This window comes from Alosa sapidissima, chromosome 11, assembly GCF_018492685.1.
Source record: "Alosa sapidissima isolate fAloSap1 chromosome 11, fAloSap1.pri, whole genome shotgun sequence".
Taxonomy (NCBI): Eukaryota; Metazoa; Chordata; class Actinopteri; order Clupeiformes; family Clupeidae; genus Alosa; species Alosa sapidissima.
Window position 1 is genome coordinate 3,507,665 of NC_055967.1, and position 71,750 is coordinate 3,579,414.

At 41.2% G+C, this 71,750-nt stretch overlaps 4 protein-coding genes and 1 long non-coding RNA gene across 11 annotated transcripts in view; 3 read left to right on the forward strand and 2 right to left on the reverse strand.

Moving 5' to 3' along the window:
- agbl2 (AGBL carboxypeptidase 2) overlaps positions 1–5,553 on the forward strand; it is a 15,171-nt gene extending 9,618 nt beyond the window's left edge. For 2 of the 4 annotated variants that reach the window (XM_042108739.1, XM_042108741.1), the window contains 6 exons: positions 1–84; positions 272–305; positions 427–641; positions 1,031–1,172; positions 3,163–3,291; positions 5,087–5,553. The exon at positions 1–84 is cut by the window's left edge and continues 51 nt beyond it. In XM_042108739.1, coding sequence (XP_041964673.1) covers positions 1–84; positions 272–305; positions 427–641; positions 1,031–1,172; positions 3,163–3,291; positions 5,087–5,270 — 788 coding nt within the window. In that variant the 3' untranslated portion in view covers positions 5,271–5,553. Of the gene's footprint in view, positions 85–248; positions 306–426; positions 642–1,030; positions 1,173–3,162; positions 3,292–5,086 lie in introns of those variants that run through there. The other 2 variants (XM_042108740.1, XR_006034899.1) reach the window with 2 other exon arrangements.
- Positions 5,554–5,839: 286 nt separating this feature from the next.
- Positions 5,840–7,613, reverse strand: tmem17 (transmembrane protein 17). The gene is made up of 5 exons (XM_042108911.1): positions 7,394–7,613; positions 6,952–7,055; positions 6,384–6,497; positions 6,157–6,300; positions 5,840–5,991 (listed from the first exon to the last, which is right to left on the reverse strand). Exons 1-5 carry the CDS (start codon positions 7,506–7,508, stop codon positions 5,893–5,895), a joined length of 576 nt encoding a protein of 191 aa, XP_041964845.1. The 5' UTR covers positions 7,509–7,613; the 3' UTR covers positions 5,840–5,892.
- A 1,617-nt stretch (positions 7,614–9,230) lies between these two features.
- On the reverse strand, positions 9,231–29,118 carry caprin1b (cell cycle associated protein 1b). Its single transcript, XM_042108775.1, has 18 exons — positions 28,980–29,118; positions 27,670–27,849; positions 26,134–26,196; positions 25,694–25,780; positions 24,332–24,570; positions 19,978–20,060; positions 17,113–17,283; positions 16,884–16,936; positions 16,656–16,739; positions 16,311–16,478; positions 15,951–16,059; positions 15,788–15,849; positions 15,525–15,635; positions 15,158–15,301; positions 14,077–14,230; positions 10,860–11,063; positions 10,477–10,583; positions 9,231–9,831 (listed from the first exon to the last, which is right to left on the reverse strand). Exons 2-18 carry the CDS (start codon positions 27,847–27,849, stop codon positions 9,745–9,747), a joined length of 2,106 nt encoding a protein of 701 aa, XP_041964709.1. The 5' UTR covers positions 28,980–29,118; the 3' UTR covers positions 9,231–9,744.
- LOC121723350 lies at positions 10,273–25,978 on the forward strand. The gene is made up of 3 exons (XR_006034934.1): positions 10,273–10,445; positions 16,525–16,531; positions 25,967–25,978. It is a non-coding gene; the product is annotated as an uncharacterized LOC121723350 (long non-coding RNA).
- Positions 29,119–43,775: 14,657 nt separating the features above from the next.
- lmo2 (LIM domain only 2 (rhombotin-like 1)) lies at positions 43,776–47,422 on the forward strand. 4 transcript variants are annotated; one of them, XM_042108920.1, is made up of 4 exons: positions 43,776–44,597; positions 44,716–44,766; positions 45,749–45,964; positions 46,804–47,422. In XM_042108920.1, the coding sequence occupies exons 3-4, from the start codon at positions 45,774–45,776 to the stop codon at positions 47,021–47,023; spliced, it is 411 nt and encodes a 136-aa protein (XP_041964854.1). In that variant the 5' UTR covers positions 43,776–44,597; positions 44,716–44,766; positions 45,749–45,773; the 3' UTR covers positions 47,024–47,422. The 4 variants fall into 4 exon arrangements, with proteins under 4 accessions (XP_041964854.1, XP_041964853.1, XP_041964852.1 ...); XM_042108919.1 differs by having other exon boundaries at positions 43,776–44,543; XM_042108918.1 differs by having other exon boundaries at positions 43,780–44,597; positions 44,716–44,978.
- Positions 47,423–71,750: the final 24,328 nt, after the last annotated feature.

The window sequence follows — 71,750 nt, forward strand, 5'->3', positions numbered from 1 at the left end:
AGCAGTCTGGAGTTAAGGACAGGCAGTTACAGTCAATGCATCTGTCTGCCATGACGCTCTGCCCCCGAGTTAAAGCCCACCAAGGTCAGATTTTAGAATATGTTATTCTCTTCCAGCACTCAAGTGACTTAAGTCAAATTTGCTTTTTTGGTTGTCATTGTGTATCAGTTAAATTTGTGCCACAGTTGATGCATACATGTTTTATGTAAATTATTGTTACAGTTTACAGTACAATTGTATTGTTACAGTTACTGTATTCTACCCCCTTCAGGAAAGCCTCTACATTATACTCTCCCAGCACATAGGTAAGTAGATGTGGTTTTATTGTTAGCATATGGGACAGATATGTAGACACAAATGCACTTCACTGTTTGAGATACTTGTTACCAGTTTCTGGATTTGAATGTTTGTGTGTGACTGTCTCAGGGTGGTCCCAGAGAGCATGCCCAGCAGCTGGCTGGGGACCTGCAGGTCGGTTTGTTTCTACTTGGCCAGATCTCAGCGCCAGATACCTCCCTGCAATAAACACAGGACTGTAGCCAAAGTCTCCATCAGATACTACTTACCTGAGTCAGGACCAGCCATCAACTCCATCCGTCAGAGGGGAAAACACGGGACAGGTCAAGAAAATGATACTATGGGTGAGCATTAATGTGTACTTTACAGTACAAGATACCGCTAGCTTGATGATAAAGTACTCAAAGTGTAAACCTGTATAAATATATAAATATGAGTATAGAAATTAGTGACATCCTTTCTAATAACATAATCTATGTTAACCCTAATTTTCAGTTTGTGTAAATCTGTAACATTTTTGTCCCTGGTCAGTGGCAAAAACTAGTGGTATACTTAGACATTTCCCCATGTGCTCTCTTAGCCTTCCCGAGGTTGACAGTTTCAGTGTTCTAACTTAATGCCAGACCAGTATTGTCTGTTAAGTGTCTCTAGCAAAAATGTAGGCACAAAAAGTAATTTACAACCAGGGCCCAAGTTCAAAATACTAGACATCTCCTTAAATGTTTCCTTACAGGTCTCTCCCAGTCTACGACTGTGAAGAATGGTGACAAAGACTTAAATATGACAAAGACCCATGAAGCTGCCAGCAGTAAACCTAAAACATGCAGCAGCACTTTCCTTCCTGATTTGCACTGCATGGACATTTATGGTAAAAGGTACATCTCACTACCTCCGCCAAGGAGATCATGTTTTCGGTTTGATTTGCCTGTTTGTCAACAAGATTGCACACACTGGGCCATTTTTCCATTTCATTTGGTGAACAAGCCTGGATGACACCAGAGGTGCATTCAAATTCATCAAACAGTGACGAACGTTTGTGCTGAATATGTTTTCTCTGAACAGTTTTTTTTACGATTTGTTACATTCCATTGTAACAGTAACACTTTGACCAGCTGACGTCCAGCTCCACTGTATATTCATGGAAAACTACCTTCTCAAACTGTTTGCAAGTGTTCACCGAGAACTCAAGGCAAACTGTTTGCAAACGTTCGCCTATGTTTATAAGTATGTACTGTATGTAATTAGAACGCACCTCAGACTGCTCAATTGACATTGCTTACAGGTTTGTCCGGGTTCTCTGAGGCTATGAAGAAACATGAGCCAAGGAACCCAGGAAACACCCGATGTTCCGGAAACGTTTCCTAAAAGTACCCTGAAGGTCACACAAAAATACACCTTTAGAAGACGTTCTGGGAACGTCCTCTAAAGGTATTGTGTAGCCTTCAGAGAACGTTCCCAGAACGTTCTCTAAAGGTATAGTTTTGTGCAACTGTCAGGGAACCTTTTGGGAACGTTCCCTGAAGGATTAATTAAGGTCGAACTTTTGTATAATCGTTGGAGTAGATCTATCATCGTGTCATACGGAACTGATTTTGCCTAACGTGCCTGTGTGAGAGAGCGAGAGAGACTCGTCGTGGGGGTTGCCTGACAACAATAATTATGTTAGCTCGACCCAAAGGTTCAACCAAAGATAGGCGAGCATTATACTTTTAGCTCTCTGTCTGGTTTGACAATGGATTCACTAAAGCACCGGAGCTGTGCTGATTTGGAAGCGTCTTTCATGTTGAGGTTACAACACTCCATAATTTAGCTTTAGGCCTTTTAGGCCTATTAGTTCCCAGCATGCATTTATTGTTTTGATTTTATGGTTGAAACAGTTTAGCCTTCTCTTGCTGGTGTTTTGAACAATAACATGACGGCATATGCCCATTGAAAATGGTTTAGTTAGGCTAGTTTATTGTGATGAGACACCGTAAACGTGAATACTAGGTATAAATATCTAGCTGATTCTTTGCCTTTTTAACTTAGCGATAACTGCATCCCCCCTCTATCACTGGCATGAGGTAAGCACCTCAAGCACCTGTCACTCACAAATAGCAGGAAAAATATTAATAATAAATCAATGACAATTAGATTTCATATATGCACTTAGTCTCTCTCCTATCGTAGGCTGATATAGGCTATCTCTCAAATGAAATCATGCTCAGTAGGCTTCGTTTTTTCTCTGCTCGAATTTTAAACATGGTTCAAGGAACGTCCCGTGAACATTCACGGAACCGATTTTTCAAGGAACGTTCTGGCACTGTCAAGAAAACTTTTCTGAATGACCTTGAGGGAAAGTTAGCAGCGAACGTTGCCGCATCCTTCAGCGAACGTCTGCGAAACGTCCCCCGAGATGAAAATTGTTTGCTGGGTAGAACCCATTACATTTTGAGGAATCTACACAAATTATTTTTCACTCTTGGCAAGTGCAGTGCAATTTTACATTAACATTGCGAGATGGGGAATTTGCCCCTTGTAGGTCTGCACTCACCGAGTGTCCTTTTAGCTGCATTTTGTTTTGAGCGCTTTATCACTAATTTAAGCTTAGTCCTAGATAGATCATAGTTTGAGAAACATTTAGCCAATTTTGAGAGAAGTTAATTTGTGAAATTGGGGCAGCTATGGAATAACTTTTTCCCCCCATGGTAACCACACGCAAATTGTCAACATTAAAATAGTCATAGAACATTAGAATGTAGCATTTGTTTTCTCTGCTAGTGTTTAACTTTGCTCTTCCATATATGCCCCATTGGGGAAGTAAAACTAATTTGTCTCCCCATGTTTTTGTAACTTTTATCTTTCTCCGAACACTGTCTCTTTCAGCCATGGTCAACCGCCAGGTGACCAGGCAGGATTGGGTATGATCAAGCTGGACACAGGAAAATTAACAGAACTGAGGGGAAGCATCGGTCAGAACATTCCAAGGATGGTCCCAGCACCATCTGAGAAAAGGTACTGTCAGAGAGCTTCCTATTCATCTGTCTGTGAATAGAGCCCTGATTTGAACACACACTGAAACTGAAACCTGGCCATTGTGCTCATGTTCTTATCCAGTTACAGGGATGATACAAATATCACAAAAGAAACCCAGCTCACTATTTGGCTAAAAACAACTCTTCCATACATGATTAAAGCAGGGAGAGTCCAGTTACTCCACTGTCAGCCATGCAGAATGACCTTGAGTCATCGTGAATTGAGGCTTGTGTATACAGTAATCAGTGTATATAGTGTAGTTATGGGAAGTACAATAACAACCGCCAAACATTTCAGAGACAAATGATAAAGGGTTAGACTTAATAGACTGGCTCTGTCCTTCTGTCAGTTCATTTTCTCACTGAGATCACAGTCTGGAACGCCTATTCATAGTAGATAGATAGATAGATAGATAGATAGATAGATAGATAGATACTTTATTGATCCCCAAGGGGAAATTCAAGGTCCCATCATTTATGTTTGGGCCTTTTTTGGGCCTGCAATCGCTGATACAACCTTTAAATGTTGTATCAGCGATTTCAAGCCCAAAAAAGGCCCAAACATAAATGATCACATTCATCTAATCTTTCCAAACGATCCGCTAGCAGTCTGCCCCATAAGCAGGCCATCAAAAAACGCGTCTCTGTAGGCAGCTTAGGCTCCAAGATCTGTACACAAAAACAATTGCTACCAACAAGGGTTGGCAACCACTCAAAGGCAAAATAAAGTGTTTCGACCAATAACCGACGAGATGCACGTTTAGCGGAGTTTTAATTCGATGGGAGGGAGGGGGAGGGAGTAGCGAGCTAGCTCTCTGTTTTGTTTGAACATCAACAGAAGTGACGTATCCCCGCTATCGCTGATACAACCTTTAAGACACCACACACAACATACACTACAACTGATGCTGCTGATCTGTGTCGGAGAGGCAGTTCTTCAGTCTGACGAACTGTGGCCGCTCTGTCAGGTAGTCTGCAATCCAGGATACCAGGTGAGCATCCACACCCATCTACAGAAGCTTGTCATCCAGTCTGAGGGGTTGGATGCTGTTAAAAGCACTGGAGAAGTCAAAGGACATGATTCTCACAGCACTTTTCCCCTTGTCCAGGGGAGAATGTGTCCTGTGTAGGAGATATGTGACGGCATCGTCCACGCCCACGTTCTCCTGGTATGCAAACTGTAGCGGGTCTAGTGAATGGCGTACCTGAGGTCTGAGTATCCCCAAAACCAGTCGCTCCATGGTCTTCATCACGTCTGATGTTAAGAGCGACCGGCCTGAAGTCATTGAGCTCACTTGGGTGTGGCTTCTAGGGGACGGGGATGAGACATGATGTCTTCCAGTGTTGGGACTCTTCCGAGACGGAGACACAGGTTGAAGATGTGCTTCAGTAGTAGACACAGTAGTAGCATACTGTACACTCAGTCACCAGGATAGACCAATCAGCGACCAGTGAGGATGCCATTGCAGTGAACAGTTCACACATTCAAATCAGTGGCGGCAGTGTTAGAGCTAGACAAATCAATAGAACAGTAATAGAAAGGCCAGCAAACATCAAAGAACAAGAATGTGTAAATGTATACATTAAAAGTTAAATACATTGTTTCCTTACTGCCAATGTGGGTTATCATCAGCTTGCAAGGTGTTAAGTAGGAAGGAACATTTGGAATCCCAGACTGATCAAAATGTTTGGTTAGGCTGGTCCAATGATTTCAAACCCAACTTCTTTTTCTTGCAATAAAGTAAGCAAATCATAAGTGTCATTTCTTTACACAGGTTTACCTTAAGACCTCTGGCAGATGACCATAAGACATGTCTGTTATCGCAGGTGACTCTACAGGTCTCTTCCCCTGACACATCTGCAGAGTGTGACAAACCCTATAAACCGGACAAAAACGGAGAACAGCCACTTCCTAAGGAACTTTTTGCAGCACAGATAGACAAAGTTGTTAAGTACTGAGTTGATGATCAAGTTTGCCAGCATGGTCTATCTTCAGTGTACATCTCAGTCTTACTGGTACTTTAGGTAAGGGTGGCACAGATGCATGTGTGTTGGTATTGCCTTTACCCAGACACAAATTGGAGCAGGTAGATTTTATTTTATTTTATAATTTGGGTAAATGCACATTTGTATATACATACTAATGCACAATTAGTATTAGTAATACACAGGACTTGTTTGTTGAGGTATGCAGTAGACTATACTTACTTTTTGTTAATAAACACACAACCATTGCTTTTGAGTTTGTTGGTCTGTTTATTTAACATTATTATGATTTATTTTTCCCTGTTGTATTCAACAAATAAAATAATTTATTTTACAATATTAAATTAAGAAATAAAACCTTTGATACTTGCTGGCCACTCAGATATTTACATGTGGATATGAATTTCCTTGGAAGCCATTCTGTTCAATTCCACTGAAATTCATTGGCAATATGAGCTTCACCAAACTAATGTAAAAGCTCTATTTAAATGTTTAATGCATTCTCCATGAATGATTTATGTAAAAATGACAAGGACACTTAATTAGTGCAGAGTGATCGTTCTGTTAGTAAATCTCCACTGCTGATAGTTCTCAATCATGTTCTCAGCTCCTGGACACCAGCGAACTGCTGAAGATGGAAATGGCTTTCTGTGTGATGTACCATTTCTCGAAGGGCCACAAAACCTGACAGAGCCTGTACAGATAAAGGGCAAAAATAAATCAATTATCTTTTACATAAGAAAACATAATTAGTTTTCTGCATTAACACCATCAATCAAAAAAGTGAGTGAAATTATAACTTGAAAAAACTATCAACTTTTTGAAGAGTGAACTGACCAGCTTACAAATCGCCCGTTACCTCTGTAAGAACGAACAAGGACAGCACTATATGGACCCCTCTTTCCAGTGGCTGAACAAGGATGGACTCATTAAAAAGTTGAAACAAAATGAGAGGGAACTGCAAAAGTAGACTCAACAACCAAAAGCCAGCCAGCTCTGGTACCTGTAGAGGAAGCACCAGATGTTAAACGATTTCAGTTTTATTTCATTTGACGAACAATGTTTACTCTAGAGAAATAAATGTACCTTCTCTTGTAAGTTTCCAACATAGCCAAGGTAAAGCCTAATTCCCTCAATAAGGGTCATCAATATTAGGACAGTCACCAGAATAAACTTGTAGTAGTCAGGAAGGACTGGATACTGCATGGGAGAAACATGTTAGATGGAATTCAAGTAACATGGAGATCCATTTTGTGCAGCAGGGTTCTTAATGTTCTCAACATGGGGGTCTGACTCACAGGGGGATCTCGGGTAGCTGCAAGGGAGGCCTTGATTTGAGATTATAGCACCTATGCACTTTCAAAGTAACAAATGAGACCCTTTTATAAAGTTTCAAGCAGGATAATACGTAATTGAAATAAACGAATACATATATCATACAATAGACGTTTTATGATCTGTCGATGTGGAAATTATGTCGTGATATTTGAAGATTATTGGAACGGAGAAAGTTGGTTTTGAATGTTTAACTAACTGCATTGGACGAGTGTGCACATATGGAATATTTCGGTGGACACAGCTGGTGGCCTTGGAAACAAAAAGGTTGTGAATCAACAGGACAGGACTAACAAACAGACAAATAGCCTATCCGTACCTTTAGGTGGAGCATGATGACTTCACATACCCACCACATAGGGAAAAACCACAGGTTAAAGTAAAGGGACATCTGAAGAGGGAGACTGGAGACAACTTCATCGTCTAAGAAGTTCAGAACATGGGGAGTGCTTATTGTTAGGGATACCAATGAGCAATGTTTATCATGCTAACCAACTAGTATAGCAGGCTAGCTTAGCTTGCCTGGTCCATAGGCATAGCTACTAGCCGGCTGACGCTATCCAACTTAAACGTTAACCGTTCAAGAGCCACGACAAATAAATCAGCAAATGTGACAGGTCACTAAAGTTTTACACAAATCTGCCAGCTAGCAATTGCTATTTTGCTGCCGAGGCAGCTCATCTGCCTAAGTTAACTTGCGCTCATTATGAGTCCCTCCGCTGGTTAGATGCTATCTTTATTTCGAATTGCAGTTAAGTTACCTTTACTCAGAAAAACACATTGATCTTCTGGCGTTGGTTGTGTACGATTCTGGTCAATAAACACGGTTCTTGTGAGTCCTCCCAGTCGTTGCCTTAACGGCTCAGGTAGATCCATGTTTCCATCCACATAGAAACCGTGGAGACAAACTGCAGACGGTTTTCCCTCGAGCGTAGTATGGATGATGGGGGCGTGTAGGCAACAGACTCCAGTCAGCTAGACCAGTGGTTTTCAAAGTGGGGGCCGGGGCCGCAAGGGGGTGTCAGGGGGGCCTCAGCAAGTTGTAAGGAAACATAAAAGCAACAAATAAATACATTTTAAAAATGTAAAATATACCTATTACTATGAGGGTTTTTATACAATGCCATTATAATAATTTGTTGCATATCTGAACAATATATATGATGATAATGACTGGGAATAATAGTAGAGCAGAAAGCCCAAATGCATTTTTTACACACTGTATGCTCCATCACGAAGTGCTTATGGCTAAAATAATTATTAGGATTAGCTTAGTGTATTTTTTCATTTGCCGTAGTATTGTTGATGGGTTTAATAACATATCAAGGGGGTCCTTGAACATAACCTAGTGGTATTTGGGGGGCCTTGTCGTGGAAAAGTTTGGGAACACCTGAGCTAGACGGATTCTCACTTGGAATCAAAGTGCTGTTGCTCTACTGGACTGTAGCCTATGTTGGCTATGCCTACATTTCCAAATGTTTAGAATAGGCCTAGGCTATATCAGGGAAATAGGACGCTTAGATCTGTAAGCATTATCTTCAATCATCAATTCATGTTATGGGGATGTTTCTCATACTGTGGTGTTGGACGTATTTATCGCACACCAGAGATCATGGATCAATTTCAATACATCATAACATTTGAAGAGGTCATGTTGTCTTATGCTGAAGAGGAAATGCCTTTGAAAAGGGTGTTTCAACATGAGCTAAAACACACCGCGAGCAAAGTCTTGGTTCCAGACTAACAAGATTGACGTTATGGAGTGGCCAGCCCGATCCCCAGACCTCAATCCTATAGAAAACGTGTGGGGTGACATCAAAAATGCGGTTTCTGAGGCAAAACCCAAAAAATGCAGAGGAATTGTGGAATGTAGTTCAATTTGTCCTGGGCTGGAATACCTGTTCACAGGTGCCAGTAGTTGGTCGACTCATGCAACACAGATGTTCAGCAACTCTCAGAAATAATGGTAATGCAACTAGATAAGTGCAGTGATTCAAAGTAAAGCTTGAGACACACTGTTTTTTTTTAACAGCCTAACATTCCTTATTCTTCACTTTCTTCTTTAAAGGTATAACAAACTTGATCAATGTTGGTCATGTTTCGATTTGAAATTGAATGTGGTGTTCCCAATGCTTGATATTATGGAATTAACAGCTATTCTAAGGATTGAGCTTTATTCAATTTTTTAAAACATACTGCTATTATTCTGCACATAACTGTACACCTTTAGAAGACCTTCTGGGAACATCCTCTAAAGGTATCGTGTTGTGTAGCCTTCAGAGAACGTTCCTGGAACGTCCTCTTACAGCTGTTTTTGTGCAACTGTCAAGGAACCTTTTGGGAACGTTCCCTGATGTTTAGAGAATGCTGGGCAGCATTTTATTCATCTTTCTGCATATTGGCCATCTTAGCTGTCGCAATCCTTTTCCAATATTTATATGTACTCTGTTGAAGTGATTTGTACACAACTTGCTTTTTTTTTTTTTTTTTTTTTTTTAAAATTGTACAAAACAGAAGTGATGTCTAACGTCAAACTCACTTTCTAAACTACAAGAAATTCAAAATTCAATAAGACTGCACAGCAAACAGAGACAGTGGTTAATGCAACACATCTTTATTGAAACTTCTGAAGCAACATCAATTTACAAACTGAGATTGGGAGCTTCTTCAAAATGTACCAAAAAGAAAATAAATGTGTTGAGAACTAAAACGAGTGGGCAAGAACAACAAAAAAAAAAAAGAAACGGGGGGGAAAAACAGAAAAAGTACTCCCAGGGTTTAGACCAGCAGTGGTAGGTATTTTTGCTTTTATTTTATACAAAAAAATAAATTAATGAAATCTTTCAAGTTTACAGGAATATTTGATACAAACACAGGCTTAAAATATTGAAACTGAGTATCCTCAGCTTTGCTTGTGTTCAGACTCATTAAAATGGTTCTCTTTTTTTCTTAAATACCGTCAAAGCAGGCTTACTCGAGAGGTGCCAGAAGAGAAAAGATACCACTGATGATAAAAACAAACAAAACAAAAAACAAAGAAAAGGGGTGAACTGGGATAAAATGCAATTTTTTGAATGTTCAATGTGGGCTGAGTGGTCAGTCTGCCAGGTCCTCAGGTGCGAATGGCTTGAGAGTTGCCACGAGCAGAGCCACGGGAGCCCTGGCCGGCTCCACGTTTGTAGTTCTGTTGGTAGCCATCCTGGTGAGAGAAAAAGAAGCGGATTAACCCCCAAGTCACACATTCAACCTGAGCAGCCACAGTGCATTTCAGCTACAGCGAGATGGTCACAAACCTGAATTCATTCTTCAAAACTTTGGAATAAATCGTTCAAATTGAGGTCCTCACTGTTAGATTTTAGTGGTTTTCTGTATGTCATTCTTTTGGTTCTTTGTTTAATACTGCAGAAACAGGACGATTATTGTAAGCAGACAGAATGTCACCTGACAATAGCAAGTGGTGTACCTAACTAATTGTTCCCCCACAAGAGACGTCTTTATTGAATAAGGCTATATCACTGCCTGTTTCCCCCCCCTCCAATTTGACCCCAGACGTGAATGTATATTCTGGTATTATAATTATCCAGGAGTTTCCCAGATCTTTGCTTCAGTTTCTTACCTTGGCTTCACCTTGCAACACTGCTGTGCTGTGCGTACAACAGGGTTACCAGAACTCTGTTGTTACATCCAGAATAAAGAACTATTCTTTCGCAAGCCAGCCTCAAGTTTTACCTGCTCTTAACTACACTGGAATCTACTCGGTCAACTGTGTCTCCATTTGGAATTAAGGAGACAATTTTGATAGCATTCTTCACTGTGTTCAGGAGCCATCAAGAGCAGCACTTACCCTCTGATAGTTGCTGTTGGAGTAGTCCCGTGGTGCACTGAACTGGGTCTGTCCATAGCCAGAGTTTGGAGTGTTGGAGAAGGGAGGGCGATAACCATCATACCCGCCTAAGAGGATACAGAACACCATTAAAAAAAGCTGTTTGATAGACACTATACAGCAAATTTTTCGCAAGATTTCACAGAAAAAAAATTACCTTTATCACTCAATTTCTGTACATTTTTAACGTTTTTATCACTCAACCCTTAAGAGCGATGCTTTAGAAAGTAAATACTGCGGAGTAGTCATAAAACATAGAGTTTGTGGAGCGAAAGTGTTCATAAAAAACGAATTAAAAAAGTTCTAAGGACAAATTCTAGATTGTCTGCCATTTGGCTTAATACCTCTAAAACCGTTGGACGGTCCCCTGTAGCCATTAATCATGCCACGGGAGTTTCTGGGCCCGCCACGTGACATGGCTCTGCTGTTGTAGAAAGACTGGGCGGGTCGGCCGAACCCGGTGCCCTGTCCCGCAGATTGCGGAGACATGGTTTGGTGGCCTCCTGCACTGGGGAGTGATTGGTCTTGAGAGTGGAAAGCTCCAACCACTACAGGGGAAAGGACACAACGACAAAACAGTTGAAATACACTGGACAGATTTATGGTAAACACTACATGTCTTATACTTATCCAAGTGTAAAGGAAGATCAGGGTGCACACCGTCACAATGTTGTTCAAAATTAGATTTCTCATTGAATAAATTAACCACTTATTATTACACTGTGTGAGGCAAATCTCCATTATTTCCCCCCAAAACTTGATGGGTGTATTTATTTTTCAAAAATGTTTCCAGGCCACAAATTCCATGACTTATCCAGTTTTTTTTCCCCAGACATGAACTCTGCTGGTTTAAATATCATGTAAACAACCCTTAAAACAAATCAGAACTCCACTAACACCCCAACTGCCTATTTTGTTTCATGGCCCAGACTGCCATTTTTGAACATTTGTTTTTGCCAAGTGCTTTGTAGATTGCTCAAGCTTTATTACACTGGGTGGAATCAGTGAACCATGAACATCAGGCCTTTCAACAGACTGTCTGAGGGGACTCAAGTCTGAGCCTTGAGAAGGTCACCCAGGGACATTAACCCTTTAACTAGCAACTAGAACCACGTCTGTTCAGACTGCCATGTGAGGGGGCATACTAGTGGAACAAAATCTCAAGTTCAAGGAGTTGTGCTGGAATTCAATACACTAGAGCAGTGTCCGTTCAAACATGATATTCCTGTAGAAAACCTGTAGCCCAATTATATGGCCACAGGTAGGTCTGCTTTAAAGCTCCCCTGTGTAAGAAATTCTCCCATCTAGTGGTTAGAAGTTATATAGCAACCAACCTCTCAAGCGCCGTCTCGTTTAGAACTACGGGAGCTGTCACACATCAAAACTGACACTAGTTCTGGACTCCTAGCACGTCGAAGGATAAACCTCTCTCTGAAAGCGTAACTCGCCAAAATGCACGCTAGGGTGTTTTTGTGAATTTAAACAAAAGTTTGACTTGTGTACAAGCATAATTACGTCTGAAGCGCCACTTTCAAGCTTGTCCGTGTTGTCGTTTTTAGGTCAAATGGAGTTTTGAATGGGAACCATTTTTTGATACATGATAGCGTCAAAATCCCTATTTTTAAAACACCAAGAAGGCTCGACACAACATAAAACTTTGATCGAAGCATCATCAGTGTCTACACATGAACTTGAGCATTGAGAACATTGTTCGTGTACACGAAAGGTTTTGAACAACTCACTTGGGTTTTCTGCTCGCTGCAATCATGCCAGTCGAGGAGTGAGTTGTCAAAAACCTCTCTTTTTAGTAAACTATGTGTACACTAACAATGTTCTCAATGCTCAAGTTCATGTGTAGAGACACTGTTGATACTTCGATCAAAGTTTCAGGTATCGAGCCTTCTTAGAGTTTTAAAAATAGCAATTTTGACGCAACCACGTATCAAAATAGTAGTGCCCCTACGACACCCATTCACGAAAGTTTGACTCGGGGTACATTCACAAAAAAACCCTAGAATGCATTTTGGTGAGTTACGCTTGAATAAGCAATAACATATTAATAACATTGTGTACTATTTTATTGCCTTGCTTGTGTGTGATGCCAATGAAACGCTTTCGGACCGAGCTCGCTAGCTATCGTTAGCACAGTAAACTGAAAGTGAATGGGAACGGCTAGTAGGCTACTGCAGCTAAGGACTTGTATATTGTTGCAAACTAAACTGAAATAACACGTTCAGCAACTTTGTGGTCAAGTGAGCTGGTGACTGATCACAAACAAAGTTATTTTTCTCTTTATTTATTTCATTGGAAGATACAATTTCATTGTCGGACTGTTAGGAAGATATGACTTGTAGAAAATGGGCTTGAACTTACATTGCTGAATGTAAGGAAATTCTGCAGATGAATCCAAGCTAATGTTTTTCTATGCATGCAGACGCCAAAGACTGAGCTGTATTTCGCATATTATGTCCCTTGCTGGCCACCGGTATTTTAACATGGTGCACGTACACGGCGAGTCGACACGGCGCTATGTAAATGTAAATGAGGATTTCTAAGCCAATAGGTATGCTTCGAGTTGTTGGTGGTGGTAATTAAACATGAATGGGGCCACATTTATGTATGTGAAATGTTGATTTTGTTAACAAACAACTGAAAACGTTACACAGGGGACCTTTAAAAATAAGATGGGGAAAACATTATTTCAGCTAAGCATTTAAAACTGAATATTATATTATAAGTAGTTGTACCGCAGAGCAGTACAAAATATGACCGCCCAGTCCTGCACATTCTCTCCTCAAAAATAAATCACGCTTGTCAATGTCTCCATCTCCTACTCCATCCCCTATTTTTGTATATGTAAATGAGTGTGTGCTTGTTTTTGTGTATGTGTGCTTCTGTGTGTGTTTGTTCGCTTTTGAGTGTGTGTGGGGGGGTAATGGAGTGTGTGTGTGTGTGTGTGTGTGTGTGTGTATGTGTGTTTTTATGTGTGCGTGCCTATGTGTGTACATGTGCGGTGGTTAACACACAAACGGGGGAGTGGCTACAGTAGAGTGGTGAAAGCCAATATGTGCCTATTTTACAGATATTTACCGATATCTTTTGCATTTCTTATCCAAAACGTCAAACTTGCACTTACTTGTGCCCGTAGCGAGACACCTGGTAAGTCTGAAATCAATCGGGCGAAGTTTGTCAGATAAGCGGCACACACACGTTCCTGCAATTTATAGATAGATGCTGACAAATCACCCCACATAGGCAGAACCAAAGGCTGCATTTACACCAGCAGGCCTTGATGCACCTGATGCAGTTGTTCTAATTTTCCGCCTATATCCGATTTTTTGGACTGCCTGTTTACATCTACTTTTGAGAGTGGCCCATATCAGATATATGTGTTTATATGGTTCATTCATTTTAAACACTTGAGACAATCCGCATGCACACCAGAGGGTTTTTGGTCACCAAAATGAAAGCAAACATACTGCACTGCAAGTGCACAAAATAAGCTTGCATTAGGGTATTTAAGTGGCTGATTGTCATCTTTTGCTCAGGGACCCTGCTCACCAGACTGCAGCTGGTCCGGCTGCATCTCTGGCTGCTCCAGTGGGTGCTGCGTTTGGTTGCTGAATCCCTGGCTGTAGCTGTTCGGGTACTGGCTGGGCTGCTTCAGGGAGTCCGTCTCATTGGCCGGAGGCACAGGCGCGTTGAGATTGAATACCTGAGAGGGTCAGAGGGACAGGTACTGTTTAGAGGAAATTGGCAAAAATGGTGATCACTGTTCACAATAAAACATCCTGGGCTCATCATTTCTAACCAATCAGAAAATTTAGTCATTATGGACAACCAAAAGAGTTATAGAAATAAAGACATTCATTTGTTAACAAGATATAACAATGATCTTTGCCATTTATCTCTCTAGGGTTGAGGGGTTTTCCTTAACTGAACCTCCTGTGTTTCAGGGTGCGTGGGAACACTGAATAGTATAATCAGGCTCAAGTTCTTCTGAACTTATAATCTTAGATAAGCATTGTCTGGATCATCAAAATCCCCTTTTATACAACCAAAGACGACAAATGAGCTCAGTTTCAGCGCTGTTCTAAGATGCCAGGATTGGAAAATCTGGACTAAAATGCTGCCGTTCCAACTCACTCTTCTTATCCACCAACGCAAAAGCAATAGCAACACCACTTTTCAATCGACATTAAAGAGGCCGTACACGGTGCAGTTTCACAATAGGTTGTTGATAAGTCCCTATTACACCCTTCCTTCCATACTCCTGAAATACATTTACAGATTTGAGCAAACACTTGAAATCCTGGTGGATAAATCACATGTGTGGGTGACCACTATCCACAGACACCAAGAGTCACTAGTCCAATACAAAATATTTTGAATGTCATTTTGTGGACGAACACTTCAGTTAAAAGATTAGAAGAAAAAAGATTAGAGGTCAATTAAAACAGAAGTGACCAAATAAATGCATTGCAGGCTTACCAATGAACTGGTTAGTTTGTACACAGATAGTATTTATATTATGTTTAAACAGTTAACCATCAAATGTTAAGATACCAATTAAATTTTCATGCCATGTTTTCCCCACACACACACACACACACAACAGAATACATGATGTGACTCCACCCACCGTCTGCATGGACTGGAATGGTGCGGCGTTGACGTTGATGCCACTGCTGTGCAAAGGCTTGGAGCTGGGCTGGAACACTTGCGTCTGGGAGGCGGGGGGCAGAGCAGAGGGAGGGGGCTGCTCTGTGGACAAGGACATGGAGGCCTGGATACACAGACCAAAAGAACACGTTATAGCAGACAATCAGACAAGGACATGGAGGCCTGGATACACAGACCAAAAGAACACGTTATAGCAGACAATCAGACAAGGACATGGAGGCCTGGATACACAGACCAAAAGAACACGTTATAGCAGACAATCAAACAATAAGCCTGTCCCAAACGAGAAAACGTTCAATTAGCGCCGTGTGCTCTGGAGAGCTTACCTGGATGGGGTCAATAGCTTCAGGCTGTGGTCGTGGGTCAGCAGGGTGGGGAGACTGATACATGGGGGATGGTGTGGAGAAGGCCTCTGGTGAGGGAGCGCCCATGGGGACCTGGACAACAACAAAACCAAATCAAATACTGAGGACATCTCTTAATTCCCTCCTATACATCAGAAACATATTTGAGACTTGTGGTAAAATGGTGATCACTGTTCACAAAAAAACATTTCTTAATAAACAATAAAACATTTCTCTCCACTCACTTGTGTTGGTTCAGGCTGTACAGAAACAGTGTTGGGCTGTGCAAGGCGCGTGTCTGGATGAACTACGAGAGAGACAAATCCCATCACCACCACAACTTCAAAAATGGCAAAATCATTACAGGTAAAAGTGAGTCCTACTAACGCAACCAGTTGCAATACCAACCTGGGGGACAAACCATCTGGGGCATGTCCATGCTCTGCGCAGGCTTCATAGGCTGTGCGGACACAATGGCAGGGTCAATGGGTGGGCCGTCAAACTCCAGCATAGAGTCCTGGAGGGAAACAGGGGAGGTTCAGTTACAGATGATACATTGCAACTTCATGGGCAATCACAATACCAGTTCTTGTGTGTAATTTGCGATGTGATAATGATTAAAGTTCTCCAGAAGGAATGTTGCCCGAAATCTATGGGAATGTGCCAGAACATGCCAGAATAACACTAGCATCATCATAATAAGAGTTGACAGCATAATGCCAGGCCAGATAATGCACCATGTGTTGGTCCGTCAGGACGCTCTCTTACCTGCATGAAGTTGTAGGGCCCCTGCATCTGCGCCATGAGGTCCTGCACCACCTGCTTCCGCAGGATGGGGTCCGCGGGGGGCGTGGGAGTCACCGTGGTCAGCGGATGGGGTTCAGACACCACGGGAGAAGGGGCCGTCTGAACGGGCGGTTGCAGCGAACTCACCGCCTACAAAATCCAAGATAATTCCTGATCAGATGAGGCACAGGACTAGGACAAAAGTTACACAATCCCATCTCCCAGAGCAGACCATGTTTGACCACCAGAAGACAATACATGTGTCCTCATGTCATATTGTGAGAATAGATAGGTGACTTCAGTGTTAACACAAATGGGTAGGTGTACCTCTGATTCAGAACTCCACTCCTCGCTTTGCTCCTGGTTGCTGTTGCTGTACGTGCTCTCTGGAATGAACTGTCTGTTAACAAACTGCAAGCAGAACACCAATATTAGGCTACAAAGGGGAAAAAATGTCATACTTATGAGAGATAAATGCTATCTGCCATGGCATGCTGGTGTATTCATGGAATAGAGGAAGGGAAGAATGGAACATAAGCGCTCAACACTACTCACCTCTGTTGCCTCCACTGCTAACGGCTCTGCATACTCCTCCACCAGCTCACCCTCTGGAAATAATACAATGATATTTGAGAAGGTGAAAGGCTACAAGACAGTGCTACTAGGAAGTACATATTTAAATACATTGTTATGACGAGCCTAATGCTGCTTATTCTATGCAAGTCCTACTGTGTTAGACTACTGTGCTAAAGTGCCATCGCTCATGAGTAGTCTTGAACCAGACCTGTGTCCACAGCCTGCTCCTCCGCTTCTGAAGACTCCACAGCCGTCATCGTCACCTGCTCCTCCTCCTCCTCCTCCTCCACCTCCGCGCACACTCCGTTCTGATGGTTCTGTGCCGTGTCAAAATAACCACTCTGCATCACCCGCTCCAGGGTGTCCTTAAGGGCTTTGTCTGGTAGAGAAGAGAAGAATCTCATAAGGTATAGACTAAATACAAAGAAAAAACCTCACTAACCAGTAATTTAGAGTTATTTAGTTGTGTCAAGAGCATATCCGTTATTTGTTTGTGATGACATCTTTATCATACTTTGGTCTTTGCCATAACTACAGTCATTTGGGTGAGAAATGGATCCAGACACATCCATGTTACTCCTCCCTTGACAATAGTCACATGTTCTACTGGGAAGGTGCGGTGCAATGGTGAAGTATTTTACTAGTAAATGGTGTGAACCATGAAAGAGGCCATGAGTTCCACTGTGGAGGACAAGACCTAAAACATGGAAATCCAATTATGCTGCCATTCCGCCAGCACTTTTGTTGATCTGTACAACCAGTCTACACCAAGCACTGACTGGATAAGTCTCTCCTTACACTACACAATGTGTGTTTAGAAAAATAATCATTGATCTTTGTTGATATGCCACGCTGTCCCTTTCAGTGTGCTCCATGGACATTGTAGAGGCATATTTCTATGTCTGGCATATTCAAGGAATTTGTTAAGAAAAATTGCTCCACTGTGGAGTTCAATTTGAACGAGCATATGTGAGCACATCCTAAATGAGCAACATGGCCAATTCATTCGTTGTACAAGATAAGCTGCTAGACTCATTTAAGGTTCATTTAACAGACCACAAAGTAACTTGATTTGTTGCTAAAGTATTCATGCCATTACTACTACTGCACAGAGCTGGTCAGCATTTTTCATGTCCAAAGAGGCACGGTCATGTTGTCCACGTCCTCCATATGTATTTATATTTCTCCCCGAGACACCAACACCTGCTGCGGAGTTATCCCTGGATGGCGAGTGGCAGGGTGGGGGGAATCTGAGCAGAGTGAGAGAGGCCAAGCCTGGTCAGGCCATCTAGGGTCAGCAGGAGGGTCTAAAAGATGCTTTGGTCCTATTCCTGCTGGCGTGCTGGTCCGGTGCGGCCAGGCCACTGGGCACAGGCAGCTGGCACACTGCCCCCGTGCTGAGTCAGGAGAGGCGGGCGCCTTTACACTGACCACCAGCACAATGCAACACAGTGCCGCTCAGCTCGGCCAGAAAAGCCTCTATACCACTCCACACCGAGTGCTTACAAGGGGAATGGGTTGCGACATACAATATACTAATCTCTATGACCCCAATACTTTCAGAATGCAACACTGTGGTCTCTAAAATCCAACATGGTGTCTATTCGGAGCAGAAAACAGAGTCTGTAACGGCTTCTACACACAGTTGATTTCCATCAACGCATAATTTGATTGGTTGGTGGCGTCCGTCGAATGGCTTGATTGGCCGGTGCCGTCTGTCGGTGCAGCAACAGCTGAACTTCTAAACGCGAGCGACAGGAGAAATGCGACGCAACGGACCCACAATTCAGTTCGTGTAGAAGCCGTAAGAGAATAAGACAAGACGTTTGACTCGATACAGGAGTTCCCACACTCCTGTAAAAGCAATGATGCTTTTCAATGAGCCATCCTTTCCTACAATAGCACATTGTACCCACTGGCACTTGACCTACATGAGGATAGCAGCACTATTCTAAAGGTTACAGTGATGATGGGTTCAACACCTCACCACACCTCATATTATGGCCGTATAGAAGTGATGCAGTTATTGATGCAGTATTCAAACATGGTTCCTAATGAAATTATGCAAGTCTGCTAGAAGTATAGTGCAAATAATGGATCATCGTTATATCTAAGGCATATGATGGATAACCAATCAGCAGTACTCTCATAACTCTACAGGCTGACCTGACTAAAATCATAGCAGGAAGATTAGGGCCTATAGGCACTTATTTTGAATCTGGACAACCGTAATCCTCAACATCAAGATCTACCATATTGCAGTGCAGTCAAACCACTCCAGACAGACCATTCTTAAAACCTCCATGGCACGCATTCTTTCCCTTCTAGTCTTTCATGCACATTGACTACCTCAACTCTTTTTCCCCCCCGCAAATCCCCAGTTTCTTTGTTCCAGTATGATGAATCTGAAGTAAGGCTTAGTGACACACCTTTTAATGATTACAAGTTAAAGCTCTGATCATCTGTTTCATCCATCTCATATGTTTGTATTGTGCTCTCTTCCTAACTTTGAAAATGCTTGTGATTTAAGTGTAAGAAAGATTAATGTAGACCTGAAAAAAGCCTTAAAATCTAAAAGCAACACACAACGGAGTTTGACAAAGTCAAGAACAATTCCCCAACAGTAACAAACATTTAAGTGGTAGCGACTGGCATTTCAGAACCAGGGTCAAATGTAAAATTCCATGACTTTTCCCTGACAAAAAAATGAAATTTCATGACTTACTATTTACTAACGTATAGCGTTCAAGAATATTTTACTTTAAGTGGGAGATGTATAAATAGGCATTAAATAAACAGGCATTGAATAAACAAAGTTGGAATACTCAAGGAAGCAGTAAAGCAAATAACAAGATTTACATCAGTTCTTCATGGAAATATTTGTATTAATGTATTTTGGCAAGTAAATGTTCAATTGCTACAACAAAATTCCCTGATATCCCATGACTTTGCCCTAAAATTCCCTGATTTTCCATGTCTGGAATAGACTTTCTAAAATTCCATGGTATTCTAGAAATTCCATGACCGTGAAAACCCTGCAGAACAGATGGAGCAATAGAGCTTTTTGACCTACATGTGGTTCCTGCCACAGGTTTGTCCTTCCCCTCCAACAGTTCCCATAAGTGCTGTGATGCCTCTTGATACTGGTCAGTCAACCTGAGAGTGGTAAACAGAGATAGCACAAAACCGTAGGCAAAAAGACATACAGCATTACCAAAAGAAGAACAATGAGACCAGCCACTCGTCTTGTTTCATCTACCAAATCACAAGATTCAGGAACAAAAACAAATGTTTCCTTGTACCACCTTTAACAAACAAGAATATTTACTCACTTCAAAATAAAAAGTAAAAAAAAGGTGTATGAGCAGTTAACTGTGAAATCAGGGGTAAACAAATGATTCAGGTCCAAAACTGCTTGTGTTACTTCAATATTGGATTGATCTTTTAATATCAACCCCTTTTCTAACTATGTAACTTCTATAACTTAAAACAAATCATGTCAATTTGTCAGTCACTTGCACATATCACAGTAAACTTGAGTTGTCAAACAAGCTGTGTCCTTAAACACAATTACACACATCCAGGTCAAAGGGCCCGTAACTGCAGATAAGAGGCCACACAGTCCTCTGAGAAGATCGCTTTTGACTGGATGTGGCCACAAATTTTCCATAGGCAGCAGCAGAGGAAGACACTGCCAAAACTGTAGCAATAAATGATGCAACTAAAACCCCTAGCTTGGACAGGAAGCAGAACAGCAGTCCATTGTGAAATTAGATTCATTCACCATGAATCGGATTTAAATTTTGGAACACTGACTGACAAAATGTATCACAACACTGACAAAATGAAACAGTTCAGTCTTGTTTATGTTTAATTGGTTCCTAAGTAGACCACTAAGTGAACAGTATGAGTCTAGGTGGGGTCAACATGTGCAAGGTTCTCATCTGAACAGCTGGTACACTTTATACCAACCTAAAAGCTTTGTCCATCTGCTAAGTGATTTATTTGTACACAATAAACAGATCCAAAGTCCATCTAAAAAAATGCTTTAGCTACACTCACGATTTGATGTGTAGCCATAACTGTGTGAATGAGACTTGGGGGGTATTCCATCAACCTTGCTAATGAAGGCGGCGCTTAACAGAAATAGCATGGCTTGAACTAGCGTAGACTTTCACTTGGGGCTGAAGCCGTTCCATTAACTGAAGTTAGCAGCATCTTGGCCTCGTTTATTCAAGCGAGGTTTAGTTCAGCTTCATCTCTGCTCGTGCACGAGGTAGAACCAGAGGCACCTTGTCAACAGGCAAACCAAGCAACTGCTTGGAGCCTCGAGCCGCTAGAGGGTCCCCAACCTGGTCTTTAGCGCGTTTGCCGGTGGGACAAGTGAGATTTTCGTCCATAGAGATTGAATGATTTATTTTGCGTGCTCCTGTCCTGTTGTTGTACAAATAGTACATCTGTACATATGTAGGCCCTATGCTACGGTCTTATAAAACAGCGGATCTGTGTTCAAAAGAGTTCAAAGAATCCGCACATATTTTGGCTACTGTGTTAAAACGTCAATCGAGGGTGCAGTGATGACGGATCAACATCGGAGTCTGGCATTTAGCGTAGGCTACTCAATGAAGTTATAGTAGGCTAATGTTAATTGGCAGAAAGATTGAACATGGTTTGCTACATCTACGACAGTAAACTTCAGCTAGCTAGCGACAGTTACAACTAGTTAAGCAAGGAGATGGTTAACGTTTCTATGTTTGTATTAGGGCTGTCTGCCATAACATGTTAATCGCGATGCAGTAAGGACCAAGCATGCGCGTTAATTTCTTAGAACCTGATTGACGCAAAGTGAGTCAAAAAAAACACAGCCCTTCTTTGTTACATTGCTCTGGAACTGTTCATCGCAGCGAGATGAAACATTTATTGCGTGACAGAGCAGAAGTGGGGCTTTCCAACGAGACGACGCACTTGTCTGTACGATGAAGTATGAAAAGGAAAAAAAAAATAATAATAAAAAAAAAAAAATCATGAAATCAAATTGCATCATATTTACAGTCTACTTCTCTGCGTTCACCTGCACACCCATTACTCTCGTTTGAATTACTCGCGAACCTGTGATCGCATAGATATGGCGAGCATATCAGATTAAAGAGGAGACACAGGGATATCCATTGGTACCATGTATATCGATCCTTCTGGCTTATAAAAACAGACAAAGTGACTGCAAAATAATAACATCATCATGTACACAAACCAACGCTGCACACCCATTACTCTCGTTTGAATTACCCGCGGACCCGTGATCGGATAGATATGCCACGCATGTCAGATGAAAGAGGAGACACGGAGCTATCATTTGATACCAAGTACATCCTTCTGGATTATAAAACAGACGAAGTGACAGCAAAATAATAACTTCATATAGCTGGACTTACCCCACGTTTTTGTGGCAAAGCATGTTTATAATCCAACGCTATCTGTGTTTGTTTCTCTATGGCAAAGCATGTTCATAATCCGGTTGAGATCCTAGCAAATTCCTGCATGGCATCCAATTCAAGGCTCACATTGCATCCCAATTTGTTCAACAAAGAAACCCCTTTTTTGCCTCTACTTTGTTCATGGCAATGCAGTAAAAAGTTGTTGTAGAGAATCATGATGAGTGCATACACCATATAGGCACACACAGGCGAACACACAAACTCGGGTCAAGTCAGGTCAGATCAGTTCCTGTCACAGATACGGGGCGCAGAAAGGTCATTTTTAATCACTAAATAAAATAAAAAAATGCCATTTATTTCTGTAAGGCGCACACCACATGTCTGTAAATTGCTAAGCTCCAGAGAATCCCTCCACCATGGCAATGATATTGCCAGATTCAGGACATTCTGCTCTACACACACATGTAAGGCAAGTCCAGCTTGCAGTGGTGAGATACATGTCAAAATATAAGAATTTTTATAATACGCTTTTTGTATTTTTATTATTTAACATAATAACCTAATGGTGGTATAACATAATGGTGATTTGTCGGTAGGGCCCCCTTGGAATTTTTGCTTGGGGCCCCCACAGACTCTAGAATCGCCTCTGGGTAGAACAGTAGACCAAAACAGTAGATTGACGAAAAGAGGATACATGTCGTAAAATTAAGACAATACCAGACGATTTCTGTTCGATTTGGCAAGCGCCATCTACAGGATTTTCATCGAAAGTCATCAAATTTAACATCGAGAGAGAGAGAAAAAAAAAAAAAAAAAAAAAAAAATAGTTGCCTACAGAAATGGGAGAATAATAAAAACATAGGCCTACATTTAAAACAACAATGCTAATGGTTTGAAATAAATTGTGAGTTTGATTAGCTTCACTCTATACAGTCATACAGTCTATGCTTGAACAAAAAGAGTGAATGAATAAATACTATAAACTAAAAACAACTTTGGCATATGGATATTCAAAACTATCTATAGCCTACGTTCTTAGATAATAATTTGGAGTGAACTCTTTTACAGTAATCTAGGTGGTCATAAAATAAACTAGTATCAACATAATAGTATCGTCTCCCATAAGTCCCAGAGTGTTTGAAATATAATTATCTGAAATGCAATATGGCTTTCAATTTGTCATTTATGCCTAGTATTTAATCTGTGTAGCACACAGTTGATTTGACATTCATGAACAATCGTCGACACATGAAGCAGTTTTAATTATTAGCTGCCTATAGGCCTACAGAATTATCCTTTGGCTTGCATCAGATATAATATAGCCCACTGGCAAAGCATACTACTGTCAATGAACAGCCTACCAAATGTGCATGACCCTTTATCAACAGTATATGTCTTTCATTAAAGAGTATAACTACAAAAAGTCATTACCAAGGTGATAAGCTATGTAGCCTTAATATTTCGTGTGGGAAGCGAACCTGTGAACACGCAAGAATATAACTCCTTTGCTGTGTCGTCTCACTGCACGTTACACCCCCACAGAACGTATGCGTAGAGTAGGCCTAGCAAGATCCCTAGAACCACACGCACGTGAAGTTAAAACATTTTCAGTCGCATAATCTTCATAAATTCTTTGGAGCAAGTGGATGTGTAAATCCATGCTTGGCGACACTGTCGGAAAAAACATTTCTAGGCCTACTTCTATTTTTGAAGTTGTAGGCTACAGGTGACGAAAGCACAGGTTGACGGAACCATCTTTCTGGACTCATTTTCCGACTGATTGTTTTTTTTTGCAGCACAGCTTAATTTAGCTTGAATGTTAACCTGCTACGGAGCAGGTTAGTTCTGTGGCATAAATTCCCATAGTTACCAAGCTGGGATTCACGTTAACCTCATTAATGGAACGGAATTCTCACTAAAATTAGCGAGACTTACCGAAATAAGCCAGGTTTAGCCTTTAGCGAGGTTGATGGAATACCCCCTTGCTCTTACCTGATGTTTTGGTCACGTTCAGGTCCCACCAACTTGTAGAACTCGTCCAGAGCGGTAAGGTCCCCCTCATTGAGCAGTGAGGGACCCCCTGCCCCCTGCAACAGCTCCTGCCTCACGCTCTCCTCCCCCAAGCGGTCCAGGAGGAACTGCAGCTCCAGAACTTTCTTCAGGCGCTTCTGCTCGGCCTCCTCCCGCTGCAGCTGCTCCCGCCTGCTCGTCTTCTTCACCGCCTTCTGAATCTGGGTGGGGACAGGAGCGACAGTGACCATCCGCCTCTCACAGACACAGATTAAACCAAAGCCATGCACACACATATTTGGAGGGGGACAACAAAGTGTGCCTAAAGAGAAAAAAGGGCCCCGTTTTTTTATATAAAATATGAGTGAAATATAACCACAGCTTATTCCACTGCTTGGTTGAATTTCCCATTGTCCTACGTAATTTAGAACGACCATTAACCGTATGTTATCTGCACACCTATGAAGTAGATCCATTTTTTTGGCCGCATCACACTTGTATATTAATTCGCCAAACTCGTTGTGAAGTTTAAATGAACAGTCACGTTGCATCCGAGCTGTAAATGCAGACGTTCAGAACATGGCAACATTGTAGCATATGACGGAGGTGGCTTTTAGCTAGATGGATGACAGCAGGCTAAGTAAAATAGCGATGTTTCAAAGCTAAAGTTCATCCAAATCTTGGGATACGCCCGCTTGACAACGGGAGAGATAGAACTAACGACTGGCCTTTGGCCGTAGCAACCATCCATTTAGAACTATTAACAGTAGTGGCAGTTTGTCCTGCAAGTTGAGAAATTAGTTGATATGTGTCAGAAGAAATTAGTTCTACAAACAAGACAGTTTTAGCGATTAAAACGTTTAAATTGTAACAGGAAATGAACACAACGCAAGTGGCAACAGTGGAATAAGCGGGATAATGGACTCCATGGTGGTCTGTTCACAGAAATGAATGCCTCCACTTCGCGTCGGGGCCGTTTACAACCTCGACCGTGCATTAACTTCTGTGAACAGACCACCGTGTCGTCCATTATCCCTTACATAATCAATTCACAGAACAATTCAGATTTCAAGACATTTGCTGTGAGACAGAAGAGGATGCTTGAAGTGTACACAGCTATTTCAAAGAAGCCAGTGCAGCTGAAAAAATGCTGTATGCCTATCAACATCACTGAAAACATTATGTCATGAACCAAAGTCAAAATCAAAACACACCGTCAGAAACCAGACACAAACAGTCTGATCAAAGTGTGGAATACAGATATTCTTCCAGACTATTTCTAACCTACAGTAACATGCTCACATCAGGCCAGATAGAAATCCAGAACCTTGTCCATGTACTTACATCTTGCCCCAATGCCAGAAAATTCTTCAGCAGCTCCCGGGCAAACTCCAGGTTATGAGTCACTTCTTGATACTTTGAAAGAGCTTCCTACAAGGATGAGATGAGAAGGAAAAAGGTTAGAAAGCATTAACAGCGGCAGCAGAATTAATGGACTGCACAGCAGCTACAAAATGCTGTGAGACCACATGACACTAGCTTGCCCCATTTCCAAGAACGGGAGTTTCTCTCAACTAAAATTAACGAAATGACTGAAATGAAATGATACAAATAAAGACATTTCATTACCAAAGTAATCAATGACGGATGAACATTTAAAAAGAGCTCTAGCTTTATATTTAGTTCTCACATAAAGCACAAGCATGTACATAGTGGAAGCTTTTTAGCTCACTGAAGCTGAGCAAAGGACAACCTGCCATGGAACAATAGTTTTTTTCACCCACCAGCTGGTCCTGGTTGAGACGCTCTCCTTTGTTATGCCTGGCCTGGTAGTCATCCAGCTTGCCCTACAAAGAGAAAGGCACCATGCTCAGATTAGCACTCAAATAAAGTTACATTTTGACATATCACACAACAAGTATGATCAAACCAGTACACCGCGATACTGACAGATAAAATGTCGTTTCAAGACAACAGGATTATTAAATTGTTGCAAGGGGTTAACCAAACAAATATTTATTTCAGATGGCAGGATGGAGAAAAAGTCTGTTCAGATCAAATTAAAACTCTTTGCAGTGAAAATGAAAAGCTCAAGTCCGAGCAGAGCGTGTTTCGAGATAATCTCATCAGCAGCACTGGCAAGTAAATCTGAGGAAAAGCCTCTGTCTGGAAGATCAACCCGTGATACACAGCGCACTTGCTCATACTCACAAAGGACCATTATGAACATTTTGTGAACTCCCAGTTTGTGTGAGCAGCAAAAAAAAACAAAAAAAACAATGCACTGAAACATATCTGTTAAATGTTGTGCACTGCATATGAGCCAAATGTTAGAACAAGCAGCTTACACAAGAGCACCTGGTCACAGGAAATTACAGAGCCACTATAAGCAATTATGAACACAGTTTTAAGTCCAATACACACATAAAATTAGACCATTAAAACTGGGAACTAAAATAAAACTTTTTACGAGTTATACATAAGTTATTTTCAGAATTCATATTTTAAATAAAATAAAAATAAGTTTTTAACTTCATGGTTTAATGGAAATACACCTGAACAGATAATGCAATGCAGCTAGAGCGGGAACACAAAGCTTGACAATTGTATTGTGCAAAACATAGTGTGTGTAGTGCAGACACGAATTTACACGGGAAGCTTTATGAACAATTTAAAGATGGCAATGTAACCATGCTGAAACTCCTGACTGCAGATCTGTGCCAAACACAGAATGCTGTCCAAAGGCGCTTAAGCAGTCTAACTTCGTTACGTACGAGGACACACGCACCTGCCGTAATACAGCACTGTTATTCAGAGACTTGGCATCTCAGCACAGCGTCGTACGCACATCATACTCACAGCGAAAAGATTACAATTATCAGCAAAATCACTGCCTACCTTGAATGCGTAGCGCTGCCTTAATTCATACATTAAAAAAAATTGTACTCCAAGTTTGACATTATTTCTAATCGAAATCGTCATACATCATTCATGTTTTGGGGGAGAGGCGCCGCCATATTAGTTTTGGCCCATGTGCCGTTTTCCCGAAGCGCTTAGTTCCAAACCAAATCCAGACTTATCAAAACGTACAAAGCTGTCATATACAGTATGCTGATTGCAACACATTCATATTTCGTATGTAAACAATTGATAAAGTACTATGAGCCATGTCACTCCGTGTAGTTCTGGCTAACATTAGTTAGCAGCCTAGCTAAATCTACACTTGTCGGATTTAACTTCAGCACTTTTTCTCTAATCGAAGACCATCTTGTGGTACATGTAATGTGACATTCTTACAAACGCATGAAGAAAGCACATACCTTTTTCTTCTCCATGTTGCGGACTTTCTTCTCAATAATACCCAACACCTGCTTCATGGCTTCTGTGTGGCCTCCAGATGTCTGGTTATTGATGAGGATCTGGCCCGCTGATCCAGGAGCGGATCCCACCTCCGGGCTGGCGGACTTGACAGTCCTGGTGCCATTTGTCGCTGAGGGCATCTGTGAACACATTGACAGATCAGAATGGAAAGGTATCCAAAAACACTTTAAGTTGAAGAGACAAGCAGTGTTCATGTCGATCAAATCCAGAGTGCTGCTGAAACATTTAAAAGGCACTCCACTTTAATGTATCTATGACCATGTATCTATAGCCGAATCAAACGTGATCACCGCTCCGATCAAAAGCTTTGATAAAAGTAGATGGATGAGTTAAGGTTAAAACCAGCAGAAGGCCTTCACACCATTCCATCTACATCATCGTATTCGTAACTGGCTACACAAAGCGATATGCCCAAATGCGCAATCCCGTGGATGCTGGCTTCCCAAAGGCCAGTTGAAGCTAAACGAACCCGTTACTAATTCAGGATCAAGTGTATTACACAACATTCGTTTTGTTTCACTTGTAGATACGCATAAATAGCTCGATCCAGAATTTTGTATTAAAACGATAATCAATTCTGAGGATCTTAAACTACGTTTCGTTACGATAGCGTTAGCGTTGACGCGAGGCACCGAAGACTGCAGCCATCATCGATGAAGGAGCATCAGTTCTTCGATTTTCACTCCTAGCCATTCATTGACGTCAAACTTAAAAATCAATTGTAATGTCTATGTCTGAACAGCCTTTTCAGGGTGTTAACGAAACGTAAGGGGAAAGATCCCGCAAAGAAGCGTATGTCCAGTGTCCACATTCGGCGTGTCCAATCCTACACAAGGTTCTAGCTCATTCTTTACCAAATGGTATCTAGTAGCCACAGCATGCTGTGCTAACTAGCACGAAGACGCTAATATTATCGGGTAGTTTTACTTTACCGGCTAATGTGAATTTTAAAGTACATGTTACATATACAGTTCATTAACACTTAACTTGTGATTAGTATGACAAACACAGACATCTCAGTAACACGATCATCTTGGATTTCAGCGACATGTCTCACGATTTAACATAAAACGCAATGCGCTCATCGAAGTCAAACTGACTAGCAAGCTAATGTTAGCAGAATGGTTAGTAGCAAATAGGCTAGCCATACATGCTAACAAGCAACGTTTTGACTATGTTACTTTTCACATTTTGAACACTACCAGTTTACTACTGATGAACGGGTAACTAAGTTTGTACCCATTACTACCTTATTGGTCAATCTGTCCACAAGGGAGTTGAATAATCGACTGGAGTCAAAATAGCCTTGGCTTTAGTTGTGTTGCTTTATTTTCTCTTTCAATTTTCTGTGGGATCCGCCCCGCCGGCCTCACCGACAACTGAGATCGACTGGAGGGGGAGTAAACGCTTTATAACGAGAAGGGCCCTTTGGAAAGCTGCCCTCGATGTGCCAGAGCTGAAGTAGCACATTTCGTAAATCGTCTTTCTCATATGCGCGTGTGGTGTTACATTTTCTCCACGAAATGAATTGAAATGATCTTAACTCGAATTGATGGCACTATTACTGCCAGACTGGCGATGAAGTACTTACACTGTATTTGCACAAGTAGCCAAGTGCACTTGAAGTAGGCTTATTTACTTACTTTTGCCGTGCTGCCATTATGGGAGTGACTTAATGATTTTGCATAGTTTCTCTGGTTAAACCTAAACATTTACTGTAACTGCAAATATTTTGTGATACCTGGGTATGTTTGATAGTTGCCCACCCCAAATGTTTAGGCATGGAAACAGAAACAAAGTTCAAATCAGACACATAGATGGCTGGGACAGTTTTTTTAAAATATGTATTATAGGCTATCTTGTGCCCACAAGATAACTCATTTTAGCACACAACATAATAACTTTCTGTATCATTCACTTGTGCACACAAAAATTATTAACCTTTTTTGGACACTATGGGCAGGGATATCACTGTGTTGTGTTGCAAATGTCTGAGAATTACAAGACAAGGGGAAAAGTGCTGTGAGAATCATGTTCTTTGATTTCTCAAGTGCTTTTAACACCATCCAACCCCTCAGACTGGGAGACAGCTCTTGCAGATGGGTGTGGACGCTCACCTGGTAACCTGGATTACAGATTACCTGACCGAGCGACCACAGTTCGTCAGACTGAAGAACTGTCTCTGACACTGTGATCAGCAGCACCGGAGCGCCACTGTGCTCTCTCCAGTCCTGTTCACCCTGTACACATCTGACTTCTGCTACAACACCGAGTCATGCCACATGCAGAAGTTTTCTGACGATACTGCAATTGTGGGGTGTATCAGGAACGGGCAGGAGGAGGAGTACAGGAGCCTGGTGGAGGATCTTCAACTCAACACTTCAAAGATCAAGGAGATGGTGGTGGATTTCCGCAGGTCTAAGCCCACTCTGCTACCAGTCCCCATTGATGGGGTCAATGTGGAGGTAGTAAGCACCTACAAGTATCTGGGTCTCCACCTGGACAATAAACTGGACTGGTCAGCCAACACTGACGCACTCTACAAGAAAGGGCAGAGCAGGCTGTACTTTCTGAGGAGGCTGCGGCCCTTCAATGTGTGCAGCAAGCTCCTCAGGATGTTCTACCAGTCTGTTGTTGTCAGCGTCCTCTTCTATGCAGTGGTATGCTGGGGAGGAAGCACAAAGAAGAAGGATGCGGGGCGAATTCACAGGCTGGTAAAGAAAGCTGGCTCTGTAGTGGGAGCTGAACTGGAGTGCATCACTTCAATATCTGACAAAAGGACCCTGAACAAACTGATCAACATCTTGGACAATGAGTGTCACCCACTCCACAGCACTATTGTTAAGCAGAAGAGCCTGATCAGCTGGAGACTTCACTCACTGCCTTGCACAACAGACAGACTGAGGAAGTAATTTGTCCCCAGGGCCATTGAACTGTTCAATGCTTCACTTAAGGCAGCGTTTCTCAAACTGTGGGTCGTGACCCACTACTGGGTCGCGGAGACATGCCAGGTGGGGCGCGAACTGACGTGAAAAACAGGAGTTTTATTTTATTTTATTTTTTATTTGTAGCCTAGGACCAGGTAGCACCCGATGCGCAATGGACGCACTGTGTTATTCATAGGGAAGCGCTCGTGTCAAGGCAGCTTAGTTAGTCCCGACCTACATGAGATTTTGAACGTTGTTGTGAGAGTGATAAATTTCATCAAAACCCGGTCCTTAAAAGCGCGTCTATTCTCCGCACTTGGCGAAGAGATGGTAGCTGACCAAAAGGCTGTACTGTTTCACAGCGAGGCAAAGTGGCTTTCCCGAGGTAAAGTGCTGTCGCGCGTGTTTGAGCTCCGAGTCGCCTCTTCTTGGAGGAAGAGCGTATGTTTGAATCTGCAAGCACGTTCACTAATGAACATTTCTTGACGAAGCTGGCCTATCTTAGCGATATATTTGATATATCTTAGCGATACATGAGTTAAATGTCCAGTTACAAGGCAAAGACAAGCACCTACCTCACCTAGCAAATAAGATTACTGCATTCACCCAAAAAACTTGAGGTATGGGACAGGCGCCTCGATGGCGACAGTATTGTGGTAAACTGAGGGGGCAATGCCTGGAGATAATGAGGGAGCGTTTGATGCCTAATTGATTGCCCTAATTGGACTCACCTGGGTAGGAGACAATATGAGCATGCAGAGGAGCAACGTGAGGGAGAGAGAGTCCGAGACTGATCTGGAGCGTCCAGGCGGAACGCTGGGGGAGCGTTGGTCAAAACCGGGTACGAATTGTGCTGGTCGCGGTCAGTAGGATCGCCGCCAGTGAAGATAGCTGTAGGGGGGGAGGAAACCTTAGTATAGGCCTTTGTTAAAACCTAGACCAACGCCGCGATTGGCGGGCGAGTTGGACTACTGGACTGCCCCTGCACGAACTCCCCAGAACTTTCATACTGGAATTACAGACTAGAACTTTCATACTGGAATTACATACTGGAACTTACACACTGGAATTTACATACTGGAACCTCGCTGGCCACCTGAAGGTTCAATTTGCTGTCCATTGCCATCAGGCCCCAGGGGAGGGTCTCGGGGAGCAGGGAAGTCTCCCTTTTAATAACTCATTTGACTAATATGTATCTGTGTCTGTTTTTATAATTGAAAGTCGGGTAACTCTTGTGCAATATAATTTATTAGTGACGGGGGTGCGGGGAACCTTTTATTGAGAACACTGGAATGGTGTGCTGTGATACCCGAATGGAGATGTTTTCCTCTTTGTGGTGTTTATGAATTGCTGTGTTTTATTGGATTGCTGTTTTGCACGGATTGTGAGGATCCCCCAAATCATCTGTCAATTGATTAATTATAATGTCCGGAGCTGCCTGGCTGTGCTTGTGGAATAAATAAAGCTACTTTTGTACCGTCCGTGGTGGGGTGGGGTCTACCCATTCTCTGAGTTGTCTACCTGGGGGAAGGGGCAAAGGGGGTCGCTAGAGGGGGACCTTTTCCTACCCAGCAGATTTATTACAGGATTATGCCTTTGAGATTTCTGAGTGAAATCGCTGAAACGTCTGATTCGGCAGCCTCTTGTGATTCCCATGTGTTAAACAGTAGGCCTACATCACATCCCGGCAAAGTTTATTTCAAAAATATTTCCCAACCAGCAGTGCTCTGTATGACTGGATTATGGATCCATTTAATGCAGCATGTTGGTATTTCATTGAATATTGTACAATGCTGTAAAATGGCCTATGCTTCATAATATGTTGCTGGAAAACAGAAATATGTGTGTGTATTTATTTATTTATTTATTTATTTATTTATTTATTTATTTATTTATTAATTAATTAATTATATCTGCAGCACCAACTGATTTTAACTCTGTTGAAGAGGATATATTTAGAACTTGTCATTATTTCAGTAAATTTGACAATTTTAAGCTTGGCCTACCACTTTCTTAGAGCGATGAGGGACAGGTGGGGCTCGAGAATGCCCCCTTGATCAAATTGGGGAATGAAAGAAAACGTTTGAGAACCACTGCTCTAAGGAGTGACCCAGAAAGTCACACAGACAACTGTCTCACTCTCAAGACACTAACTTATAGCTGTCTCACTCACAGGGTACTTAGCTACACAATAACATAATGGGAATTTGTAGCTCATTGGTTCCTTATACCTTATATAGCTTAGGAAAGCTAACAGCTTTCTATAAGGATCTTGTTTGTTAACTACCACAGTCAGTTGGGTCGCGATAGTCTGTCATTTTTAAAAAGTGGGTCCCCAGAAAAAAAGTTTGAGAAACACTGACTTAAGGGGAGAGGAGAGATAGACTATGCAGAGAAGTCTGTCTGCCTCTTCACCCCCTCCATGTTTGGATACTGTCTGTCCACTAGCCACTTTTTACCATTGTCTTTCTGCCTCACTGTTTGCGTGCTATATTAGCACATATGCATAACCCCTCCCTCCATGCCACAGCCAAACTGTGGCCACACTTATACCTTTTCTTAATATAGTTACATATAGATATATAGACTTTATTCTTGCACTGTTTGACTTACTCATTTGCACTATCACCATGGCACTCACTCACACAGAGCACCTTACCTTACCTTACTATGCACAGAGAATCACAGGCTCAGTCCCTGCCTCAGTCATTGCAAGCGCCTCTTGATTGATTAATCGATTGAGTTGATTTAGATTAAGTGTTAGTATAATTTGTATTTTAGTATATTTAGTATATTCTTTATATTCTACTGTCCTTATTGCTTAGTTGTGTTTTTTTTATATTATATACTTTTAATTACTTTTTCTGTTGTCAGTGAATGTGTGTGTGTTGTCTGTATGGTACTACCTAGATCTATCCATCCATCTATCTATCTATGACCTAATACAAATATACAAATGAAGATAATACAAAAGTGAACCAGTACGTTTACAATTATACAAAATAAAATTACAAGTTGCACAGAACAAAGACAACAATTAATAAGTAAATAAATGAAACGAAAAACAGGAAAAGAAAAAAGACAATCAACAAGGGGAATTAACAACATTATTGTAATGTTTAAGTGATGTTGTAGCTTTTTTGTTATCCAATCTTTTAACAATTTCAAGAAAGGACTCCAGTTCAGACCTGGCCAGAAATGTAGGCTAGTGTTAATTTTGTCAGATAAGATGTTCGTCAATGATCTTTTTTTTCATGACTAAGATGAGACGACGACGAGACTGCACTAATGTCCTGAAACACAGACTAAGATGCATGCTAAGATGCATTATTGTTGACGAAAAAAGACGAGACTAACATGTTTTGCATGAAATAAAAACTAAGATAAAATCTCTCTTCATTTTCGTCTACAAAATGAGAAGACAGAATATCTAGCTGTTACGTTTTTAAAATATTCCGAAAGACTTCATGTGCAGCAGCTTTCCTGTAGGCTAGTCTACGTGCTGTTGCTGCAACCCTGTGGCTGCAACACAAAACTACATACCTAGAAGTTGAAGCTTCTCTCATACATATACAAATTAACATCCCCAGAATGTCCATAAGAAAATGTTTAGCAAATAATGTCATCTATTTAACTAGTTACACTGATGATGCCAAGTTTGCTAGCAAGTAAGCTAATATGGAAAGTTCGCTAGCAAGTTAGCTTATATGGAGTGTTTGGGCAATGTTTTGAGTTTGGGCGCATATCGCCATCTAGCGTGGCGGAGTAAAACATTAATACTTGGGTCTACGTACAGTGTTTTTCAAACTTTTTCAGGCGAAGGACCACTTAACCAACCAATAAAAAAGAAAAGCATGGACCGACCATCTAGCTAAAAAAAAAAACGATTAGACCTACTTCAACAGTAGGCTATTACACCTACTACACAATAGGCCTACTCACTGAACCACCTTGCTTATTGCATTGCATGTAAATGCAATGGACTATTATCGCTGTTCTTATTGCATTGCATGTAAATGCAATGGACTATTATCGCTGTTCTTATTACAGTGCATGAAAATGCACTGTAATTAGTGCATGAAAATGCACTGTACTGTAATTAGTGCATGAAAATGCACTGTACTGTTCTTCCTAGGCTGCTTCTTCTTCTTCTAACGCGTTTAATGCAGCTTCAACCGTTTAAGGTATAACTTCATTCAAACAATGTTACGTAGGTCTTACTTTTGAGTGCTATGTATGTTTCATCTTTGTAACTTTTATACTTTTTAAACTATTAATTAAAAACTACTCAATTTCCCTATAGACTTAACATTGGGCTGATGACATCACAATAGAGCCATTAAGCAATTAGAATCCTATGCCAGGTTGTCAGGCCACCTGGATCAACTGCCAGTCTCAGGCTTTAAAGGTGCGATTTGTAGGATTGTTACCGAACGTTCTGTAGGCCAAAATCAAAACACTGGTGAACGTTCTCAAGACTACCAGACGCGAGCCTCTTCTGGGTTGCCAGATGTAGCCTAATGAAGACTTAGCTAACATTAGTTGACCTGCAGCTGCTTAACGTTTCTCCAACCATGACCCAGCTACACATTACGGAAACAGTGAAAACAAAAAATACCTCTCTAACCAATGTAACATATTTAGCTGAAGTTAGCGATGCATATGAATTTTAGCCTAAGCTACCTGTTGTGGAGAAATACGGCCAGCTCTGGCCAAGAAATATGGCCAGCTCTGGCCAACTATATTAAACCTCATCTACCTAGCAAATAATCTAACCTTTTAAACTATCCACCTATTTAACTGTTCAGTCATTCCAACTTTATTAAACCTCATCTACATAGTTCAGTCATTCCAACTATATTAAACCTCATCTACCTCGCAAATGATATAACCTTTTAAACCAGTGGTTCTCAAATGGGGGTACGTGAAGGCACTCAAGGGGGTACGTGAGATTTTAACCCTTAGAACCCGATTGACGCAAAGTGCGTCAAAAAACACACATTGCTCCGCAACTGTTCATCGCAGCGAGATGAAACCTTTATTGTGTGACAGAGCTGAAGTGGGGCTTTCCAATGAGACAACGCACATGTCTGTACGTTAAAGTATGAAAATAAAAATCATGAAATTAAATCAAATTGCACCATATTTACAGTCTTTACTTCTCTGCGTTCACCTGCGCACCCATTACTCTCATTTGAATTACTCGCGAACCCGTGAACGCATAGATATGACAAGCATATCAGTTGAAAGAGGAGACATGGGGCTATCATTTGATAACAAGTATGTTGATCCTTCTGGCTTATGAAATCAGACGAAGTGACTACAAAATAATTACGTCATGTACAAAAACCAATGCTGCACACCCATTACCCTCGTTTGAATTACTCGCGGACCTGTGATCGGATAGATATGCCACGCATGTCAGAAGAAAGAGGAGACACGGAGCCATCATTTGATATCAAGTACATCCTTCTGGGTTATAAAACACACGAAGTGACCGCAAAATAATAACTTCATATAGCTCGACTTACCTCACGTTTTTGTCTGTTTTTGTAGCAAAGCATGTTTATAATCCAACGCTATTGTGTGTTTTCTATGGCAAAGAATGTTCATAATCCGGTTTTGAGATCCTACCAAATTCCTGCATGGCATCCAATTCAAGACTCGTATTGCATCCCAATTTGTTCGGCAAATAAACACCTTTTTTGTCTTTAGGCTACTTTGTTCATGGCAATTCAGTAAAAAGTTGTAGAGAATCATGAGTACACGTAAACTCGGGTCAAGTCAGGTCAGATCAGTTCGTGTCACAGATATGGAGCGCAGAAAAGTCATTAAATCACTAATCACTATTTCTGTAAGGCACACACCACATATGTCTGTAAATTGCTCAGCCCCAGAAAATTCCTCCACCATGGCAATGACATTGCCAGATTCAGGACAGTCTGCCTGCTGTGGTGAGATAGATATCAAAATATACGAATTTTTATAATACGCTTTTTATATTTTAATTATTTAAAAATCAAAATAAAATCAATGCTAGTACTAATACATGAAATGATGGCAGATCTGGATAGCCTAGATTCTGCTGGAAAAAAACCCAATATGTGTGTGGCACTTACAATGACCAGAATAAATCCTTATGAATAAAGGTAGTGAAAATGCCCTAAAAACAAATTAGGGTTAAAATATACATAGATTTAAAAGCAAAAATATTATTCTATCCTTGCATTTCAACGATCGCATTACATTTTGAGGGACTAGTGTCTTAGCAGCGGCGGAATTATACTTGCTCCAGTTAGTAGTACTGCGCCAAAAAGTAAACAGTAAAGCGCACTCCAATGGGGATACCTAGTAGTAGCCTTGGTAATATCAGTCCGCCGCTGAGATGCAAAATGACCACTACCAACTTCAGGGAACAAAGTATAACTATTGCAACGCGATGCGAGGGTAGTTGTATTTCTTACACTATTCTATCAACACAGACATTTACATCGATTGTCTGGAATTTGCCTCGAGTGTCCTTTGGAGTAGGTAAGACTGTTTTTAGTGGCAGGCTAGCACATACCGTTGACTTGCGCTAGCCTAGCACCTGCGAACTCTGCAATTAGAAGGACTGGATGAAACGTGTTGAAAACGGTCTCCACTGATAAATATCACACTTGCTTACTTGGAAATGAGGTCCTATGTTCAAAATCCTGAACCACCCCTTTAAGTACCCTAGCAACAGCCTAGCAACCACCATAACTACCCTAGCAACAGCCTAGCAACAATGTCAGATACCCTAGCAACAGCCTAGCAACCATGTTAAATACCCTAGCAACAGCCTAGCAACCACTTCCACAGTTACAATCTAGCAACCAACATAGCAACCAAGGAGTTTGACCTAGCAACCAGCATAGCAACCACCACAACTAACCTAGCAATAGCCTAGCAACCACCACAACTAACCTAGCAACAGGATAGCAACCATGATAAATACCCTAGCAACAGCCTAGCAACCACCACAATGTCAACCTAGCAACCACCATAGCAACATACAGGATAACCCTAGCAACCAGTATAGAAACCACTTAATTTGGCATAACAACCATCGTATGTACCCTAGACACACTATTGTAACTATATCTGAATTATTTGTTTTTACTCCGTATGATATTTAAATCATATTTTTTGCATTTTCATGCTCTGGTAATTCCTTGGGATAAAAAACGTCTGCAAAATGACCAGGGTTAACTGCATAGCAGTACAAAATATGACCGCCGCTCAGTCCTGCACATTTCTCCACAAAAATATATCACGCTTCTCAATTTGTCTCCATCTCCTACTCCATGTAAATGAGTGTATGCATGTGTGTGTTTGCTTTTGTGTATATGTGTGCTTCTGTGTGTGTGTATGTGTGTGTGTTCGCTTGTGAGTGTCTGTGTGTTGGGGGGGTAATGGTGTGTGTTTGTCTGTGTGTGTGTGTGTGTGTGTGTGTGTGTGTGCGTGTGTTTATGTGTGGGTGTGTCTTTATGTGTGTATGCGTGTGGGTGTGTTTATGTGTGTGTGCGTGCATGTGAGTGTATGCGTGCCTGTGTGAGCATGCGTGCATGTGTATGCGTACATGTGTGTGTGTGAGTACACACGTGTGTCTTTAAGTGTGTGTGTGTATGCGCGTGCATGTGCGGCGTGTTTTTGTGTGTGTGCATGTACCTGTGTGTGTGTGTGTGTGTGTTTGCATGCATGTGTGTGTTTGTGTGTATATTAGGGCTGTAACAATACACCAAACTTTTTATTTTTTGGGGGGGGGGGGGGGTAGACATTTTATTAAATAATATTTCACTAGCCTACCTTGGAACACCAGAGGATTAGAATATAATATTGTATATCTGTATTATATTATATCCTGATATAAAGAGAGAATACTGAATTTCTGATATTCATGACGGCACACTTTATGCAGGTTATAGCCTACTATTTCTAGCTCTACCTCTTTAAATCAGATTGATTCAGGTTGAAGCCTAGAAATATTGTAAACAAAGTAGCACAGTTGGCTAGCCTGTCATAGTCTGTCTAGTGGTTGGACTGATCAGTTTCCCCATGTGTGTTCAGTTTGAAGGTAATACTTTTTCTCCATGGGACAGGCCCTTTTGGAAAACATTGGCATTGAGATAATCCGTCAACTTGGATGCTAGAGTTTTAAACAGATGTGTGCAGCATGCTAATGATACTAACCGGATTTAATAGTAATTTAGCTAGTCGTCTTCTGTGCGTCCTTGCTTTCACGATTGTGAATGTTTTATTTGGATTAAATGTGCATGCGAGTGGCGAGTGTCCATTAAGCGAGAGATGAGCGAGAGAGAGTAGAGCAAGGAAAGGGGGTTTACTTCTATAGGCTACTGTTTGGTAAAGTTGCACACATAGTAATACAATGAAAGCTACAAAATTATGATTTATTTATTTACTGTAACATAACTGTAAGTAAGGCAGGAGATGTGTTGCTTATGTGGCCCATAGACAGTAAAAGGCCGCATGAGCTACAAAGCACTGCAGGAAACATTAGATGGGGTGTGTCACGAATCTGCCTTTTCACACTGCGACACAGGTTTGTGGATATGAGTGTCGCGATTTAAATTAATATAATTGTATGGCCTCCCATGGATGACATTTCTCGAAACTTGGCATACCCCCAGAGGCTGAGAAGTTGAAATGCCAATGCCAATTCTGTAAAAGTCCAGTGGGGCTACATGCCCACCAAGTTTCATGTAGCCTACGCCAATGTTTTGGTGTCCCGGGAATCGTTTACCAAAAATTCAGTAAGTTGATGACGGGGGGAAAAAAACAAAACAAAGAAAAGAACTTTGACAAGTTTTTTTTTTTTTTTTTCTTTTTTTTTTTGGGGGGGGGGGGTGTGTGTGTCATTTTTAGTACACATTTGTTTTCTAGCTTATGCACTGTTGTTGTCCATATTTGTCTATTTTTATATATTTTCGTTGTTGTTTATTTCATAGCTGGGAGCTATATGCTAACTGGTGTAACCCACTTCCTGTTAATTATGCTCAGCTAGGCTAGTGTCAGACTCGTGGGTTATTGCATGCACAGAGAGGAGAAGGGTGTATCTTTTTATCTAACTCTGAAGTAGCCTATAAGGCAAATAAGCTAATTTCCCAAAAAGTTAGCATGTTCTAAATATTGGCCAGTCATATTGAACTGTTTAACTATGAAAACTGTGTGATTGCTATAAATAAATAAGTAAATAAATAATTACATATAATGAAATAAATAATAAATAGGGGCTATGATAAAATGAAAATATTATCACATTTGTTGTCAACAGAATGGATTTCATTGGTTCCTGTGCATGGTGACTGTAGTGTTATTTTGCCAGCTTCACAGTCAGCAGGGGGCAGTAGAGAGCTGTTCCAGGTGCCTATGGCAGCCTGCTATGGCTGTGCAGACTCGTATCAATTTGACTGCTTTCAGAATGTCAACAGTGTTGGCATATTGAAGAAGGCGGGAATCTGACAGTATAATTGCCCTACCAATAACTTCTCACAGATTATTAAAAAAAAAATGAGACAAAACATGATGCAAATAAAACAAACCTGATATGACAAATTAGGTTGCATGCATATATTTCAGTATAATCTCTATGTGGTGATTCATATATTTCAGTATAATCTGTAATGTGGTGATTAAGCCACACAATCTCTTTCATGGGAACCTCTAGATTGACAGTTTCCCTTATATTGTCTAATATTATAACATTTTGTCTGATGTTTTTCTTAAAAAGTGTGGATTCTGTGAAACAGTGTGATTGATTTGGGAAGCAATCTTGTTCAATAAAATATTTTTACATTTTTTTGTTTCTTTCTCATGAAAAAGTCTCCTGGAATCATTGTCGAAATGTATTTATGAATAATTGAAATCATCTGGACATGAGAAGTTGTGTCACAGATTTAAGAATTTAGGATGAGTTGATTCTATTATTAATCCTTCTATTTACAATGTAAAATTTGATTTAACCTGATAGCATAACTGCTATGTTTTGTCCCATTTCTCAACAATCAATGCACTTATGTATTTTATAAACTATGCTGAAACACCGGAACATTTTTTATAAAAAAGGATATAGAGAGCATTTGCTTTACAATAATCATTTCAAATAATTATAATAATCAAAGCAGGCTCTATTTCTTGAGGAAGCTTACATCTTTTAATGTGTGCACTAAGATGTTACAAATGTTTTATCAGTCTGTGGTAGCAAGTGCAATTTTCTTTGCTGTCATCTGCTGGGGTAGCAGTATCAAGGCCAGTGACTCTAACGGACTGAACAAGCTAAATAGGGAAGCAGGCTCTGTGCTAGGGACTACTAGAGCCTCTAGAGTTGGTGGTGGACAGGAGGATGTTGCAGAAGTTGTTACACATCATGGACAATGCATCACATCCCCTACACAGTACACTGGCAAAACAACAAAGTGTTTTTAGTTGGCGGTTTCGCCAACTCAGTTGCAGTAAGGACAGATATAAGAAAACTTTCTTACCCACAGCAATAGCACTGTACAACGTCTCTCCTTTGAGTAGAGAGACGACTTATCTTTTAATCTTTTATATCTAATATGGAGGCAATTGTCTTGATTCATGTCTTATTAGGCAGTTACACTTTAGCACTTGGATGTGTATGGTACCTTGACAGCTACCACATGCTATGTCTTGTGGGTGAAAGTAATTTTTTGTTTATGACTATACAGTATGTGTGCTTGCTGTATGTTCTTAAGGCTGCTGAAACAACTGAATTTCCCTGTGGGATAATTAAAGTATATCTATCTATCTATAATGGTAAGGTTTTGAAATTTAGATTTGGGCTTTTCTTGTCTGTGAAATTCTGCTGTGCAAATAAAAGACAGAGACAAGGAATGTGGAATCTGCTCCCATATGAGGGAGGCAAATACAGGAAACAGTTAACATGGCTGCACTGCTCTTTGATTGCACTGTCCTATTGAAAGCATGTTTTTGAGGGGATAATACAGATTAGTGGAGAATCCCATGAGAAACTCCCTTCAACGAGTGACTCATTTCCGCAGGCTTTGTTTCAATCAGAGTGCAGGGCACCCCTACCCACTGTCCAGGCGTCCTGCTTACAGCAGACCGGAGAGGGTGGAGAATGATCAGTTTTGGGTCTTCCCTTCATCAAAGCTGCCAGGTCAAGTGACACAGTACTCAATGTGGAGCCAATAATCATCTTACTTCAGATTAGACAGGAAACAGTTGCTTCACAATTGCTGTGTTCCAGAGAATGTGCTATCGGAGAGTCAACAATATGCTTGGCCCGCTACTTACAGGAAAGGAGTCTGTTACCTCTAATCAGCTAGTGATGGATTACCACATCTCCTCCAGGCCAAAACAACTGATAAATATGTAATTAGCACTGAGTCCTACAAGTCCTACCATCACACCTTCAAAAAAATAGGCTTGAAAATGTCACCATGCAAGTGTTTTCATTTTTTCCACAGGCGCATGGCCGGAAATTCCATGCAGCGTCAAACAATAAGTAACAATGACGTGTGAAATGATCTCTCCCACTGGCCCAAGGCAATGTGACCAATCTAGAGCTCATTTCAGGAATAATAATAGGCTGAGAGAAAGTCTATCCTTATTTTTTTTATGTGTATCAGATGAAAATCCTATTAAACGCATTGTTTATTTCATTGTCATTATCCAACATTTTGTGAAATGCAAAGTAAATTCTCTCAGTGACATTGTAAAGCACTTGATAATAATATAGGTATCATAGCCATTTATACCACTTTTTTAAAGGCAACCAAAGTTTGTATCATCTTTAAACCAATTTTAATGGTTTATGGCATATATAACACACCTATCATTCACCTGTCACCCCCCTGTCACATCCTTTCTGTCCAACCCTCTTGCTGGTCAGACCAGTTTCTGTTATAGCACTGTCAACTCTCAGCACAAGAAAATATCCATCATTTCTGACCCATCATCTCCTGTGTGACATGAAGAGGAAATCGGAGGGCCAGAGAAGGGTTTTCCCGCCTCCTAACCACATAGCGAGACTGACAGACAGGGGTTTCTGTGGGACTGGTTGAAGCCCCAATGCTCCTATCAGGTGCGCCATCTGGGGTGAACCCCGCCTATCAGGATGAAGCAGGATAGCGAGGCCAGGACACCAGGAAGTCTCAGGCCACCCCCTGCCAAAACTCATGTGTTCTCGCATCCTGTACAGCTTCTCAGGCTGCTCTGTCCAGCAGGAAACAGTTTTTGAGTCTCTAGTTTCAATATTATGAGGCCTCTAGAGGTAATAAACATTTTGCCCAAATACAGCTAAATGTATGATTACAGTATTTTGCTATTGCTCGAGGTTTGGTTTGTATGCCACTCCCACCCCTGCACCAAGACATCCGTATAAGGACTTTCAAGCTTCCATCATACAGGTTCATGGTAATGACCTGTAAGGCACACTTCATGATTTTATTTCTTAATTCTGCGAAATTTGAAAGCTTTCTGTAAATTATACACATATACACAGGTGGAAGTGGAAAACTCCTGGATCTGTTTGATCTACATTGGACTCTGGCTGCACATCCCAGTTGGCCACTCTTGTTGCTTCTCTCGCTCAGAGGAGCTGGCATGGACTGGTGTCCAGTGTATGGGATCACTTAAGCATTTAGATGGCTGGTTCTTTATCTGCAAGCCCAGTTCAACAGCAAACTCAGCCCGCAACACCATCAGGCAGCCCCAAGGGTCTGGCAGGAGATAACAGAGGTTGCCCCCCAACAGCACAAACTGAAGATGAGTGTACAGTGAACGATTAGACTGAAAAAAGAAAACACACACACACACTGAAAAAACAACTCTTACTCTTTCTGTTTCTTTCGGTAGCAGAAAGTGTGTATTTGATATGGTATTTGATGAGTTTAATTGTTGAATGAGCATATATCATAACAGTAATGTGTTTTGAAAAACAAGTAGGCCTAGTGTGGTGATACTGTCAACCTAATCTACAAAATTATTTTACATTAAATACATTTAAGCAGTTAAATCAGAACTTTTGCATGCCTTAGACCCCTTTACAATTAGGCCTGTCAAATGGATTGATAAATCTAGGCTACTGTATTTGTTAAATTCATGTCAGCCTAATAAAACATATTGAGGGGAAATCAGGCAGTTATGTGCTGATTGCTGAGTGCTGATAAATGCAAAGTTAATTGTGTCTGGATGTTGCTGATATATGAGGGCTGAGAAACAAAAATATCATCAGGAAAATAAAGTTATAAACACCAAGAACTCAAAACAGGAAACAGCATAGGAAGCTGCAGCTGTATTGACATGGAAACCTATAGAAAAACACATCGCCCATGTGAAATTAGTGACTGTTCCATTGCAACTAAAACGTTATTTGAAATACTTTAAAATCTCGGTGGAGGCCTAAGAAAATATCAATAGCGAATTAGGCAGACTAGTAGTCGATTAAGCTATGTGATGGGCATAATAAAAAAGCACATCTATCGCTTCACATCTGAGCCTCCTACAACCAAGTTTTGAACATACAGTCAGCAGCTGAACATAAGATCTGAAGTCGTGATCTGTTAGGCTGTAGCATACCCAGTAGCCTAGTCACGACGACTCGACTCCATAGCCGATTTCTGTGTGATCATTGCCAGTCTGTAGCTTGGCTATCTGCCTCTTTAAGAGCAATTTCCTGCCATTGTCAAATAGTCGTGAGCAGGAAGAGGGGAACGAAACCAGAACCCGAGGGGGCAGGGCCATTTAAAAATACCTGATGTAGAATAACTGGGACAGATTTTCCTCTCTCAGAGAAACATTACGCGGGATAACAAGGACGTAAAAAACGCGCGGGTCTATTCGTCAATAGCCTATCGCAGGTACAGACCCCTGGTCAAAACACAAAATTGACCCTTGAGGGAAATTGGCATACGGTAGTCTATCAATTATCACAGAGCTAGACAGACATTACGTTGACAGTGTTAACAACGGATTGCAATGGGAACATTTATTCTTAATAGAGCAATAATTAACTGATCTAATTCTTTACAGGGACGGAATCATGACATCCACTGACTGCTGAGTAGCCGGGTGACTGGACAGGTGCTTTCTTCTATCTATGTGCTTTCAAAAACGCACCTTACACTCAAGGATGCGTTATGCCATGCCGCGATTTTAAATCGTGAAATTAAATGTAAAGGAGAAAGGGGGTGTGCTCTCAGTGTGCAACATTATTCAGAGAGCAGCTTGATGCTCTGTCGGAAGCATTTTGGAATGGCATCTACAATTGAAAGAAAGACATTGGAGACAAACGAGTGAGTACCAGAACCATTTGGTAGTAACGTAGTCTAATTTTTCTAATGCATGTCAGGTTATAAGGGACCATCTAAACTGCACTTGACATAGGCTGTAGAGTTTGTGTTTGCCCTGCGAGCTTGCCAGTGGTCAACACAACGAAGTCACAGAATTTGATATAGCCTAACCACTAGCCGCCTACATTGTTTCACATCTCTTCTGTGAACCTCAGCGTCCACATTTTCAGCTGCGCATTTACTGCAGCTACTTAACTAGGCCTACAGAATTTGGGACCATGGCTATGAAAGGGTTTTCAAAAACTTGATTGAAATGACATGGAACAATTAATACAACACAGATAGGCTACTATCAGAAGGAAGAAGAACATGAAGAAAAGCTTGAACTGACAAAATTAATATTCTTGAAATATGATAGCATATTACACTGACCATAAAGCCTACTTATGTAGCCTAAGTATATGGTTCAACTGTTTAATTATATTTCAATCCAGCATTCAACATTTTTATTTTGAGACTTATGTTTCATGTACCACAACCCTGAAATATTAAAATTAGTCTGACAAACCTGAACTTCCTTAAAGTGTAATGAACTGTTGGTTACACCATCATAGGCTGTAGGAAGCACGAGAGAACCAGTCACTGTATTTGTGCATTCAATGCAAATAAAGGGGAAACATTAATGACATGAACTCAACATACTAGCTCAAGCATAGTAGGAGCACAGTAAATCTTTTGTGGCTTCTTCATTCACACCGGCTTCATTTTCTCAGGGAGCCAGTTGATGAGGTCCTCCAGATGCCGCCATCGCTGCTGACTTGTGGTGGCTGCCAGCAGAGCATTGGCGACCGTTTCTTCCTGAAGGCGATAGAACAGTACTGGCACGAGGACTGCCTGAGCTGTGACCTGTGTGGATGCCGCCTTGGCGAGGTTGGCCGGAGGCTCTACTACAAACTGGGACGCAAGCTGTGCCGACGAGATTACCTGAGGTAGGCTGCTTACAACTAATATCTCTTTGTTTCAAGTCTTTTCAAAGCTGGGTTCTTCTGAAATGCTTTGTCTCCTGCACACATTTGATACATTTCAAAAGATTTGTTATGGCCCATACACGTAAAAGTAGAAGTTAACTATCAGCTTTTTACACATGCTTGTCAAAAGCTTGCCTAACCTTCAACTTCCTGGCAATGAATAGAGAACAAAAGTTGACCATAGTCTGTCTGTACTTCTACTTAAGTCTCTATGCATTTCTCCTTGTTGACAAAGTGACAAATGGGTTGTTGATTGGTTATGACAACCTGAACAAACATACACTGTTAGTATAAAACCTATATTGTAATTCAAAGCACCTGATAGGACAAGTTGTTGAATGGACAATGCTTTATTTTGGAAAGATGGCAATTCAGGCCATGTTGATGATATGAAAAAGGGTTAAGTCAGAGGGGTTAAGAATTCTTCTAGTCCGGCCTGGAAGGTACAGTAGAGACATAAGGAATCTGGTGATGATATGACTATTGTTGTAGAGTAACAGAGTAATAATATATTGAGTAAGTAACTAAATCGTATTGTGTTTGCATAAAAAGATAAGGACTAATCTCTAGGGATAGGGTATTGCACAAGCCTAGTATCAATGTGCTGTGACAGATTGATGATACTTGTGTTTTACTGTACTCAATAGTGGAACAAAGGTTACATACTTGGAATCTTTTTGAAATCCATGAAAAAGTATCAATAAATCAACATATTCAAACCCAGAATAACCATATGCAAAAGATTTGCTCCAATCTCACATAGAGTGTTCATCCTAACACACTCTCTCTTATTCCCGCAGGCTATTTGGTCAGGATGGGCTCTGTGCGTCTTGCGATAAGCGGATCCGTGCTTTTGAGATGACCATGCGAGTGCGGGACAAGGTCTACCACCTGGAGTGCTTCAAGTGTGCAGCCTGCCAGAAGCATTTCTGTGTGGGAGACCGTTACCTGCTCATCAACACAGACATTGTTTGTGAGCAGGATATTTTTGAGTGGACAAAGCTCAACAGCAATATGTAGGGGAATGTTTTTGCATCGTGTCGCCTCTCCATTTAGCCCTTTGCCACCTCAGATGCATAGCGGTGTGTTGAAGAAGCGGTATGAAAAGTGTGCTACTTTTGAAATCTCCGAAAGAAGCTAACTTGGGCAGCTTCAGCGCTGGCTTGTCACCAGGTTGACAAGAATGCTCACCAGCACTCACACCACAAGACACGAGGCCCTAGTAAAGGCTTGTCTTTCTGAATGCAAAAAGGACAGTGCTTTGATATAGGCAATAATGCTGCATCGCAAGTCATTTGAGTTTTGTTGAAAGATGTAAATATTGTAAGAGATGACAGCTTCTGATGAGTATCCTTATTACTTGTCTATAACATTTGAAACAACTTTGTTAAAATGTTCAAATAAATAAGTTTACAGTTATTTGTTTTTATAATGTTATTTCTTAGCAAAATACTAAAAAATATAATGACATACTGGAAAATAATCTTGTTATTTTGTCATATTTACTATTATGATTGATGCCTGCAATATGCAATTGTAAACTTACTGGTAGAGATGAAAAACATGGCATCTACCAAAATCACTATCATTCAAAAGAAGAATGTAGTACAACATTCTGTGGAAGCACTTCCTGCTATTCTTTCATTCACCAGAGGAGGTCACTAGAGGATTTTATTTGGCATCTCTGTTTTACTACAAAATCTTGTGTTGTCATGGGTATTTCTCCTCACTGTAATTTAATGTGGAAATCCTCCATGAAACTGACTTTATAATAAATTATAATATTTTTTAAGTTTATTTTATATAGCGCCTTTCTCAAACCCAAGGTCGCTTTACATAGTAGGAAGGCAAGGAAACACAACAACAAACAAACAATGCAACAAAGACAAGTTATCTGTATGGAGCTATGTGTTGGGTGTGGAGGGGAAGTGATCATTAAACAGAAAGGAAAGTTTCACCTAAATTATAATTGTAAATTAAACATTCTCGCTGCATGCAAATGTCTTTTTGAAGATAAATAATTGCAGGGGAGATTTTCCCCTACTTCCCAGTCCTTTCTGTCTGCATTTCCATAGTTGTCTTACATTTTAAAGGAGTTCACACCAGTTTACCTTCAGACATCATCACATCATGAGGCGGATTTATGACCACTGACACTGTTGAGGAGAGTCCATAATCAGGGACATGAAGGGGAAACCTTTCAGTAGTAACTTTGAATTCACAATTCAAGCATTGCCTGACTTTGAAACATACAAACTCTTGGTCCCAGTTGGTCAAAAGTTTCCTGTGAGGGGGACGCTTAAAGACAGCTACTTCAGAAATAGAGAAATGAAACTCAGTACTTAGATGAACTTCCTGCCATGTCATTACAACCAGATCTCATTTTGCTAATCTTTGTACTGGTGACCCTTTCTACTTTCAGCTCCACCTGACCATGCTATCATCTGTCCAATGTTATGTAATAATGAATAACACTCAATCAGCTCTCAGTTCTTAACGGGAAGAGAAGTGCTTGCATAGCAAATTGTGTCTATCAGCATGTTCATGCAAGGTCCTGTGAGCAGTTGTGACTGTCACATTAGGAAGTGGCAAAACCAACAGATGCCATCAAGCAATTGAAGATTTGGATGTACAAGACTGGAGCTACACTCGAGTCGTCTCTCTCTGGAGCTAGTTTTTAGGCAGTAGTTCAGGAGACAGGAGAAGTCTGAAACACAAAGGGAATATCTACTTAGCTATCAGCTCTAAGATATTTCTGTGTGTATTTTAAAACAGGCTTTGCAGGACATCCAATAGAGGTTGCAGTGACTGGCATGTAAAGCAGGAAGAGTGGTTTGTTTCAGTGCTGGTCTGAGCCCTGCACACAGATGTCTAATATCTCAGAGAAACTGCGATCACAGCCTGCAAATAATCAAAGTGATGGCTTTGACAGGAAATCGTCATTACCTTTTGGGTCCATAAAAGTATCATCCATCTTACTCCTGTGTGCTTGTTTCCTTGATTTGATTCCATTTGTCCAGGGCCTCTCCCCTGTTCTGTGAAACATGCCAAGTAATGTTTTAGCAATCTGTCTTTATATATATATTATTATAGCTTTTTTTCTCTCTCTCTATATATATGTGTGTGTGTGTGTGTGTGTGTGTGTGTAATAGTATGGATTGTATTGGATGTTTCCAAATAATATGGGATGATCCGCACACAATCAATTTAGTGAATTCTGACATGTTGTGTTAAAAATATCAATATTGCACAATCCCAACGTAGACAAAAAATATCGCACCATCCCAACATAGACAAAAAATATATACAGTGTTGAATAGTCACACACAAGATCTTGTATTATAAATAATAAATATTACATATACATAAATAGTACATACATTGTATTTCGATGTACAAATATGACCAGTACAGCAAGCAGTAACTCTGTTGTAGATCACTCAAAAACACCCACAGACACAGATGTCATTGATTGAATTTGAAGACCTGGAGTCGTTTGGTGACATCTAAACATACCATTCTGCATCTGTTGTATGTATGTTGACAGGTTCCTTGATCCAGATATTGCTGGCCCACCCATCCCTGGAGTTCATGAAGTTCAAGGTGACTTGGAGACTCGTTTCTCTGTCATCGTGCCACAGGATCCATTTGGGTTTGCCACCGACTCAGAGGGCAGCATTGGGGTGGTGTTTGGGTGGGTGGGTCTGTGTTTGCAGGGGGAGCTGCTTTCAATCCTATGGATCTGCTTCTCTAACCACCAGGCTGGAGCTGAGCTTTACCAGAAGCCATCACTGACTCAGACATTGGGCTCCTTCACTGTGTGTCTTGTGTCATCTCTCTCTCTCTCTCTCTCTCTCTCTCTCTCTCTCTCTCTCTCTCTCTCGCTCTCTCTCCCTTTCTCTTTCTTTCTCTCTCACTCTTTCTCTCTCTCTCTCCCTCTCTCTCTCTCTCTCTCACCCCTGCCACAGCTGCACACAAGGAAGGGAGTGTAGCTGCGTGTTTGTGTGTACAAGAGAGGCCTGCAGCTTGTCTACTTGTGTCGCCAGGCACAAAAACATACACACTCACAGGCACACCACACACACATACGCACAGACACATACACACACACACACACACACACACACACACACACACACACACACACACACACACACAGACACACACACACACACGCACACACGCACACACACAGAAACACATGAGAGACAGAACTAAAAACAAGATATTCAAGGTAGACACAAATATATGTTTTGATCAGCAGAGGGCACAATACCTCTGACTAACAAACATTTGAGGTGGTGTGATTTTAGGCTTCTTGTGTTTTTTATGTGATATACATGCAGTATGAATGATTACTAATACAAATGGATGAAAAAGGTTTTGTGTCTGTGAATTGTTTTGTTCTTATTTAAACTCAAGTGACATGTTTGCCTATATGATAATTAGCTGTAAATGATTGACTGAATAACCTACATATTCATATACATATATATACCTATATATTTGTATCCCTTTCCTGAATACAAATCACATGCCTAGGCAAATGTCAGTGCTATAGATTTAGCAATCGTCAATGTCAAATAACTGATCTGCAGCATGTACAAACTGACAACTTCAGAGTAATCCTTCAGAACATATTCAGACTTTGCATTTGCACTTCATGAGTCCCATGTAGTTAAAAACAGGGAGAACGTGGGGGTCCTCTCGTTCAGACATTGTCTTCCTTTTATTTCAGATTAACTTTGGAGGCAGCAGCAGTCTCAACTGAGCAGTCTAGATGGCGCGTTGCATGCTGCTGGGTGCAAACAGCATCTCTCTGCATTAACAGTGTTGAGTAATAATAGTTCATCATGCACTGCTCTCACTGTTATATGTTTGAACCCAATGACTGTGCACTGCGCTAGAGTTATAAGTGATGGTGGGGCCCCAGTGTCTTCTTCTGGGTTTTCTCGTTTTTTTTTTCTAGCGCTCTTATCTTATCCCCAGCCCTCTCCAGTTTCCCTTCCCCAAGCGGTGCGTCTTTCTTTATGTGTTCTCTCATTTGTGTCCTTTGGCTCACATTCACACCTCTTGTCTTCGTTTGTTTTTCCTGAAAATACTCCCTAAAAGTTGAAACTGCACAAGTCTGCGCACATTATTTTCTGTCTTTTTCTAATTGATTATTTCCAATCTCTCCCACTTGATGTATGTCTTTTCTTTTGCTTTCTTTCCTCGTCCTATCTCAATCCATCCTCAGAGTATCAAGAAGACAAAAATTAAACACAACATGAAGGGCTTCTTTGACATCATCTGAAACCCAAGTCGCATAGCTGAGGCATTCTGACAGCGCCCTTGTGTCTTTTTGGAAGAATCGCTTCTTCAGGACCAGACAAATAAATCTACAAGCAAGATACCTGCATGCGTCCATGGACAGCTGTACACATTCTACAGGACTGCTTGAAACACACTGGACTTGCATTAGAGCAAAAATGAATCTTTGAAATCTCTTGCTGACTGTTTCTCATAATACAGAAGTTATAAAGATAATCACTATGTGGAGCCGGTGGCTGCCTGCCACATGTGAGCGTCCAGGCTTGTCTGGTCTGACATGGTGCCCAGCTGGAGGACTGGGCAGGATAACCATGATTACCACAGACATCCATCACACAGCGCGCAGCCATACGCGTGCAAACGGAGAAGGCAGAGGCGGGCCAGGCCATTAGCATGCGGTTAGGCTGTGATTTTCACTCTCCCTCTCAAAGCATCATCACCCCAGTGATAAAGCAAGTAGGGCCCTACACCAGGCATCTGAAGAGTGAAATGTACTCCCCTGCTTATGATTGGGTGCGTGTGTGTGTGTGTGTGTGTGTGTGTGTGTGTGTGTGTGTGTGACTGTGGAGGTAGGGGATGGGGCGTTTGCTGAGAAGAGAAAGAGAGAGAGTTTTCTGGAGGGATTAATGTTTAAGGGCATGATTTGAGGTGATCAGTTTTGACATCACTGTTGATAGGCATGTGTACTTGGGCGGCTATGTGTCTAAGTGTATGAGTGGACATTTTAGGATCATTGATGGTTGTGTGTGTGTGTGTGTGTGTGTGTGTGTGTGTGTGTGTGTGTCTGTGTGAGACAAGAGTAGGCAGGCTTTCACACTCCCATCAACTTCAGAGGATGGCGGATCAAATTACACTATCAACCCCCCCCCCCTCCCATCACCCATTCTCTCACAAACATGGGTGTGGGGGGGTGTAACAGATGAGAACAAATGCTGACGCAGCTCTGCCGCTGGATGTAAATCTCTCACAATCCCGTCGATGGCTTTTACACATGTTTCTTGGATAGCAAGTCGTTTTCTCTCTCTCAAATGATCACCATATGTGAGGGGTTGCTGGCTCCAGCTGACCCAAGGACAGTGTGCATGGAGATTCACCCCCTGGGCCCCCCTCACAGTGAGGAGAGAGTGTTCAGAGACTCGCTAGAGCTTTTGTGCTACTGGATAAGCCCCTCAGAGCACCTTTCTAGTCTGTGTTCTCAGAGGCAAAATTACTGTGTCCCTTTCCTTTTCAAGAAATGACTTGGGACCGTCAACATCACTGGATTCTGACTGTGTGCAGAACAGATTCATACCAGACGCTTCATTCAGCTAAAAATGTGAGCATGTTCAAAGGTTTTTTTCAGTAGAAGAAGAAAAATGGTTTCCCTTGAGACACAAAGCATCTTATTGTAAACATCAACAACAGCAGACCCTGCCAAGAATATTGCAATGTTCTCAATCCGAAGCAGGCAGTATGGCAGTTTTGTTGTTGTTGATACCAGTGTTAATATTTCCCTGTTTTCTATTTTTGTGATGTAGTTTTTAAATTCTAATCATACCATTCTGGGCACACAAGAAATGACAGCTGAATCAGGGTGACCTTTTTTTCAAAGACACGTGCCAATGGAGGGATACACAAACAGAGGAAAAATACTGCTCTGTTTTGGCGTGGGTCCTTCCACCACACAAGAAGCTTCTTTTGCTCGTCAATTTGGGATGAATCTTTGTCAATTTTTGCAGCCATGTCAGTTTGGGGTGGGTCTTTGCTTCTTTTGGTTTGGCGCTGCTGTCTCCAGCTGTTGGCACTAGTGGGCTGGTGTGAGACGCCTCTCTTCCGTAAGGTCTCAGGTCAGTCAGGCAGGCTGTCTGAAAGGGTCTCACCTCCACAGATTTGCCTGTGTGATTAGAAAGTCAGCTGCCACCACTGAGTCAGGAGCACATGGAGGGGTCACCCGTAATGTTGTGTCTGAAGATTGAACCAGATAACAGCCAAGAAAGCCCTGGGCATGGTAGGTGTGTGGGCGATGGGTGATGGGTTTAGACTGAACTTAAAATGACAAAATGACAAAGAAGTCCACACACTAGAGCTCCATTAATTTTTTTCTTTTTTTTCACCACATGTGACGTTTCGGGACATTTTTTAGTGACGTTTTTTAGACTGAACTTAAAACTATGCTAAACGGAAAAAAAAATCAAGTCTCTCTGTGGTGGTGCTTCACATGTGCAGTCAGTTGTACACACACACACCCTCCACACACACAGACAGAAGACACACTACCCCCATGTTGTTTGTTCGCAGAGCGTCTTCTCGTAGAGTAATAATTGCATGCATCTGCGCTCCTTTGAACCGGGGAGACCACACAAAATATGGATAATACTGTAATCAAGGGAGGTCTTGTGATGTATTCTGGGAACCACTGAGTTATTATTTTGCATACTTGGACAAGGGACTACATTTTATTCTTTCTATGGCGACACGCTAAACATTCCTTTAAGCACCGCACAGTCTGCGGCCATCCCAAGGCGGAAATTGGTTGCAGGTCAAAGTTGAAAACGTGAGGACCGGGATTTACAGAGTCAGAAGAACAGTGCTAAACCCGGCTCTGTCCAACAATGTCGAAATAAATGGTTTTCATTATCCTGGGAATTTTGTACGATCCATCACTTGGGCCTCTCCATTCCTCACCAACACAGCCCATCACTGCGGCACTCTGGCTCTCTCTGATGTTCCTCATCCTTATCTCTCTCCGTCATCCCACACCTCCTCCATCACACTGTCACTGTGACAGGTGGCTTCATTGTTTGCTCATCTCCACTTCAGTGCTTGCTAATATTAGATATAAAAGGCTATTTAACATAATCTCAGCTTTCACCATTACATCCATCCAAAAACTTCTCCAGATGCCTTACGCCAGTTGCCAAGCAGTCAAAAGCTCTTGTAATATGTTATACGATCCTTTAAAATGTATTGTGTTCACAGGACAAATGTCAGTGTTTTAAAGGAAAGGTTATCAGTTTATTATTCATAGACTGTTAGGTGTAATGCATATGTACATAATTAATTAAAATTAATTAAAAAATCTATACCCATTTAATAATAACCCATATTTAAGAATTCATCCAACCATTGAAATGACCTGTCTTGGTAAAAAGGCATTCAGGCATTCATCTCATCCTGATCTACAGTGTGGGTATTTCAGCATGGACCCAACATCTGCATGTAGACTGGCTCCTGATCACGACATCTGGGACTCTATGTGTGATCAGAGTAAGCTCATACAGGAAATGACTTCATCAGTGATGTCGACGCTGGAGCCAGAGATATGACTCTGGCAGGACCAGAGGTGTGAACCTTGGCTGTGGGACTTGCCCTCGCCTGGTCTGGCTGTCCTGGGAATAAGGCCTTTATGTTCTTTTCATTACCGCATCAGTCCCTCCAGATCCCCAGACTGCTCTTTGAACAACAGCAGGTCTCACAGTCTCTGTAGTTTGTGTGGCCTTGCTGTGCAGTGGTCATTGTGAAAGAAGAGGAGAGACGGACAGGGAAAGAGAAAGAGAGAGAATGAGTGAGAGTGAGATAGAGAGAGGGGGGGGGGTGTCTCCCATTAACAAGAAATGTATAAGAGGGAAGACAGTTCCATCACCTTTCCAGACAGAAACCATCCCCAAACAGTATTCATCTTTGTTCTCCTCAGCAATAGCTCTGTTAAAACAATATTGCAAACAACTTGTTCAACAGCTTCTAATTGGATTGCACTGAGGTGCCAAGCCACAGTGAGACAGCAGGAGTAGGGAATTGCCATATAAGTGACAGAGGGAATTATGCTCCTCGCGTTGACTTTCACAGGGATATTTTATGGTGGACGCTTTTGTTTTGAAGTCCAGTTGATGACTTCCCCACCATATCATTAATATAAAAAGGAATAATCACTTGTTCATTCTCCTTTCTTGTTCTCTTAAAAAAAATGGGGCATAAGTAATTCACTGAAGTGAGGGGAAGGTCCAATTAGGATTGTGGAAAAAGGCTATTCTTTCCTCAAAATACATACAGATGTTGCAGTGCCTGGGACCATTTTCAAGTGCAGGTAAGTGATGGTAAATGGCAAGGGCTTGGCATTGCTGCATTTGGGCACACTGCAATTTCCCTTCCTAATTGGACTTCCCACGCTAGACCTGCTTCTAATCAGCCTAAAACAAAGCACTGGACCTCGCATGCCAGGCAAAGGTGCTCTGGGCTTCAGAAGACCATGAAAGCTGGTTTGATCACCAAACTGTCCATGTACCTGTGCAATTTTGGCTGACACACCCCCACTCACTCATACACACTCACTCAAGCACCCCTGCCCCCCCCCACACACAAACAGATTGATATAGAAATTTTAAACTGAACCATAAATTCTCACCAGTTTCTATATGACACTGATACTTTCAACCACCTGCAATTTAAGTTCACACATTAAATTGCATGCTTACACATACAAATACACAAGTAAGAGCACACACACACACACACACACACACACACACACACACACACACACACACACACACACACACACACACACTGATTAACACAACATTGGAATTAAAGAATACCATCCTGTCTCCAATCTTATACAACTTTCCTCTCACCACGTCCTAAGGAGCTGGTTCACCTGGAACCAATCTGTAACACAATCAAAGTGTCTTGACATGAAAGCCCGGTTCTTTTTCAACTCCCTCTTTTTCCTCCTCTCTGGCATATGCCATGGCCCTGGAAAATGGCTCTGCGCAATCTTCAGACACAAAAGCACAGAGGGGAATTAAGACCCATCAGTGTCCATTATGCAAAGGCTCTCACAACAATGTTCAGACGCACCAAACAGAGACTTGCAGAACAGGCCTGGTTCTGACGTTAAACATCTTCCCCTCATTCCGCAAAACCCACTTTGCCTGCAAAGAAGAGCGTCCTTGGCTTCACAGCGGCACTGATAGTTCTGGTTAGAGAGAGAGAAAGTGAGGGAGAGAGACAGAGAGAGAGAGAAACAGGGAGGGAGAGAGAGAGAACATGACTGAGAGTCCTTGCTGAAATCTCCGATATTGCATTTCATCCTTGGTCAGTGGTTCTGTCCACAGTGGGTTCACGGCGAAGATGCTCCCCGGGCCCAGCCACCCAGCGATCCCCTCCGCTCTCGGGGATGAGTGGGGCGATTAAACTTTAATAGCGGCCCATTGAGAGGTCCACAGGGATTTTCTCCTGAGTCAACATGCCAGGCCCCATTTCCTCCCAGCGCGGTGAGCGCTACCCCTGCAGCAGCAGCAGCGGGCGGCTCTCTCATTAGGGGCTGCGCTGGAGAGCATGTGGCGCACACACATGGACAGAGAAAAGGTCACGACGGGGAGAGACAGATCAGGACAGAGGAGGGAGGATGATACCAAACTTATATACTGGATATATTAGTGTATGGGCAAGACCTTTTGTAGGAGAACTGGCTTTTCAATTCATGAGAACTCACTTGAAGTTGCAGGCATGGAAGCATATCACATGGTGTTCTTGACAAGCAGTGTGGAAGAAGGTTCTATAAAAAATCACACAACAAAAGGCACTTTTTTCTGCACTCAACTCAACAAAGTGTATGAATTGGCAGATCGTCACAGATGCTCTATCTGTCCATCGCGCATGTTGAGACTGTGTACATACCAGACCATATATATATATGGCAAATGTGTTGAACTTTTAGAGTTTGACGCATATGACAGTGATTGGCAAACAGTTGAGTTAAACTACTTGGAGGAACCAGGGAACAGATTCCAACCGACCTTCACGCATGGGAGGTATGTTCCCAAAGCACCCCTTACACGGCCCCTCTCTCTCATCTGAGATGGGACTGAGGACATGTTGAACTATTTTTTTCAGCACAACACTGTTATTTGTTTTGTCCCTCTGCTCCCTTTAGGCCGAGGTTGTAATGTGTGCAGATCCAAATTATCTCCTTTGGTGGTGTAACTCAACAATATAGTGCCAAAAATAGACCACACCAATACTACAATTCAATTTGTATCTATACAGGTTAACATAACATTGCTGGGTGAACCCAGGCAAATCCATGAGCGCAGTTTAATGTGCTCTACAGGTCCATCTGACCACCTTCCCATTCGAGCTGATTTCCAAATGATCAAAAACCCAGGAACCAATCATAACAGCTTATCCGGCATGGGGCGGGCTTCATATGATGACAGACAGAGGAGTAAGGTAAGCAGTGTTGATCAGTACCTATGGCTGTGCTTATGGCATCAGTGTTAAACGACAAAGACTTGTGCTTTCTTTAGAATTGAGTCAACAATTGCATTCAAGAGATGATGTGTATACTGTGTTTCCAAAAATACTTGGAGTTACAAAGAGTTTAATGTCATTTAGGTTTTACTTTACCCTTTGGAAACCAGAGGTGAACAAAGCACCCCCAGACCAAGTCTAAATCTCAGTTGAGATTTGAGAATCAGTCTTGTGTCTGCCAGGCTACCATAACATATGGGTAGATCTAAAGGTGCTCTACAGAGCCCAGCTTGAACTTGAACTTCACCCCCCTAGAATTAGCACTAATATGGCAGGGGCCAGGGGGGAAACTTCCCTTTTCTGTTCTGTCCCTGTTAATACACCAGTAAGGGCTTAGGGCACCTATTTGATCAGGAACAGCACAGTTCAAACACAACAGCTTTTTTCCAAAAATCTATTTCCACTAACAGACCTTGATTCAAGACTCATAATGGCGGTGAACCATTTCAAAGAACACTCCTGCTTAGAAAAGCTATGAAAACAGTAATTGAAACCTTTGTCCACAGAAAAGGTTTGTAGAAATGATGTTATTGGGAGTTTAATTTCAGTTAGCCAGTGATGTAAAGCTCTGCTCAGAGGTATTGTGTCTCTTCAACTTTGCCCATATGGCAGGTGAAGGAATAGCTCAGTAAATGTAGGGTGACATACCAGAAATCAAATGAGTTACAGTCATAGGAAACGTTTTATAACCAGAACACTAATACAAGGGAATTTGGACTAATATGGCTCTGTGAACTCTGAAGGACTGTTTTGGGTCGAAAAGAGCAAATTAATGATATAAACCTGAAAACAATCAAGGCTCTCTCTCAATAATCAATCCAAAATGATCACACAAGCAAAACAGCTTCTCTGACATAAACACTGTTTAAGAGAGACTGTTGGCTTGTCTTTTGCCCATTGCTATAGCCTGCTGGATAAATATACCCCCATTACTTAATTGCATCTTGGGAGGAATAAGAGGACCATTCAAGATTCTAGCTTATTCTAGCATATTCTAGCTATTTGACTTTATTTGAAAAAATCTTGCCAGGTTGCAATATTTGTGACATTATACAGTCTCCTATTAAAAAATGAATCAAGCAAACTAAGTCATAAAAGTAACTTGATGATATCAGAAATTCACTGAGGCATGGTATTTACATCAATATGTCATCAGTAATTCATATCAAAGAAATATGTGATGTAGACCTACGAGATCAGAGGACAGTGACTATGCAAAGCTGAGGGTACACACTCAGCTGACTGATCACTTTTGTACTTGGTTTGCCTCAAAGGGCCTGAGGCAGGTCCATATGATGCAGACGAAGGATGGAATACATAATACAAGTGTATTTTCAAACGTCTGATTTATTCTATCTCATATAATATATGCAAAGACATATGCAATGTGTGTGAGCTTGCTCATAATCATACATAGTCAGAATGCAACATATATAATTTTATCGTATAGGTTAACTGTGACAGAAATGCACTTGCCCGTGCTATTTTTCATATGAAGGATTACAAACTTTCAGAACCAAAACAGCTCTCAAGTAGCACTTAAACAGTTATTTCAAGACCAGTGGCTTGGCTGAGGACCTTTTTTTCTCGTTGTGCTTCCATGTGACATCAATTGAGGGATTAAGTGTAATTCAATAAGCGATCGAAGGGCAGTGCGCGTGAGTTTGAGGCGTAAAGCAGGGAGCACGGCTCAGTGAGCCCTTTGTTTGTGACCCCCGGCCTTGGCTGCAACCTCAAGGCCTGAATCATGGGGCCTGCTGGGCAACTGGCCAGTGGCCAGACTGCACCTAAATGCCTCTGTCCATCGTGACCCGCTCTGGAGCCCAACACGTATAGTTCACGCTTCGGTGGCATCCACTTCCCCTCAGCTGTCGGCGGGCCCATGATCAGGTCCTGTTGACTGGCGTCTGAATGATATTCCTTGGGGAATGTTAGTGGCTTGGTGTTTCCACAAGCATTCGCTCTCGTAACCATTATGGGTTTTCCCCATCGTGCCCTATGCGCTCTGATCTCGGCATCATAATAACTGACATGTTTGAGGCCAGGGGGAGGCTTGGGAAAAGTATTAGAGCTTCAAAATGCAATTCCCTTTACCAGCAACACACACAGGACCTTAGCCATAGGAATGAATATTCTAGTTATTTTTGTATTATTGTCATTAAAGCCTTGCCCATCACAAGGCAGTATGGCTAAATGGTTGAAGACAACTGCGCTTAACACCTGAAATCCATGAGAGGATTCCGAGGACTCTAGTGATTCCATATACGTGCATTATTATCATTCAGTGGTATCTATGTTTTGCCACATTATGTTTAAAGAATTTCAGAGTAATGACTCGTCAACAGATTTCAACATACAGTTGAATCACCTGGAAGAGGTTTTCTATATCTTGTTTGTTTAGCCCAGAACTCTTTTATGTTTACTTTCCCTAATTTGACAAGAGAAAACAATAGGCCAGCCCCACATAGCTGACATGATAACAAGCCCATTACAAACTATGACTGAAATACTCCAGCAAAACAAACAAGGAAGAAAACAAACACACAAAGTCATAAAAAACAGATTTTCCCCAAACAGCATGAACATTATCTCACTATGTTAATTGATGATTTTCCCCCCAAGTTTTTATTGATACATCTCACAACCCCTGGAAGTTTGCGAGACCTCCGTTTGCTTTGGAAACCTGAATGTTGGATGCCATTAGTGCTTTTTTAAGGGTACACTCATACTACTCTCCTGCTGTTTTCCGAGGAGTCTCCAGGCAGGGCATTATTACAAGGCTTTGGACAAATGATTGTAGCTCTCAGCCTAAATATAAAAGTTGGATCATCTCCTTCATTCCAAGAGTAATCTAATGCACCAGAGTGTTGCCGTAATTCCTGTTAAAAACTGTGCCAAGCAATACCGCCCCTTTGTTTGAATGTAAATGGACACAACGATCATTGTATGCCTATGGAATTTTGCCGGAAGAATGTAATGTTGGCACGGGCGTCTGTCCGGTATTGGACGCAATTGGCAAAGTCTAGCGAGTGGAGTTTGGGGGTGGTCGACTGATGGGGTTAAACTCTGTGGGCATTAGTCGTCTTATGTCCGTGTCCAGGGGTGAGTGGGACACGACGCATCAGTCTCCCTGCGCTACCCTTTCTCAGCCATCTGAATGGAGACAAGGCACTTGTTCAACAAGTGTCCTCCCAAAATTAACTCAGGCAGCATGATTCTGATTATGGCCTATATGAAAGAGGCCCTTTCTTGTCTCTCTCAGGACATTCCAAGGCATTAGATGCATGAGAAGGCTCCTCTGTTCTCTCCTCTCGTTGCGACCTCGGGTCCAGGGGTCAGTGATGTTGCAGTACCTGGAGCAGCTCGGAGTAGAGGCCTGGCTCCATATGATCCCATCAGTACAAACATGCAACTCGGATGGGTAAACAGACAGAGACCATTCAGCAGGCAAAAAAACCAACACAAATGAATGTGCAGGTGCGGGGCAGACACATGAATCCCTTTCACTCTTTCAGGAATGAAGAGGATGAGATCCATTGACCTTTCACCTCAGAACTACATCATGAGAAATAGATAGAAATATTAAAACATGTAGATAGACTGATCACTTTTATGATCTATGACTTAATTCTCTGTGTTAACTTGTGCAAGATTTTTCCATTCAAACTCTGTGACCACTTTAGTTGTACTTGTTTTATTATGTATAAAATAGGACCCTTTAGTGAGGAGAGAGAATGCTACAATGAATGGGAGGCTATAGGGGGCGGCCATCTTTTCTGTTCAAAGACTTACTTTTTGTGTTTGTTTTAAAGTGCTATTACGTCTAATTGCTGCCTGTGTTGTCATTAACTGGGAGCAACACCACTTTACAGACGTAAATAAGTATGTGAGAGAGTTTAACAGTGCCAATTAAAATCTCTGCAGGAAAAAACAAACAACCATCTGAAAGTCTGTGGCTTTACACAAGTGGGCTATCTCATCTCCAAAGGAACACTTTAACTCAGATTTGCTCAGTCACATTTAACACTGGCAGAATATTTAAAGTTATAATACACCTTTTCATACTCTTTGAAGGTGTGTCTGAGACTTGGCAGCACTGAGCTTCAATCTGGGAAATAGACAATAAACAACTCTGGGTAAGAGTTGTATAGCATGAGTGTGGAAATGAGAGAGACTGTTACTAAGCAAATATGACAATCTTTGAGCACAACACAAAACTCACTCTTTTCATAATTTACATTTAGTCAAGTTGGAAATATTTAACACAAGTTGATTTCTGATACTGTAATTGTGAATTCTGATATGGACCAACCTAACCAACCTAGACCATGCCTAGGTTGGGTAAGAGAATTTTGGATATATATATTGGATATTTCAATGTGGCAAAGGTGGCAACATGTAGGGGAGTGTCTCCAGGACGCTGGTTTCACTGTTAAGCCTTCATGAGGTGTCGTGGGCCTAATTTAACGAAACATCGGTGAATGAGGGTGCCCATTTGATAACCCCAATGACATGCTGCATACTGCTGTTAGATGGGCCATTTGTCTTGTGTTTGTGACCATTGGTTGGCAGATTGGTAGTTAGCGGGCTTTTTTTAAAGTTGATTTGGGCAGGGGCATGTGTTTTTACCTTGGATTTTGGCACAAGGGATTATAACCTAATCCTGTGTATTAATGTAATTACTGAGATTACTGGGATTGCTGCTGCAAGGCACTAACAATTAGTATTGTGTCTAATGACATTATATAGACAAATTAAGGATTCAAGTGATTCAAGAACATACATAATCAACCTAATATAAAAAGGTAACAACATACTGAAGCAAACAATACCATAGTTGAATATTAATAAAATATCAATTAACCAATAGAATAGTTATTAAGCACTGAACTGATGATGCTACGTTGGAGATGCTAAATTGGAGAGTACTGAGTCTGAGCTTTTTGATTGACTGACTTGCCCCTGATGGGCATCCTCTTCCTGCTAAACCCACACAAGAGGCCCCATCCCTAATCTGATTAGCCCAGGCCCTGGAGCTGGATTGTGAAGGGTGATGGTAGCCCTGGTGGCAGTGGAGGAAGTTCCCCGGACTGTTTCTAATAAAGCTGGAATTTGCATTACTTTTGATTTCTCTGGGTTAGGGTGAAAGGCTTATTCATGTTTGATAATGCAATGCAGTACATATTCTGAACATGTTGGAGTTTCCTGGAGAACTCATAATGAGAAAAGACTGTAAATCACTGGGTGCACTTTTGTCCCCAAAGTTACACATAAATGGCTGTCATAGGTTGTCAGTAGCAAGAATGCTATGTTTCTGGATCTTACATTTTTGAACAAGGTAAGAGGTTCCTTTTGGCCCAGATACAAAAAGCATGTGTGGCAGTCACTGAAGGAATCCCCAGAGCAATCTTTTGAGAGTCTCCTCTTCATACATCTAGGGTGGGCTACCAGTAGCTGTGTACATCATGGTGTCAGCAGCCTCTCTATGGCATGGAGATAACCCTAACTAACAACTTCCTGCTGACAGGTCCTTTCCACACAACTGACATGTAAACCACCACAGACAGCCTCCTTCCTTGTGTTCTGTCACAGTGCTCATGTCTACACATACATGTTACTGTAAAATCCAACCAAAAAGTCATTGTCAAAGGAAAATCACGTTTCTTCACTTTAAAAGTTTAACCAATTAATATGAAGGAAATTCACATTAATTGTTCTTTTTGTAATGTGGTCACTTTTTGCAACCTTTTCAGAGGTTCTCTTTCTGAGATTTGTCGACTGGTCACAACCTCAACCTCTGATCGAGACTCTAGACCTATAGGGTTGAAGGTCAGCCCTGTGGCTATTGATTGCCTATCTGGGAGGCTCTGGGCCTGTCTTCCTGTGCCACAAGCCAAACACAGGACAAGGATCTTATTAGTCAGGTTGACCACCCTCAGCACAGCCTCTGTCTCTCTCTCAGAACCTGCTACAGAGCCTCACAGAGCAGACAGGGAGAGAGAAGAAAAGCTCCTGGGATCAAGGTTCCCTCTATGAAAACATAGCAGGGTTATGGGTCACCCTGTGAGATCACACCGACCTTTTATCCCAAAAGAAGCTCATTTTGGGGGAATGCAGAGCGTTGTCTGTGTGGAGGCGTGCTGGACAGGCTCTGTTTGGCCACGCTGAACTCTAATTGAGAGGCCTGCTCCTTGGGCCCCAGGCCTCCCTCCCCGCCCTGCCTCTCCAGTACCCAGCGGATCCCTCGGCCCTCCACTGCTGTGGGAAGATCAGGCCGGGTCAGCACACAAGCAGGATTCAGTTACCGTCCAAACACACAGGAAGGGCCGCATCACATGAAGTAAGAAGAACAACCAGGGACACAGAGACCATTTTGGATGTTTGTTTGTAGCTCTTACCTTGTCTGTTGGTGACTGTCTGAGGGTGGTTTATGCCTGTGGGCTTGAATCGTTCGTATACTGTAGGTGTTAATGATGAGTTAAGAGGAGCATAAACTCAGCTCACCGTTTCCACTTTTCCACATTATCTGACAGCATCACAGACTTAGAATAGTGAACCTTCTACATTTACTAAGGACATGTTAGAATGATTTCACCAGTAAATGTTAATCCAGTCTACATAATATACATGTATGACAGCACAGTACTTGAATGTGACAATGGTACACACATAACACAGAGAGATACCAGAGAAAACACACGCACACATACCAATTAGGTGTACACATAAGATACTTGTAGACATGTGGTACGCATGCACATAGACACACAGACACACACACACAGGGGAGGACACAGTCAGAGAGAAAGAGACAGAGAAAATACAGCTCTTTTAAATGTTATGTATATATATTCAAACAATTAAGTAACATTTCTGATACAGTTAAATGTTGTTTTTTTTATCAGAAGTACGTACAGCAAAATCACATGACACTCATTGCAACCAAAAGGAAACATTTTGTGATGTCCCAGAGTTTTCTGTTTTCTTTCAGTCTAAAAACAGACATAATTGTACTCCTATGTACACTGCATATAGGTTTGGGGTCGTCTTTTGGGACAAAGAAATGCTTGAAGAAGAGATAAATATCATATATGTTTGCATACTGTAATTATTACAGTTAATTCCCTAAGTGAGTTTTGTTTTCAAACTGAGGATGCCTTAGTGCTTAGGGAATATTATTTATAAAATGCCTGTTTGAAGCTTCTACTACTTTTCAAGCATGAGGTAAAAAACAAAAGCACTTAAACAAGCCTTGGGATTTCCTGGGCAATTTTCCTGCTGATCTCTCCAAAAATTAAAGCCATTATAGAAATCACAGGCAATTCACATACTAACTGAAGTGATTACAATAATAGTGATTCCATTGGACAGGTGTTTTGTAAATTAAAAAACGCTCTGCTGAATAACACTGAAGATCATGTCAAATGATCAAATTATAACATTAAAGCAACATTGTATCATGAATTAGTCATATTAGTCAAATATTGTGAATAAAAAACAATCCTAACCATGAACCTCTCTGTCCACTCTGTCTCTGCTTCACAACACAAGTGAACTGAGTTCTTCTCAGTGGGCACTTCACACTGCTCATCCTCTTTGATGATCTCTGGTGAGTGGAAAAGAAAATACAGATGACAAGACCTCAATTTGTTGCACATGCCCCCCCCCCCCCCCCCCCCCCCCTCGTCTGTTCATTTCTCTGAGCCTCTGAGTGGTGTGTGCTCTGAATTTAATGAAGCTCGATGATTTCCCCAACAGATCATATCACTGTAGGGATTGTTGCACTTGAGGGGGGGCTGCCAAAATGAGAATGCCTGCCACATATGGGAAACATCTTTTTTTTTTTCGCAAGTGAGACCTGTCTGTCAGTTCTCTTATAAGTGATTCCTCCACAGTATGTGAGGTTCAGGAACTTAATTAAGTATGATATGAGAATGGTCTCTGTTATTTTTAACTTGAAGTTACAATTGTGCTTAAGAGGTAAGACATAGAGCATCCCTGTGTGTTTCTCCACTAAGGCATATTTGCTTGTGTACGAGTGCTCAGATGCAGACAGAATAGTGCACTTTTCTGTCTCTAGACTTGGCACTGTTTATTAAATTAAAGATCAGTACAACCACTGGCTCTTTTTCTCCCCTCCCTCCACACCCCCAACCACCCCCACCCTCCTCCCTGTTTAATTTGATCAGAGAATCTGCTGACGCAGTCTGTGCCCAACTCATGTGAAACCAATTTCAGCTTCACATAAGAATCGGCATGGAGGGGCAGTGAGACGGCCCTCTCTGAGAGACAGAGAGAGGGGAGAGGGATTGACTGCTACAGGCCCCTCCGGACAAGGCCCAGCCCTGTGAACAAAAAAAAGCACTGGGCTAGATCTTTGCGTTCCATGTAAGTAGAGGTCACTGTGTGCATCCTACGCAGCATCCGCTTGTCATCCACACAGACACAGAGTGAGTCCTTTTTCTGTGATGAATCAGACACTGACTGAATATCGTGCACTTGAAAAGCCCCTCAAAGAAGCGGGGAATTAAAGTTTCACACAGATTGTCACTGCGTATGGTGGATGCACAAATTGAAAAATCGCAGCATGACCTCAGCGTCGTCAACAAAGGCGCATAGGGTGGGCGATTGTGATGATGACACGCACTACATAGTCAACGATGACAAAGTAATGAGCATCGCTGAGCAACGTTGGCTTTGGGATGCCGATAAACAGGCGTGTGATGCCCTGTGTTATGTCTTGGCCTGTCTAGTTACCACAGTGAGAAGTCAACACTGTAGCTAGGGAGGCTACTTAACAGTTTGCCAGACGGAGGCACTCCAGCTCAAAGCACTGTCCACTAGGAAGTAATGCGCTGAAATGTGGCTCTGTGGTTATTTAAATTTTTGCGCGAGATTCCATGTGTGTTACTTGCATTGTGGTATTTATGTAAGTTCAATTCAGCTAAATTTACACAATAACATCCACCTTTGTGAGAAACACTAGTCTTCTCAGACATTGTCTCAATTTGATTTAAAAACACTATTAAACATAATGAAACATAATACAAACTAGATCATCAATGTTTCTAGTCAGAAAAATATATGTCCAACTGCCACCATATAATGGGTCTATCTTGTGCCGTCCAGATAAAACAGCTATCTGGAAAAATCGATTTAATAAATCAAATGAAGTCAACTAAAATGATTGCTTTATCACATACAAAATGAACTCCTTAATCAGCTGAAAGCATATTGATTTGAGTGTTGGATTTTTGCATGAAGTTGACCAAAAGCGAAGAGTTACCATCAATGAATCCAGAATACATTTTTTTCAAATGTGTTATCATATGTATACTCTATGAGATTATGTTGATTACTTAACAGCTCCTAATAATCAGTCATTATATAAACCTAAAATATATTCAGATCTGTCATGTTGAAATTATAATAAATTAATTATTTAGTTTTACAGTTTTTGATTGAAAGAGATGTAATTGCATATGTCTTACATTGTGTTGCATAGATTAATTCAAGATAAGAACAGTAGATGTTTAATTCCAATCTGATCTCAAAATGTTATCACAATAAGTCTTAAACTTACATATACAAATATAATTTTCCTGAGAAATTCATATGTTTATAGAATGAACGCTTCTGTCAAGATTTCAGTGAGTGCTTTGACTACAGTATCAAAGTAGCTACTGTCCAACGCATAATACTATTTCTATCCGTTAAGAGGTTAAAATTAGGATGTGGCCTGGTGCTAATGTTTGCTCCTTGAATTGTTGCCAATGGAAATTTTGAGGGCACATCAAACATTTTTTCTTGTGATTGCTCATGCAGACTGGTAGAACAAAACAAGGTCAAGATAGCACTTAAGTGGAGTGTGATAAACTCAGAAAGGCCAGTATCAAATAAAGCCGGGTACAAATGACTGACTGATTCCATCTGTGCTGGCCCATATAGGCCTCCTCTGTGCGGGGATACTGGGTGCGGACTGAATGGCTATTTGTTGAAGTTCAGCTGGTATTTCACAAATTCTCAGCGTTCCTTTAATTAGTCCGACATCAGGAGCTGAGGCTGGCCTGACTTCACAGGGTCCAAGACCAGTCCTGGTGTCTGTCACTGGCATAAGAGGGAACATATTTCTTCATTTCTCTCTTGCTCTCCCTCTCTATGGCTATGTCTTCCTCCCTGTCCCAGTGAGAGGGGACAGTGATGCCAAGGCCAGTGAGGGTGTTGTGTCTGATGGACAATTTCTGACGTGCAGACTTTTAATCTATTTGAGAATGTATTATAATATGAGCACATCACAACACTATCTATCCCATGAAGACTGAATATAGGTGTTTGTTTATACTATGAAGCATTCGCTCTTATCCACAACTATAACATGTCCATGTTTTTCTGAGAGACACCTTCCAACATATACCTGAAGAGGCTGAGTGCATGCTTCTGAAATCGATCAAGTTCCAATTGGATTTAAGTGTGCATGAGTATGATGGGCATGACTCAGATTGGCGCTCAGGTGGTCATAATTAGAAAGAACATCAAAAGTTGAAGTTATATATAGACAGCTGTATGCTTGAAGCTTATAAGGAATACAAATGAAGGGCTGATTAATATCCATGTTTTTTTATTGTGTAGCCTAATGAAACAAAACAATGTAATGTAGCAAAAACTTGGTCTTACACTGCAGTCAATGCATAGCACTAGAGATTGACACAGCTTGAAACGGTTTAATTATGAAAACATAGATAAGAATAATCCCGACCTACCACAGAAGCATGTCTTACTGAAGGTGTATCTTGGCCAAAGATGCTCTGGGAAACTTAAAATGAAGCAGTGTCAAGAAGGCTCTAGGAAACACACATCTAATACTGTAAACTTTGAATTGTTTTCCAATGGAACCTGAATGGGATTGTGTATGTGTGAACAAAATACCTTTACATAAATAAAATTGAGTGTGTTTGGTTTAACCATGAATTTTATGTGAGCAGTATTATCATTGAGCATATGTACAGAGCTCAGATGCCTTGAGAGATGTTCACTTATAGTGTCTGTTTTGACTTCCTACACTGCTCCAAGGTCTCATATAAATCCTTGAACCAATCTCTCTCTGTCTCTGCACTTTAGGGGCCTACATACTAACCACACACACATATACAGAGTAGGGAAAGAGACAGAGTGGGAGGGAGAGAGAAAGAAAGTGAGTTAACACAAAGCATACCACTAGGTCATAACCAAGTCACCACAGATCAGTGTGTCATTCAACCATGATATTTTAAACAAATGCTTTCTTCAAAGGACCTACAGTTGCAGTTCCTCTCTCGCATTGAGGTATTCCTTTCAGTCGCACCATAATGTCTGACCCAACACAAGCGATGTGGCTGTGGTTTCATAAACTAAATGAGCTCCTACCTCAGTCCTGTAGTAGCCTACTCGATTAAGAGGCATCGGTCATGGCACTAAGAAAACTATGTCTTTAGTAAACATTTTACGTTTTAAGAGATGGTTTGGGAAACACTTGTACCAAGTAATCATCTCTAAGTATACCTTTTAAGTCTTTGTAAAAAGCTGAGAGACTTCAACTATAAAGGAAAAGACCACAGTATATTACAGCTTTTATTATTAGCAATATTAAAGTAGCAATATTATAGAAACATTAAATAAATGTAATGAAAGAACAATATTTTTCTTTCTTTCTTTTTTCCTGACTAGCTTTCCCTCCACAATCTTTTGGGAGGACTTATTAGCAGAGTGAAGGAAAATATCTGGCCTACAAAACCTTATGGTAACTTACAGTTTCATCATAGTTCCTTGTTACGATGTTTGTGTTACACACATTAAATCTTTGTTTTGTCTCTTTGTTAATTAGCGTCCTCTAAGCTAATCGTCTGAGTCTTACTGATGTAGAACACTGTAGATGAATCCCTCCTTGTAACATTGGATTGTTATTGCAGTCATAGGCCAGAGAAAGACAACTGTGCTCCAGGCTATTGCTCAATGCGCTGGGCTGGTCTCTGACCTGGTGGAGTAGGCTGACACTGCTGAGAAACTGATGGGAACAACCTGTCCTCTTGATTCCCTTTTCATGATTCTACATAAAAGTAAAAATGCTGTATGGAGGACAGTACACTTCATAAAGGCTAGTTTTCTGTAAGTAGACACAGAGTTCTCTTTTTAAAAAAAAATGGCTTCGTTCTCCTCATTCTGTCCAGATCTGTCGTAAAAATACAGAAGGAGACTATTTTCTAATGTTATTCAGAATTTGCTAAACTCCTATCATCATAAAGTGAACACAGTATTTGAAAACATTGAATATTGAACTCCATTATTTAGCATTTCCTACTGCAGCCACATACAACAAATGGATTCTCAATGCTGCATTGTGACCTTCTAACATCGGGTACACTCATCACTAAAACAAAAAGAGAATTGTACCTTTACTGCCAAATCTGTCTCATTATGTTGGCTGGGGGAAACACTACATTTAATGGTGGTCAGCAATTATAGAAAAACAACATACATTCAAAGCCTCATTAATGAATACCTGCACAGCATGAGAGGTGCCAGCAGTAATACCAGTGACTCCACTGTGGGCAAGGGACCAACCATTTTCACCATTTTTCTTTCACTGCAAAAACTTTGGGGCTCTATATCTTATATTTAACCAAAGCATTTCTTCCCAGACAGGCTTATGGCTAGCACTATTCTAATGACTATACCCCTTTAAAATTAATACTTCTTCAATAAATAAATAAATAAATAAGAGAAGAAACAGAAAAGCATAAAAGAACAGTGAGGCAAATGTGCTTTATGTGCTGTTATTATTGGTTCCAATGAATAAGTTTCATGCTCTGACAAAAAATATTATTTGTTAGAATTTGTATGTAGTTTGTTAGAGTTGTATGTAGTTTGATGTTTACAGGAGGGAAGTAAGGTTATATTGATTTGAACAAAAGCATATAGACAGTGTATACCCTCTCCTTGTAATAGACATCAGCAATATAAAATGTTTTTATATGATTCATTTTGAATAGCTAGAATTGTACATCATGATATACATCATATTTATAGGCCTACGTAATAACAATTGCATAATGTCTACCACCATTCAGATGAAGGCAAGCTTGCCTATGCTCTAGTAAAGATATAAATGGAACTGAATACGGTTATGTTGATCATACATGTGTAATGAATAACATATATCACAAACAGTTAGTAGCAGCCCTGGTTAAGACTACCCAGTGTTGTAGTACATATATACAAAGTAACAGATGTAATGGAGAACCTAAAGAAACACAGCTGCCATGTTCAGTGAAAAACTCCTGACGACCCCCTCGTTGGCAGTTGTTTTCCCTGCTCAGATTTAGCCCAGTGACAAATGAAATGAGAACCTGGACTGATCTAATCTGCTCCAGTGTAATCTAGGAGGACAACAGTCCACTAATAAAAGAGCAGCTTCCTACCTATACCTATAAATAGGATGACAGTATCTCCTAAGACATAAAATGTTATGTTTATAAATTGCTTTTTATTTATTATTCATTTAAATTAGGAAACTGGTACAGAACACAATAGTCCTATAATAGTATAGTGTAGTCTATTCAGATTATAATAATAATAGGCCTAAATTTAATTTGTGTAGCGCAAGACCTTATAATGCTTATAACGTTTACACATGACATGTCATAATAAAACAGAGACAGATAATCACATCAGACCAGATACAAGAGCTGTAGCCATTTGCGACTTCGTTTTTTGCGATACATTTTGTGTGCAGAGGGCTGTAAAATAATACATTTATTGCAATAAATATAACAATACAAGTGTGCTAATAAGGGTGTTCTGTCGTTTTACATTAAAATACACGGAGCTAATGCACATGGAATAACAAACCCATACAATAGCAGAATAACCCTATTTCTTTGACTTGCGAAGTGATACACTGGTTGAAGAAACACTAACCAAATGCATTAAATATAACACAAGTAATATTCGTTGAATTGGTTCTGCAAAATAGTAACCCACTGTCGCCGACAAAAAGGAAGAAATGTCAAAAGGTTTTTTGTGGATTAACATATGATTATTTATATTCCCGTCAGTCTAAAGGTTAGTTAATAAGTGATCATACAAATAGTCTAAAGATTAGACAGGG

What these genes read in the sequence shown, in the direction of transcription:
- tmem17 (XM_042108911.1), bottom strand. Translation starts at nt 7,508, where the DNA reads ATGGATCTACCTGAGCCGTTAAGGCAACGACTGGGAGGACTCACAAGA. An exon ending in ATGTGTTTTTCTGAGTAAAG is followed by an intron (nt 7,056 to 7,393) that starts GTAACTTAACTG and finishes TGAACTTCTTAG; the next exon opens with ACGATGAAGTTGTCTCCAGT. An exon ending in CCTTGTTCGTTCTTACAGAG is followed by an intron (nt 5,992 to 6,156) that starts GTAACGGGCGAT and finishes TTATCTGTACAG; the next exon opens with GCTCTGTCAGGTTTTGTGGC.
- caprin1b (XM_042108775.1), bottom strand. Translation starts at nt 27,849, where the DNA reads ATGCCCTCAGCGACAAATGGCACCAGGACTGTCAAGTCCGCCAGCCCG. An exon ending in AGTGGAGTTCTGAATCAGAG is followed by an intron (nt 16,479 to 16,655) that starts GTACACCTACCC and finishes TGGATTTTGTAG; the next exon opens with GCGGTGAGTTCGCTGCAACC. An exon ending in ACCGTCCAACGGTTTTAGAG is followed by an intron (nt 10,584 to 10,859) that starts GTATTAAGCCAA and finishes GTATCCTCTTAG; the next exon opens with GCGGGTATGATGGTTATCGC.
- lmo2 (XM_042108918.1), top strand. Translation starts at nt 44,914, where the DNA reads ATGCTCTGTCGGAAGCATTTTGGAATGGCATCTACAATTGAAAGAAAG. An exon ending in AAGACATTGGAGACAAACGA is followed by an intron (nt 44,979 to 45,748) that starts GTGAGTACCAGA and finishes TCATTTTCTCAG; the next exon opens with GGAGCCAGTTGATGAGGTCC. An exon ending in TGCCGACGAGATTACCTGAG is followed by an intron (nt 45,965 to 46,803) that starts GTAGGCTGCTTA and finishes TTATTCCCGCAG; the next exon opens with GCTATTTGGTCAGGATGGGC.